Source organism: Arachis ipaensis, chromosome B6 (genome assembly GCF_059453495.1).
Source record: "Arachis ipaensis isolate K30076 ecotype BB chromosome B6, ASM5945349v1, whole genome shotgun sequence".
NCBI classification, from domain to species: domain Eukaryota; kingdom Viridiplantae; phylum Streptophyta; class Magnoliopsida; order Fabales; family Fabaceae; genus Arachis; species Arachis ipaensis.
The window spans coordinates 50,599,406-50,671,494 of NC_142441.1; the positions used below are offsets into that span (position 1 = coordinate 50,599,406).

General features: G+C 38.5%; 1 protein-coding gene and 4 non-coding genes across 5 annotated transcripts; 2 read left to right on the forward strand and 3 right to left on the reverse strand.

Annotated features, from left to right (window-relative positions):
• Positions 1-6,243: 6,243 nt before the first annotated feature.
• LOC148555523 (small nucleolar RNA R71) lies at positions 6,244-6,350 on the reverse strand. Its single transcript, XR_015887973.1, has one exon. It is a non-coding gene; the product is annotated as a small nucleolar RNA R71 (small nucleolar RNA).
• A 5,543-nt stretch (positions 6,351-11,893) lies between these two features.
• LOC148555524 (small nucleolar RNA R71) lies at positions 11,894-12,001 on the reverse strand. The gene has a single exon (XR_015887073.1). It is a non-coding gene; the product is annotated as a small nucleolar RNA R71 (small nucleolar RNA).
• A 12,044-nt stretch (positions 12,002-24,045) lies between these two features.
• On the forward strand, positions 24,046-26,820 carry LOC107615670 (uncharacterized). Its single transcript, XM_088489848.1, has 2 exons — positions 24,046-25,581; positions 25,636-26,820. Exons 1-2 carry the CDS (start codon positions 24,046-24,048, stop codon positions 26,818-26,820), a joined length of 2,721 nt encoding a protein of 906 aa, XP_088345974.1.
• On the reverse strand, positions 24,631-24,734 carry LOC148555525 (small nucleolar RNA R71). The gene has a single exon (XR_015886339.1). It is a non-coding gene; the product is annotated as a small nucleolar RNA R71 (small nucleolar RNA).
• Positions 26,821-57,438: 30,618 nt separating the features above from the next.
• Positions 57,439-57,546, forward strand: LOC148555526 (small nucleolar RNA R71). The gene has a single exon (XR_015886967.1). It is a non-coding gene; the product is annotated as a small nucleolar RNA R71 (small nucleolar RNA).
• The last annotated feature ends 14,543 nt before the right edge of the window (positions 57,547-72,089 follow it).

Here is a 72,089-nt window from a genome sequence, read left to right on the forward strand (position 1 = left end):
GATGACTTAATGGGATTGAATGTAACGGCCTAGCCCCGAAGAAACGGCGCTTTTTCGGGATTAAACGGAATTTTTACAGAATTTTTAGGAATTTCTATGCATATAAGCACCTCCACTGCACAGGTGCTGCGTCATCAAGCTGCTGAGTCAGCAGCTTGATTGCACAGGACACCTCTCCTAATCTAAGTAGGCACGTCGCGAAGAGTTGCGTTTTTGAGCCACTTCGGGCCCGAATTTCAAAATTCTGATTTCCATGGTTAGTCTCTATGTGACGAGCCGGTCACGAATTTCGAGAGAAAAATTATATTAATATAATATTCATATATTATTATTTTATTCAGAATATTATATTATTATCTTCTCTACTGTGATTAATGTTGATCTATGTTTAGTAATATAATAACTGAGCTTGAAATCTACCGGTAACAGATAATACCGGCATTCTTAGATGAACTTAGCACTGCTAATGCTTCATCATATATCTTTTATTCTCATGATTATCCAGTTACTAGTGTCATTTACACTAAGTAACTTAATGTTTATCCATTAGTAGTGTAATTACTTAAGTTCTAATACATCTAGCTTTAGTAATTATCCTTTCCTGAGATATTTTGGCAAGTAACTTTTGGATAATCATCATCCAAAAGCCACGGCCTTCCTTGGACAGCTTGGCTATCATTTTTGTTCTTGGAAAAGCTTAGAACACCATGATAGAAAACCATGAAGTTTCCATGAACACCTGAGCTACTTTCTCCGTTCTTTCTCAAACCGAAACCCCTATCAAAAATCTAATCTTACCAAAGTGTTCACCTCTTCCTCCTCTTCATTTCTATGTCACTTTTCATGGAGTAAATCAAGGTATGAAGGCTGCTCCTCCTCCTTGAAAATTCGGCCATGGTGGTTCCTTAAGTTAATGATGTTTTCTTCATGTTCTTTCTTAGGATCTCTTATTCAATCACCAAAAGCTCCAAGAAAACGTGATTTCTAGTTACCTTAAGGTGAGGAAAACCTTCTTTTCATCATCATGAAGCTTCAGCCTTCATGGTTCATAAGATTCTAAAGTTGTTTTTGATGTTAAAATAGGCGTAAAAGTGCTTCTGGAAGCTTGTTTTTGGTGCAATCTCGGACAGCAGCAAAGGAGGTAAGGTTTGGTAAATTAGTCAATGATTTGCTGTGTTCTTGAAGTGTTAAACCAGATCTTGTTGCTTGAGATTTGATTTTTGGTGTTTGTGTGATGGTTTGATCATGGAAACTTGTTGTTTAATGCTTGAAAATCATGTTTATGATGGTTTTGAAGTGGCTGTTGGTGCTGCTGGAAAACATGACATTCCAGCCATGAAAATCATGATTTTTGATGATTATTTGATGTGTATTTGATGGCTGAAAAGTTTCTCTTTGGTTTGGTAAAAATCGGGTTCAAATCGATTTCCGAAAAGATTGAAAAACTAGCTGAAAATCAAGCAGAAATCTGATGAACTTTTGAAAAAAAAAATGTTTTTGTTTTTTGGAAAAACATGAAAACGTGTATTCAAGGAGTTTTGGGGTCAAAATGCAATTATTAAAAAGTTTGGGGTTGAAAATTAATTAATCAAAAGTTGAGGGGCTAAAGTGCAAATATTAAAAGTTATAGGGGTCAAAGTGCAATTTCCAAGAAGTCCGGGAGTCAAAATGCAATTTTTGAAAGTTAAATAAAATATTATTATTTTAATAATAAAATATTAATATATTATTTTATTAATAATATTATTTTAATAATATTATTATTTTATTAATAATAATAAAATATTGATAAAAAGATAGTTTTCCCTGAAAGCCTCAAGAAGGCAGATTTGAGTCCAGAATTCTCTAATTTCCTTTACTAAACACCTAAGAAGAGGTATAAGAGAAGATATAGAGGTATATGAGGTAAAGAAACAAGATTTTGAAACCTGTGTTTAAGTTAAAAAGAAAAGGAGTTAAAAGTGATATAGCTGTGTACCTGACCTTACAGAGTAAATAGAAAATTGTAAAATGAGCTTTCTGTGATGTTGTAATGCTTGATTTATGATGATTGCTAAATGATGGAAAGTATGGTTATATGTGAATTATGAGCCTTCGGGCAATGCTTGTGAATGTTGTGCGGGGACGCCCGTATTGTGATGTTGCTTCCCAGACAGGCTGCGGTAGAGTAGTACCAGCCCTGCAAGCTGAATGCTTGGTAGAGGCCTGACTTTCATACCTGCGGTATATTGAGACCTGAGCAAATACCAGCCCTGCAAGTCGAGAGCACTTGGTAGAGGGTATGCGGTACTTAATCTGGGATTAAGTTCTGGGAAGGACTTATCTGACTTGGAGGGTCGGATTGCGTCGGGTGCGGGTCGAAACCGACAAATAAGCTCATTACCTGCAGTAGGGACAGACATGCATCATACTTGTTTGTGCATTATTTATTGCTTATCTTCTTGTGTTCTTGTTCTATTCCTTGTTTGTTTGAGCATAACTGTGTGATTGCATATTAATGTGTGAATGTGCATTTACTTCCTATTTTCTCTCTTGTTCATGTGTTAGTTTATGTTGCTGTTATGTACATATTACTCTATATTTATTTATACTTCTATGACCACGGACATTATAAACGAACTTAACTGTAAACCCCGACCTTACTAAGAACTCCCCAGTTCTTACCCCTTACACCTCTACAGATGGACACGGGAGTCCTATTCTACGAGATTGATCCACCGTACATCCACGAGGACCCGGTGCGTGGCGAGTATTACATCTACTGTGCGGTACCTCGTATCCGTAATTATGTAGTTCGTGGTAGATCTTTCCAGTACCCTATTAGGACAGCATACTTTAATCCTGATGCACCCTATGACTTTCCTTTATCTTGGTTACACCCCGGCGGACCTGGGATACCTCATCCTGAGGAGCAGATGCCACCTCCACCTGACTATCCTCCTCCACCTGAACCTCCTCTACCTGATGAGCCTATACCTGCCCAGCATATCCATGAGGCACCTCCTGCACCCTTTGTCCTTGATGAGTGGGGTGTTCCTGTGTTACCACCCGAGCTTGATCCTTTACCTGATGATGCCAGGGCATCTTGGCCAGTTTCACTAACCTTTTCTTTACTGTTTTTAGGTTAGTTTCATGCATTTCTTTAGGAAATAAGCTAGTTTTGGGTAGATATTCACTTACTCCTTGATTCAAGAATACATTGTGCATTTTACATTATTTCATGAGGATTTTGCATAAGTTTAGTGACAAATTGTATGTTGCATTGCCCATGACTTGGACTAGAACTTTGATGCGCTCTATTGCTTGATTTCAGGACCAAAGGAAGCAAGGAATGGGAGGTAACTTGCAAAGTTAATGAGAAAAGTGATTGCCAATAACGCTCTTAAAGCCATCATTGACCACGTTAAGAGTCACGTTAACTAAGTTAACGTGAACTCTAACGTGGAGAAGGGAAGTTGAGCCAACGTTAGTGACACTTAACATTGTCACTAACGTTGGCAAATGCTCATAAGTGGCCACGTTAGAGTCCACGTTAACTTAGTTAACGTGGCCTCTAACGTTAGAAAGGGGGAGAAATGCCAACGTTAGTGACATTCAACATTGTCACTAACGTTGGCTTAAGGAGAAACATAACACGTTAACTCCCATGTTAACTTGGTTAACGTGGGAGCTAACGTAAGAAGCAAGCATGGTCAACAACGTTAGTGACACCCAACATTGTCACTAACGTTGGAAGCAACCACACAACCCCCCAAGGAGCCACGTTAACTTCCACGTTAACTAAGTTAACGTGGAAGCTAACGTTGATGAGTGAAAGAATGGCCAACGTTAGTGACACTCAACATTGTCACTAACGTTGGGGATGGCTAAGCATGGCCATGTTAGAAGCCACGTTAACCTAGTTAATGTGGACTCTAACGTGAGGCATAGGGGCACCTTGGAACGTTAGTGACAATGTTGAGTGTCACTAACGTTCTCGAAGGATGGCAAGCCCACGTTAAAGAGCCACATTAACTAAGTTAACGTGGGCTCTAACGTGGGAACAAAAGGGGCTTTTCAAAGTTATTGGAAATGTTAAGTCTCAATAACGTGTGCGAAGGACTTAGAGGCAACGTTAGTGGCAACGTTTATGCCACTAACGTTGAAGTTAACGTGGCTTTTACTTAGTAACGTTAGTGAGAAAGTTGATTGTCACTAACGTTCTCAAACTTATATTTTCACTAAACGTTAACACCCCTAACGTCCTGAGCTAAAGTTTCTGCCCACTTCACATTTTCTCTCTGCAGGTAAAGCCAAGCCCAAATGAAGAAGAGAACTGCTCCAAACTCAAGATCCAAAGGCCCAAGACTTGAAGAGCCAACTAGAAGCTGAGAGAAGTAGTATATATAGGAGTAGCTTTGAATTGTTGAGGAGTTCTGGAAGTTAGAAAAAGGGAACTACTCTCTGTATTTTACCTTCTCTGCTATTTCTAGTTTTTTGATGTATTCTCCATCTCTGTTTTCATTTTCGAGAGCTATGAACAACTAAACCCCTTTCATTGGGTTAGGGAGCTCTGTTGTAATTTGATGGAGCAATACTAATTTTCATTATTCTTCTTCTATCTTTTCTCTTGATTTTACTTGAAAGCTTTCGATCTTTATCCAATTGAGTAGTTATCTTAGAAAAGAAGCTATTCAAACTTGGATCTCTTCTGAACCTTGAAAGAGGAATGAAGAGATCAAGCTAGAAATGCTTTCTCATGCTGGACCAAATTGGGTTTGGATGGGTATGTGACTATAACCCTCTCAATACTTGATTTGGGAAATGCATGTGGTATAATCAGTGACCATACTTTATCTCTTCTCATGAGCAATTGACCAAGGAATTGGCTATTGATCAAGATTTGAGAGATTGAATTGCAAGAAATTGTAATTCAATCAATTAAGATTGCCAAGGAGATCAATGAGTGCATTGATTGAGGAAGAGATGAAAATGAACTTGATCCGGAAAATTGCAACATCTCCTAAGCCTAATGAACTCTCCATTTCTGATCTTACCCATTCTCTTTAATTTCTGCCATTTACTTTTATGAGCAAATCCCCCATTCCCATTTACAATTCTACAATTTATTTTCAGTCATTTACTTCTAGTCCTTTAATTCTAGCATTTACTTTTCTGTTATTTACATTCCCGCCATTTTATTTTCTGCAACTCTCAACCCAAATTCTGGATTCACTCAACTAGAACATTCTTCTAATTAAAGTTGCTTGATCAATCAATCCCTGTGGGATTCGACCTCACACTATTGTGAGTTTTTACTTGACGACAAATTCGGTACACTTGCCGAAGGGAGATTTGTTGCGAGACAAGTTTTCCGTGCATCAAGTTTATGGCGCCGTTGCCGGGGATTGATTGTGCATCAACAATGATTAAATTGGAAGATCGCTAGATTGAGCATTTTTATTCTGTGAATTTTGTTTTCTGTTTGAGTGATTTACTTTCTGTTTTAGTTAAACTTCTTCCCTTCCCCCTTTATTTTTTTTGTTTTTCTTTGTTATTTTCAATTCTGTTTGCTAACCCACTAACTGTTTGATATATTGCATCACCCACAACTAACAGTAATTCTAACACAAATACTTTCTGCACCTATCTTTTCTTGCTTACACTTGATGGTTGTATGATAGGGAGAAGAAGCGGGGGTTCAACTTCCTTCGATTCTAAACCTGAGAGGACCTTCCTTAGATCAAGGAGGGAGGCAAGAGGAAAGAAAGTGGTTGGTGCTGAGGAAAAAGAGGAATTCTTTGAAACAAACATGGAAGACAACATGGAAAACCATCATGAAGAAGAGGATCACAACCATGGGGAAGGAGGTAGAGCAAATCATGCTAGGGAGGATAGAAGAGTTTTGGGCTCTTACATCAATCCAAACCCAGGCAATTGTGGAAGTAGCATCCAAAAGCCAACAATTCATGCCAACAACTTTGAACTTAAACCACAGCTCATCACCCTTGTTTAGAACAACTGTTCGTTTGGAGGAGATGTTCAAGAAGACCCCAATCAACATTTAACCACCTTCCTGAGAATATGTGACATAGTGAATCTAATGGTGTTCATCATGATGCCTATAGACTGCTCTTATTTCCATTCTCACTTAGGGACAAAGCAGCCAAGTGGCTGGAATCTTTCCCAAGGGAAAGCTTGACAACTTGGGAAGACGTGGTGAACAAATTCTTAGCAAGATTTTACCCTCCTCAACGAATCAATAGGCTGAGAGCTGAGGTCCAAACTTTCAGGCAACAAGATGGTGAGACTCTATATGAAGCATGGGAGAGGTTTAAAGACCTAACAAGGAGGTGCCCACCAGATATGTTCAACGAATGGGTGCAGCTGCACATTTTCTATGAAGGGCTCTCTTATGAGTCAAAGAAGGCCGTAGACCATTCATCCGGAGGATCTTTGAACAAGAAGAAGACTATTGAGGAAGCCATATATGTTATTGAAATAGTAGCAGAGAATGACTACTTCTATGCTTCCGAAAGAGGGAACACAAGAGGAGTAATGGAGCTAAACAATATAGATGCTCTGTTGGCCCAAAACAAGCTCATTACTCAGCAGCTGGTTGACCTCACCAAGAAGATGGAGATGAACCAAGTAGCAGCAATCTCCACTTCATCAACAACCCAAGAAGGAGTGAATGAAAAAGCAGATGGTAGTCAGGAGCAAGCCAACTACATTGGGAATTCACCAAGGAAAAACTATGATCCATACTCCAAGACCTACAACCCTGGATGGAGAAACCACCCAAACTTTGGGTGGGGAAGTGAGCAAGATCAAAACCAAGACCAGAGACGTTACAACCCCCACAACAATACTTCTCCACACGCCTATCAAAACCAAAACAGAACATCTGCTCCGAATCACCCATCAATTGATGACAAGCTCTCTAAGATCGAAACCTTAATTGAAGGAGTATGCAAAGACATTCGAAACAGTAAAGCATTCAGAGAGGAAGTGCAGTCAAACATGCAGAATCAAAATGCTGCCATCAAGAAACTGGAGACACAAATTAGCTATCTATTTAAGCAGCTTCCTAAGCACAACCTTTGCTATGATGCCAATTCAAGCAAAAGGGAGGAGTGTCAAGCTATCACACTTAGGAGTGGGAAGAAACTGAAGGAACTGTCCCAAAAACCACAAGAAGAAGGCTCAAAGGAAAAGGGAGAAGAGCAAGATGGAGTTCAACCTTCCACGCCAAGTCCGTAGAAAGAAAAAGGGATGCCACAACTGAACATCTCAAGAGCTCTATATCCCCAGCTATTGAAGAAAAAGGAAGATGACAACCAGTTCTTGAGATTTTTGGAAATCTTCAAGAAACTACAAATCAACATACCCTTTGCTGAAGCCATAGAACAAATGCCACTCTATGCCAAGTTTTTGAAGGAGCTAATGACTAAGCAGAGAAGCTGGAAGAACAATGAGACTGTGATACTAACCGAAGAGTGTAGTGCTATCATTCAGCATAAACTACCCCAGAAACTAAAGGATCCTGGGAGTTTTCAGATCCCTTGTATTATAGGAGAAATCACAGTAGAGAAGGCTCTTTGTGACTTAGGGGCCAGCATTAATTTGATGTCAGTAGCTATGATGAGAAAGATGAAAATTGAGGAGGCTAAACCAACAAAAATGGCCCTACAACTGTGATGAGCGGATAATTTATACGCTTTTTGACATTGTTTTTAGTATGTTTTTAGTAGGATCTAGTTACTTTTAGGGATGTTTTCATTAGTTTTTATGTTAAATTCACATTTCTGGACTTTACTATGAGTTTGTGTGTTTTTCTGTAATTTCAGGTATTTTCTGGCTGAAATTGAGGGACTTGAGCAAAAATCAGATTCAGAGGTTGAAGAAGGACTGCTGATGCTGTTGGATTCTGACCTCCCTGCACTCAAAGTGGATTTTCTGGAGCTACAGAACTCGAAATGGCGCGCTTCCAATTGCGTTGGAAAGTAGACATCCAGGGCTTCCCAGAAATATATAATAGTTCATACTTTGGCCAAGAATTGACGACGTAAACTGGAGTTCAACGCCAGCCTTCTGCCCAAATCTGGCGTCCAGCGCCAGAAAAGGATCCAAAACCAGAGTTGAACGCCCAAACTGGCACAGAAACTGGCGTTCAACTCCACAAATGGCCTCTGCACGTGCAACACTTAGGCTCAGCCCAAACACACACCAAGTGGGCCCCGAAAGTGGATTTATGCATCAATTACTTACTCATATAAACCCTAGTAGCTAGTTTATTATAAATAGGACCTTTTACTATTGTATTAGGCATCTTTTGATCATCTTAGGATCTTAGGATCATCTTTGAACGCATTGTTCTTAGATCAAGGGGGCTGGCCATCTTGGCCATGCCTGGACCTTTCACTTATGTATTTTCAACGGTAGAGTTTCTGCACTCCATAGATTAAGGTGTGGAGCTCTGCTGTTCCTCAAAGATTAATGCAAAGTACTTCTGTTTTCTATTCAATTCATCTTATTTCACTTCTAAGATATCCATTCGCACCAAAGAACGTGATGAAGGTGATGATTATGTGTGACGCTCATCATCCTTCTCCCTTATGAACGCGTGCCTGACAAACACTTCTGTTCTACATGAAATAAGCTAGAATGAGTATCTCTTAGATCTCCTAACCAGAATCTTCGTGGCGTAAGCTAGAATGATGGCGGCATTCAAGAGAATCCGGAAAGTCTAAACCTTGTCTGTGGTATTCCGAGTAGGATTCAATGATTGAATGACTGTGACGAGCTCCTAACTCGCGATTGCAGGGCATTAGTGACAGACGCAAAAGGATAGTAAATCCTATTCCAGCATGATCGAGAACCGACAGATGAATAGCCGTGCCGTGACAGGGTGCGTGAGCATATTATTCACTGAGAGGATAAGATGAAGCCATTGGCAAGGGTGATGCCTCCAGACGATTAGCCGTGCCGTGACAGGGCATTGGATCATTTTCCCGTGAGATGACCAAAAGTAACCGTTGACAGTGGTGATGTATCACATAAAGCCAGCCATGGAAAGGAGTAAGACTGATTGGATGAAGATAGCAGGAAAGCAGAGGTTCAGAGGAACGAAAAGCATCTCCATTCGCTTATCTGAAATTTCTACCAATGATTTACATAAGTATCTCTATCCCTATTCTATTATTTATTATTCGAAAACATCTTCATTACTTTATATCTGCCTGACTGAGATTTACAAGGTGACCATAGCTTGCTTCATACCAACAATCTCCGTGGGATTCGACCCTTACTCACGTAAGGTATTACTTGGACGACCCAGTGCACTTGCTGGTTAGTTGTATCGAAGTTGTGACAATTATGTATTGAGATCAGCGCACCAAGTTGCTCACGTTGCCAGGGATTGTTTGAGCCTGGACATCACAATTTCATGCACCAAGTTTTTGGCGCCGTTGCCGGGGATTGTTTGAGTTTGGACAACTGACGGTTCATCTTGTTGCTCAGATTAGGTAATTTTCTTTTTATTTTATTTTCAAAAATTTTTCAAAAATATTTCTAAAATTTTCTCATCTGTTTTCGAAAAAAAAAATTATAAAAATGTTTTCAAAAATTTTATTCAAGATTTTTAAGAATGAATTCTAGTGTTTCATGAAGCATGTGAAGCCTGGCTGGCTGTAAAGCCATGTCTAAATTCTTTTGGACTGAGGCTTCCAAACCATCAGAGGTAAGTTACATACTTGATAAATGATGAGCAGCAATTTGTTATCAAGATCAATATACTCTGATGTTAAAATGCTGAAGCTTGGCTGGCCATTGGCCATGTCTAGTGTTTTGGACTGGAGCTTTCTTTGAAAGCTTGGCTGGCTAGTGAGCCATGTCTAATTCCTAGACTGAAGCTTTAGACTAAGAATGCAAGATTCCTGGAATTCATATTAAAAATTTTGGAATCCTTATTTTCCTTTTTTTCAATTAATTCTTCGAAAAAAAATCCAAAAAAATTAGAAAATCATAAAAATAAAAAATATTTCATGTTTCTTGTTTGAGTCTTGAGTCATATCATAAGTTTGGTGTCAATTGCATATGCATCTTGCATTTTTCGAGTGTTCTTCATGATCTTCAAGATGTTCTTGGTAAGTCTTCTTGTTTGATCTTGATGATTTTTTGTTTTGTGTCTTTTCATGTTTATCATATGCATTCTTGAATTCTTAGTGCGTAAGCATTAAAGAATTCTAAGTTTGGTGTCTTGCATGTTTTCTTTGCATTAAAGGTTTTTCAAAATTGTGTCTATGATGTTCATCTTGGCATTCAAAGTGTTCTTGGTGTTCATCTTGACGTTCATAGCATTCTTGCATGCATCACATGTTTTGATCTAAAAATTTCATGCATTGCATCTTTTTAGTGTTTTTCTCTTGCATCATAAAAATTCAAAAATCAAAAAGATATCTTTTCCTTTTTCTCTCATCAAATTCGAAAATTGAGTTGACTTTTTCAAAAATTTTTAAAAATCAAATTGTTTCTCATAAGTCAAATCAAATTTTCAATTTGAAAATCTTATCTTTTTCAAAATCTTTTTCAAAAATCAAATCTTTTTCAAAATTTTTTGGTTATTTTCGAAAATTTCAAAAAAAAAAAGTATTTTTCAAAAATCTTTTTCTTATTTTTATATCAAATTTTCGAAAATAACATAATCAATTAATGTTTTGATTCAAAAAATTTGAAGTTTGTTACTTGCTTGTTAAGAAAGATTCAAACTTTAAATTCTATAATCATATCTTGTGATTTCTTGTGAATCAAGTCATTAATTGAGATTTTAAAAATCAAATCTTTTTCAAAATTAGTTTCTAAAATATCTTCTTATCTTATCTTTTTCAAAAATATCTTTTCAAAATATCTTTTCTAACTTCCTAACTTCTTATCTTTTCAAAATTTGTTTCAACTAACTAACTAACTTTTTGATTGTTTCTTAACTTTTTCAAAACTACCTAACTAACTCTCTCTCTCTAATTTTCGAAAATATCTTCCCTCTTTTTCAAAATTTCTTTTTTAATTAACTAATTGTTTTTATTTTTATTTTTGATTTCAAAAAAAATTTCGAAAAAAATACTAAACATTTTTCAAAAACCATTTTCAAAAATCACTAACTCCTTTTCAAAAATAATTTTTGAAAATTCCCTCCTTCTCTCTCATCTTATTCTATTTATTTATTCATCTACTAACATCTCTTCCTCACATCATCACCAAATTCGAACCCCCTCCTCTATCTGTGTTCGAATTTCTTCTTCTTTTCTTCTACTAACAATAAGGATCCTCTTTACTGTGACATAGAGGATTCCTCTTCTTTTCTTTTTCTCTCCTCTTTCTTATGAGCAGGGACAGAGAAAAAGGCATTCTTGTTGAAGCTGATCCAGAACCTGAAAGGACTCTGAAAAAAAAATTAAGAGAAGCTAAATTACAATAATCCAGAGACAACTTGATTGAAAATTTCGAACAAGTAAAGGAGATGGCAGCCGAACCCAACAACAATGCAAGGAGAATGCTTGGTGACTTCACTGCACCTAATTCCAATTTACATGGAAGAAGCATCTCCATTCCTGCCATTGGAGCAAACAACTTTGAGCTGAAACCTCAGTTAGTTTCTCTGATGCAGCAGAACTGCAAGTTTCATGGACTTCCATCTGAAGATCCTTTTCAGTTCTTAACTGAATTCTTGCAGATATGTGATACTGTTAAGACTAATGGAGTAGATCCTGAAGTCTACAGGCTCATGCTTTTCCCTTTTGCTGTAAGAGACAGAGCTAGATTATGGTTGGATTCTCAACCCAAAGACAGCCTGAACTCTTGGGATAAGCTGGTCACGGCTTTCTTAGCCAAGTACTTTCCTCCTCAAAAGCTGAGCAAGCTTAGAGCTGATGTTCAAACCTTCAGACAGAAAGAAGGTGAATCCCTCTATGAAGCTTGGGAAAGATACAAATAGTTGACCAAAAAGTGTCCTTCTGACATGCTTTCAGAATGGACCATCCTGGATATATTCTATGATGGTTTATCTGAGCTATCAAAGATGTCACTGGACACTTCTGCAGGTGGATCCATTCACCTAAAGAAAACGCCTGCAGAAGCTCAAGAACTCATTGACATGGTTGCTAATAACCAGTTCATGTACACTTCTGAAAAAAATCCTGTGAATAATGGGACGCCTATGAAGAAGGGAGTTCTTGAAGTTGATACTCTGAATGCCATATTGGCTCAGAATAAAATATTGACTCAGCAAGTCAATATGATCTCTCAGAGTCTGCATGGAATGCAAGCTGCATCCAACAGTACTCAAGAGGCATCTTCTGAAGAAGAAGCCTATGATCCTGAGAACCCTGCAATAGCAGAGGTGAATTACTTAGGTGAACCTTATGGAAACACCTATAACTCAACATGGAGAAATCATCCAAATTTCTCATGGAAGGATCAAAAGCCCCAACAAGGCTTTAATAATGGTGGAAGAAACAGGTTTAGCAATAGCAAGCCTTTTCCATCATCAACTCAGCAACAGACAGAGAACTCTGAACAAAATGCTTCTAATTTAGCAAATCCAGTCTCTGATCTATCTAAGGCCACTGTAAGTTTCATGAATGAAACAAGATCTTCCATTAGAAATCTGGAAGCACAAGTGGGCCAGCTGAGTAAAAGGATCACTGAAATCCCTCCTAGTACTCTCCCAAGCAATACAGAAGAGAATCCAAAAGGAGAGTGCAAGGCCATTGACATAAGCGCCATGGCCGAACCTGTGGGGAGAGGAGAGGACGTGAATCCCAAGGAGGAAGACCTCCTGGGACGTCCAGTGGTCAATAAGGAGCTTCCCTCTGAGGAACCAAAGGACTCTGAGGCTCATCTAGCGACCATAGAGATTCCATTGAACCTCCTTATGCCCTTCATGAGCTCTGATGAGTATTCCTCTTCTGAAGAGAATGAGGATGTTACTGAAGAGCAAACTGCCAAGTTTCTTGGTGCAATCATGAAGCTGAATGCCAAATTATTTGGCATTGATACTTGGGAAGTTGAACCTCCCTTGTTCATCAATGAACTAAGTGATCTGGATCAACTGACATTGCCTCAGAAGAGACAGGATCCTGGAAAGTTCATAATACCCTGCACCATAGGCACCATGATCTTTAAGGCTCTGTGTGACCTTGGTTCAGGAATAAACCTCATGCCCCTCTCTGTAATAGAGAAACTGGGAATCTATGGGGTGCAAGCTGCTAAAATCTCATTAGAGATGGTAGACAGCTCAAGAAAACAGGCATATGGACAAGTAGAGGACGTGTTAGTAAAGGTTGAAGGCCTTTACATCCCTGCTGATTTCATAGTCCTGGATACTGGAAAGGAAGAGGATGAATCCATCATCCTAGGAAGACCTTTCCTGGCCACAGCAAGAGCTGTGATTGATGCTGACAGAGGTGAAATATTCCTTCAATGGAATGAGAAGTCCCTTGTGTTTAAAACTCAAGGATCTCCCTCTGCAACCATGGAGAGGAAGCAGAAAAAGCTTCTCTCCAAGCAGAGTCAACCCGAGCCCCCACAGTCAAACTCTAAGTTTGGTGTTGGGAGGCCACAACCAAACTCTAAGTTTGGTGTTGAACTCCCATATCCAAACTCTAAGTTTGGTGTTGGAGAGTCTCAACAAAGCTCTGCACATCTGTGAGGCTCCATGAGAGCCCACTGTCAAGCTATTGACATTAAAGAAGCGCTTGTTGGGAGGCAACCCAATGTTTATCTAATTCTTATCTTTATTGTTTTTCATGTTTTCTTAGGTTCATGATCATGTGGAGTCACAAAATAAATATAAAAATTGAAAACGGAATCAAAAACAGCAGAAGAAAAATTACACCCTGGAGGAGCATCTGTCTGGCGTTCAGCGCCTGAACAGAGCATGGTTCTGGCGCTGAACGCCCAAAATGGGCAGCTTCTGGGCGCTGAACGCCAGAACAAGCATGGTTCTGGCGTTCAACGCCAGAAATGGCACACAGATGGGCGTTGAACGCCCAAAATGGCCACCAACCTGGCGCTGAACGCCCAGATTTGAATACAAAGGCATTTTTACATGCCTAATGGGTGCAGGGATGTAAATCCTTGAACACCTCAGGATCTGTGGACCCCACAGGATCCATTCAGGATCTGTGGACCCCACAGGACCCACTCAGGATCTGTGGACCCCACAGGATCCCCACCTACCTCCACTCACTTCTTCTCACCACTCTCTTTCACATAACCCCATAAACACTCTTACCCAAAAACCCTTCACCAATCACCTCAAACTCTCTTCCCCATCACCTCTTCACCACTCACATCCACCCACTCTTCTCCATAAACCTACCTCATAAACTCCACCTACCTTCAAAATTCAAAACCAATTTCCCACCCAAACCCACCCATATGGCCGAACCTTAACCGCCCTCCCTTCCCTATATAAAGACCTCCATTCTTCATCAAATTCACACAACACACCCCTCTACACTCCTCTTGGCCGAAACCACATCTCCCTCTCCCTCTCCATATTTCTTCTTCTTCTTCTTCTATTCTTTTGTTTATTGCTCGAGGGCGAGCAATATTCTAAGTTTGGTGTGGTAAAAGCATAAGCTTTTTGTTTTTCCATTACCATTGATGGCACCCAAGACCGGAGAATCCTTTAGAAGAGGGAAAGGGAAGATAAAAGCTTCCACATCCGAGTCATGGGAGATGGAAAGGTTCATCTCCAAAGCCCATCAAGACCACTTCTATGATGTTGTGGCCAAGAAGAAGGTGATCCCTGAGGTCCCTTTCAAACTCAAAAGAAATATGTATCCGGAGATCCGACATGAAATTCAAAGAAGAGGTTGGGAAGTTCTAACAAATCCCATCCAACAAGTCGGCATCCTAATGGTTCAAGAGTTCTATGCCAATGCATGGATCACCAAGAACCATGATCAAAGTAAGAACCCGGATCCAAAGAACTATGTTACAATGGTTCGGGGGAAATACTTAGATTTTAGTCCGAAAAATGTGAGGTTGGCGTTCAATTTGCCATACATGGAAGAGAAAGCACGCCCCTACACAAGGAGAGTCAACTTTGATCAAAGGTTGGACCAAGTCCTTATGGACATATGTGTAGAAGGAGCTCAATGGAAGATTGACTCCAAAGGCAAGCCGGTTCAACTAAGAAGATTGGACCTCAAGCCTATAGCTAGAGGATGGTTGGAGTTTATTCAATGCTCAATCATTCCCACTAGCAACCGGTCTGAAGTTACTATAGACCGGGCCATCATGATCCATAGCATCATGATTGGAGAAGAGGTGGAAGTTCATGAGATTATACCTCAAGAACTCTACAAGGTGGCTGACAAGTCCTCCACCATGGCAAGGTTAGCCTTTCCTCACCTTATTTGCCACCTATACAATTCAGCTGGGATTGACATAGAGGGAGATATCCTCATTAAAGAGGAATAGCCCATCACTAAGAAAAATATGGAGCAAGCAAGAGAGCCCACTCATGGAGCTCAAGAGGCGTATGAAGCTCATCACCATGAGATCCCGGAAATGCCTCAAATGCACTTTCCTCCACAAAATTATTGGAAGCAAATCAACACCTCCCTAGGAGAATTGAGTTCCAATATGGGACAACTAAGGGTGGAACATCAAGAGCACTCCATCATGCTTCATGAGATAAGAGAAGATCAAAAAGCAATGAGGGAGGAGCAACAAAGACAAGGAAGAGACATAGAAGAGCTCAAGGACATAATTGGTTCTTCAAGAAGGAAACGCCACCATCACTAAGGTGGATTCATTCCTTGTTCTTGTTTCTTCTGTTTTTCGTTTCTATGTTATGTGCTTATCTATGTTTGTGTCTTCATTACATGATCATTAGTAGTTAGTAACTTTGTCTTAAAGTTATGAATGTCCTATGAATCCATCACCTCTCTTAAATGAAAAATGTTTTAATTCAAAAGAACAAGAAGTACATGAGTTTCAAATTTATCCTTGAACTTAGCTTAATTATATTGATGTGGTGACAATGCTTCTTGTTTTCTGAATGTATGCTTGAACAGTGCATATGTCTTTTGAAGTTGTTGTTTAAGAATGTTAAATATGTTGGCTCTTGAAAGAATGATGACTAGGAGACATGTTATTTGATAATCTGAAAAATCATAAAAACGATTTTTGAAGCAAGAAAAAGCAGCAAAGAACAAAGCTTGCAGAAAAAAAAAAGGGGGGGGCGAAAAAAAAATAGAAAAAAAAATAATAATAAAGAAAAAGAAAAAGCAAGCAGAAAAAGCCAATAACCCTTAAAACCAAAAGGCAAGGGCAAATAAAAAAGGGATCCCAAGGCTTTGAGCATCAGTGGATAGGAGGGCCTAAAGGAATAAAATCCTGGTCTAAGCGGCTAAACCAAGCTGTCCCTATCCATGTGCTTGTGGCGTGTAGGTGTCAAGTGAAAACTTGAGACTGAGCGGTTAAAGTCAAGGTCCAAAGCAAAAGAAGAGTGTGCTTAAGAACCCTGGACACCTCTAATTGGGGACTTTAGCAAAGCTGAGTCACAATCTGAAAAGGTTCACCCAATTATGTGTCTGTGGCATTTATGTATCCGGTGGTAATACTGGAAAACAAAGTGCTTAGGGCCACGGCCAAGACTCATAAAGAAGCTGTGTTCAAGAATCATCATACTGAACTAGGAGAGTCAATAACACTATTCGAAATCTGAAGTTCCTATAGATGCCAATCATTCTGAACCTCAATGGATAAAGTGAGATGCCAAAACTATTCAAGAGGCAAAAAGCTATAAGTCCCGCTCATATGATTGCAGCTATGTTTCATTGATAGTTTGGAATTTATAGTATATTCTCTTCTTTTTATCCTATTTGATTTTCAGTTGCTTGGGGACAAGCAACAATTTAAGTTTGGTGTTGTGATGAGCGGATAATTTATACGCTTTTTGACAATGTTTTTAGTATGTTTTTAGTAGGATCTAGTTACTTTTAGGGATGTTTTTAATAGATTTTGTGTTAAATTCACATTTCTGGACTTTACTATGAGTTTGTGTGTTTTTCTGTGATTTCAGGTATTTTCTGGCTGAAATTGAGGGACTTGAGCAGAAATCAGATTCAGAGGTTGAAGAAGGACTGCTGATGCTGTTGGATTCTAACCTCCCTCCACTCAAAGTGGATTTTCTGGAGCTACAGAACTCGAAATGGCGCGCTTCCAATTGCGTTGGAAAGTGGACATCCAGGGATTTCCAGCAATATATAATAGTCCATACTTTGGCCAAGCATTGACGACGTAAACTAGCGTTCAACGCCAGCCTTCTGCCCAAATCTGGCGTCCAGCGCCAGAAAAGGATCCAAAACCAGAGTTGAACGCCCAAACTGGCACAAAAACTGGCGTTCAACTCTACAAATGGCCTCTGCACGTGCAACACTCAGGCTCAGCCCAAACACACACCAAGTGGGCCCCGGAAGTGGATTTATGCATCAATTACTTACTCATGTAAACCCTAGTAGCTAGTTTATTATAAATAGGACCTTTTACTATTGTATTAGGCATCTTTTGATCATCTTAGGATCTTAGGATCATCTTTGAACGCATTGTTCTTAGATCAAGGGGGCTGGCCATCTCGGCCATGCCTGGACCTTTCACTTATGTATTTTCAACGGTAGAGTTTCTGCACTCCATAGATTAAGGTGTGGAGCTCTGCTGTTCCTCAAAGATTAATGCAAAGTACTTCTGTTTTCTATTCAATTCATCTTATTTCACTTCTAAGATATCCATTCGCACCAAAGAACGTGATAAAGGTGATGATTATGTGTGACGCTCATCATCCTTCTCCCTTATGAACGCGTGCCTGACAAACACTTCTGTTCTACATGAAATAAGCTAGAATGAGTATCTCTTAGATCTCCTAACCAGAATCTTCATGGCGTAAGCTAGAATGATGGCGGCATTCAAGAGAATCCGGAAAGTCTAAACCTTGTCTGTGGTATTCCGAGTAGGATTCAATGATTGAATGACTGTGACGAGCTCCTAACTCGCGATTGCAGGGCGTTAGTGACACACGCAAAAGGATAGTAAATCCTATTCCAGCATGATTGAGAACCGACAGATGAATAGCCGTGCCGTGACAGGGTGCGTGAGCATATTATTCACTGAGAGGATAAGATGAAGCCATTGGCAAGGGTGATGCCTCCAGACGATTAGCCGTGCCGTGACAGGGCATTGGATCATTTTCCCGTGAGATGACCGAAAGTAGCCGTTGACAGTGGTGATGTATCACATAAAGCCAGCCATGGAAAGGAGTAAGACTGATTGGATGAAGATAGCAGGAAAGTAGAGGTTCAGAGGAACGAAAAGCATCTCCATTCGCTTATCTGAAATTTCTACCAATGATTTACATAAGTATCTCTATCCCTATTCTATTATTTATTATTCAAAAACATCTTCATTACTTTATATCTACCTGACTGAGATTTACAAGGTGACCATAGCTTGCTTCATACCAACAATCTCCGTGGGATTCGACCCTTACTCACGTAAGGTATTACTTGGACGACCCAGTGCACTTGCTGGTTAGTTGTATCGAAGTTGTGACAATTATGTATTGAGATCAGCGCACTAAGTTGCTCACGTTGCCAGGGATTGTTTGAGCCTGGACATCACAATTTCGTGCACCAAACTGGCAGACCGATCGTTCAAATTCCCTCACGGGATAGTAGAGGATTTGCTGGTAAAAGTGGGAGATTTCATATTTCCAGCAGATTTTGTGGTGCTGGACATGTAGGAGGACGCCAAGACCTCCATCATCTTGGAAAGGCCATTCTTGGCCACTGCTGGAGCTGTCATTGATGTTCAGAAGGATGACCTCACCCTGAGATTACAAAATGAAAAGATGACATTCAATGTGTTCAAGGCCATGAGTAACCCACTAGAACAATTGGGGGAATGCATGAGGTTAGATGCACTTGAGGATGAAGTGCAGGAGAATTTTGAAGAAGAAGAACCTGAAGAGGACGAGAAATTGGTGGAGGAAGAATCTGAATCAAGTGAAGAGGTGGCCACAGCAGAAATACATATACCAGATGCACCAAAGGAAGGGAACGACAAGTCAGAAGCACCCAAACTTGAACTCAAAGCACTGCCACCCACTCTCAAATATGCATATCTAGGAGAAAATGAAAACTACCCAGTGATCATAAATTCATCCCTCAGTCAAGATCAAGAGGACGAGCTACTCAAGGTGCTGCGGGAGCATAAGGATGCCATTAGATGGACCCTTGCTGACTTGAAGGGAATCAGTTCAGCCATATGCATGCATAAAATACTGTTGGAAGATGATGCTAAGCCATCCATTCAATCCCAAAGAAGGCTGAACCCAATCATGAAGGAAGTGGTACAGAAAGAGGTTATGAAGCTTTGGCAAGGAGGGGTCATATACCCAATTTCGGACAGCCCTTAGGTTAGCCCCATACATGTTGTGCCCAAGAAGGGAGGAATCACTGTAGTTACTAATGAGAAGAACGAACTCATACCTACAAGGACCGTCACAGGATGGCGGATGTGCATAGACTACAGAAAACTCAATGAGGCTACACGAAAAGACCATTTTCCCCTTCCATTCATGGATCAGATGTTGGAAAGACTTGCAGGGCACGCATATTATTGTTTCCTCGACGGTTATTCAGGATATAATCAAATAGTGGTTGATCCCAGAGACCAAGAGAAAACCTCATTTACTTGTCCGTATGGAGTGTTTGCCTATAGGCGCATGCCATTTGGGCTATGTAATGCACCTGCAACTTTCCAACGCTGCATGCTGTCTATCTTTTCGGATATGATAGAAAAATTCATTGAAGTTTTTATGGATGATTTCTCGGTATTCAGAGATTCCTTTCCTAGTTGCCTACATCACCTCGCCTTGGTATTGAAAAGATGCCAAGAGACCAATTTGGTCTTGAACTGGGAAAAATGCCACTTCATGGTGACAAGAGGAATAGTCCTTGGTCACAAGGTCTCTCACCAAGGCATTGAGGTTGATAGAGCTAAAGTAGAACTTATTGAAATACTATCCCCACCCAGTGATGTCAAGGCAATTAGGAGTTTTTTAGGGCATGCTGGTTTTTACAGAAGGTTCATTAAAGATTTTTCAAAGATAGCCAAGCCCTTAAGCAATCTCCTTGTATCTGATACACCATTTATCTTTGATGAAACATGCATGCTAGCATTTGCACATTTGAAAATGAGGTTATCCTCTGCTCCTATCATTTCCCCACCTGATTGGAACCTACCATTTGAATTGATGTGTGATGCATCTGATTTTGCAGTTGGGGCAGTGTTAGGACAAAGGAAAGATAACTTAGTTCGTGTGATATACTATGCTAGCAAAGTCCTTAATGAAACTCAAAGAAATTATACCACTACTAAAAAGGAGTTGATAGCAATAGTTTTTGCATTTGACAAATTTAGATCATACCTCATTGGTGCTAAAGTGATTGTCTTTACAGATCACACAACACTTAAATATTTGTTTGCAAGCAAGAATCAAAGCCAAGACTAATAAGGTGGATCTTACTGTTGCAGGAATTTGATATTGAAATCAGAGACAAGAAAGGAGTGGAGAACAAAGTGGCAGATCACCTATCCAGAATCCCTCATGATCAAGGTGGAGGAAATGATACAAATGTGAACGAGCTCTTCCCTGATGAGCAGTTGATGACAGTTCACAAAGCACCATGGTTTGCAGATATTGCAAATTTCAAGGCAACTGGGGCATTACCCCCAGGGATCAATAAGCATCAAAAAAGGAAGCTCATGAATGATGCAAAATACTTTGTCTGGGACGAGCCATATCTCTTCAAGAAATGTTCAGATGGAATCCTTAGAAGATGTGTTTCGGAAGAAGAAGGAAGAGAAGTCCTGTGGAATTGCCACGGTTCATGTTATGACGGGCACTTTGGAAGGGACAGAACTGCAGCAAAAGTGTTACAAAGCGGATTCTTTTGGCCCACCCTTTTCAAGGATGCCAAGGAACTAGTAAAAAGCTGCAATGAATGCCAAAGATCTGGAAACTTGCCCAAAAGAAACGCCATGCCACAAAATTTCATCTTGGAACTGGAACTGTTTGATGTGTGGGGAATAGATTTCATGGGACCATTCCCAACCTCATATGCAAACAAGTACATCCTGGTAGCAGTGGATTATGTTTCCAAGTGGGTAGAGGCTATTGCAACCCCAACTAATGATAACAAGGTAGTCATGAACTTCCTCAGGAAGAATATCTTTAGCCGGTTTGGAGTCCCAAGAGCCCTCATCAGTGATGGAGGGAGCCACTTTTGTAACAAACCATTAGAAGCTCTCCTCCTATGATATGGGGTAAAACACAAATTAGCCATACCTTACCATCCTCAAACAAGTGGGCAAACTGAGATATCCAACAGAGAGCTGAAGAGGATCCTGGAAAAGACTGTGGGTGCATCTAGAAAGGATTGGTCAAAGAAGCTGGATGATGCTTGATGCCAAGGCATCTTAAGCTAGTTTCACTAGCATTTTTCTGTTAGTTTTAGTTGTTTTATGCATTTTCTTGAGCTTAAAGTAACCAAGAATGGTTAAATGAATAACAAAGCAATGAACCATCCAAACAGTATGATTTTGATGCAAATTCCATGAGTTTTAGTTATATTACTTGAATGCTATGACTGGAAGATTTCTCATGAAATTTTGCAAGACTTTGATGCAATTGTTTGGATGATTTCAGGGAAGAAGAGGCTAGGCAAGGAAGCAACAAAATCAATAAAGGAAGCTTGAATATCACATGTGGAGTTTAAGTTCCAGTTTAAGCCTAAACTAGAGCTTAAACGCCAGAATCATGAAGGCTAAGAAATGCTGAAACTGAAGTTTAACCTCCAGTTTAACCTTAAACTGGAGGTTAAACGCCAGAATGAGAATTCCACTCAGGAAGCATTTCCACGTTTAACCTCCAGTTTAACCTTAAACTGGAGGTTAAACGCCAGAAATGGGAAATGCACCAGGGAGCCATTTCCACGTTTAAGCTCCAGTTTAACCTTAAACTGGAGCTTAAACGTGTTCGACCAAGTTTTCTCCTCCAGGGTTGCTTTCTCCATTTCCACGTTTAAGCTCCAGTTTAACCTTAAACTGGAGCTTAAACGTGTTCGACCTCCAGGATGGCTTTCTCTATTTCCACGTTTAAGCTCCAGTTTAACCTTAAACTGGAGCTTAAACGTGCTCGACCTCCAGGGCTGCCTTTCCTATCTCCACGTTTATGCTTCAGTTTAACCTTAAACTGAAGCTTAAACGTGTTCGACTACGTGACCCTCCAGGGCTGCCTTCTTCCATTTCCACGTTTAAGCTTCAGTTTAACCTTAAACTGAAGCTTAAACGTGCTTCCACAAAAGGCATCACTGGAAGTGTCTGGCGTTTAAGCTGCAGTTTAAGCTTAAACTGCAACTTAAACGCCACTATTAGAAAAGGTTTCTGGGCCAAAAATATTGCAGTTTAAGTTAGCATTTGAGCACAAACATTAACTTAAACTTACTCTGGTATGAAACCCAATTGAATATCATGGTTTATGGATTGGGCCTGAAGGATTGATGAGTCTGGAATTTCAATTTGTTGAGTCATGTGTCATTACTTGATTATCACTAAGTTGGCTCAATGAATGTTACAGAATTTGGATCAGCAGCCTCATCAAGATTATGGATCATAAACCCAAAGCAAAAGGAAAGCAGGGAGAGGCCTCAAAGCCCAAGAAACACAACAGAAGCTCAATGTAGAAAGTGTATAAATAGGATAGAATTTAAGTTAGTAAGGACTTTACTTTTGATTTTGGGAAAGTTTTCATACTTTTGTAATTGAATTCAGAGCTATGACTCACTAATCCCCCTTTCATTGGGTTAGGGAGCTCTATTGTAATTCAATGAATCAATAATAGTTTATCTTCTTCTTCAATCTTTTCTCTTGAATTTTGTTAGAAAGCTTCTCGATCTAATTCCATTGGGTAGTTGTCTAGGGAAAGAAACTACCCATAATTGGAATCCTTCGGAACCTTGGGAAAGGAATGGAGGATTCATGCTAGAGAAGCTTTCTCACAGTGAATTGGATTGGGGTTTGGATGGATATTGTGACATGTAATCCTACCAAATTGTGGTTCATGAAACTGTGTGGTATAATCAGTGATCGAGCATCATCTCTTCTTATGAACATTTAAACCAAGGGATTGGGAATTTATTTGTTTTTAGAGAGAATTGGTGAGCCAAGGAATTGGGATCCAATCATATAAGATTGCCAAGCAAAATTCAATGAACGCATTGGTTGAGGAAGAGATAAACATGTTTTGATTCGGAGATCTCAATATCTCCTATAACCCAATGAATTCCCCATCTCCGATTTCCACTTTCTCTTTACATTCTGCAACTCAATTCATGCAATCACCCCCATTCCCTTTTAATTTCAGCAATTTAGCTTCTGCTCTTTAATTCATGCAATTTAAGATTCCGCCATTTTAATTTCTTGCCATTTACGTTTCCCGCCAATTTTACATTCCGCAATTCTCATCTAATTCTTGATTCCGCTCAACTAGGCACACTTCTAATCCGAATTGCTCATTCAACCAATCCTTGTGGGATTCGACCTCACTCTATTGTGAGTTTTTACATGACGATAACCGGTGCACTTGCCGGAAGGAATTTTGCCGATCGTGCAATTTCCTAAATCGTGGCATAACTAGTTTATGCGCATCAAGTTTATGGCGCCGTTGCCGGGGATTAGTTTTCGATTGACAATTCTTCAATTGGAAGTTAACTAGATTGAGCAATTGTTCTTTTCTTTTTTAATTCAGTTCAAGTTACTTGTTGAATTTTAATTTCTGCACTCTGTTACATGCTTTCTTTCTTTATGCCTTTAAATTCAAGCAACTAACTCACTGACTCACTAACTGTTTGAATTAATTCCTCAACTGCTCTAACCATACTCTTCCATTAACCAAGAGTATTTCACTTGTTTGGTGCCTGTGCTGTGTCTTGTATGACAGGTAGGAGAGGAGAGACATCAACTCCTCCATATACCGAACCAGAGAGGACCCTTCATAGACTTAGAAGGGAAGCAAGAGGGAAGAGAGTACTGGGAGAAGAAGAATCTGAAGGAGAATCTGAGGACAATTTTGAGGAAGCTCTAGATCTCAACATGGAAAGAGAAGTTCATAACCATGGGAGAGCTGATGGAAACAATGCCATTCCCGAGAGGAGGGTTCTTGGTTCATACATAAACCCAACATCTGGGAATTGTGGTAGCAGCATTCAGAAACCACCCATTCAGGCCAACAATTTTGAGCTCAAACCACAGCTAATATCACTTGTGGAGAATCATTGTTCATTTGGTGGGAGTGCTAATGAAGACCCAAACCAACATCTCACAAAATTCCTGAGAATTTGCGACACTGTGAAGTCCAATGGAGTCCAGGAAGATGCCTATAAACTGCTTTTGTTCCCATTTTCACTTAGGGACAAGGAAGCTAAGTGGCTGGAATCATTCCCAAGGGGGAGCCTAACAACATGGGACGAGGTGGAAAGCAAGTTTCTGGCACGTTTCTACCCCCCACAAAAGGTCAATAGGCTTCGATCTGAGGTTCAGACTTTTAGACAACAAGATGGTGAAACTCTCTACGAAGCATGGGAGAGGTTCAAGGATTTGACAAGGAAATGCCCACCAGACATGTTCCATGACTGGGTGCAATTGCACATTTTCTATGATGGACTTTCTTATGAATCAAGGAAGGCTGTGGACCATTCATCAGGAGGTTCATTGAACAGGAAAAAGACTGTGGAAGAAGCCATTGAAGTGATTGAGATAGTGGCTGAGAATGAGTATTACTATGCCTCAGAGAGACACAACACTAAGGGAGTCATGGAGCTGAACCATGTTGATACAATTCTAGCCCAAAACAAGATGTTTGCCAAGCAACTAGCAGAGCTCACCAGGAAGTTAGAAACAAAGCAAGTGGCTGCAATACACACACAAGATCAAGAGGAAGAAAGCACTGAAGGAGGAGATTGGGAAGAGGCCAATTATGTAGGAAATCAACAAAGGCAACCATATGATCCACATTCCAACACTTACAACCCAGGCTGGAAAAACCACCCAAACTTTGGGTGGGGAAACCAGCAAAACCAACATAACAAGTCCACATACCAAAACTCCAACCAAAGATCATACCAAGCCACACAAAACACTTACTCCCAACCATCATATCATGGCCAAACTAATCAACCGACCCAACCTAATCCGAACCAACAATTTCAAGATCAATTAAACAGGATAGAAGGAAGGCTGGCAAACATGGGTCAGGACGTAAGTGAGTTGAAAAGCTTTAGGGATGAGGTGAGATCTACCTTAAGGGACCATGGTAAAAGACTAAAGAGGATGGAGTCTCAAGTAGGAGAGCTATCCCAACAAGCCCCCAAGTCCACTGCAGTGTTCCCTAGTGACACGGAAAAGAATCCTAAAGGGGAACAAAAGGGAGTGAGATGGGAAGACTGCAAGGCCATCACTATATTGAAGGAAGTCTCAGAAGAAGAAGGAATCAGACCCTCAAAACAGGAGCCAGAAATCTTGAAGGAAAGTGTGGAAGAAGCTAAGCAGGAAAGTGAAACTGAGCAAGCCAAGGAACTGCAAAAAGGCATGATGGAAGCATATCAACCAAAAGCACCATTTCCTCAGAGGTTAGGAGGAGGAGAAAAAGGGAAAACCTATTCAAGGTTTTTAGAGACATTTAAGTCTCTCCATATTAATATTCCCTTTCTTGAGATTCTCCAGCAAATGCCTACACATATCAAGTATTTAAAAGAATTGTTGAGCAAGAAAAGAGTTTTGAAGGGAGGACAAACGGTAACAATGAACAAAGAATGCAGTTCCCTCATCAAGAAGGACACAGTTTCTAAGAAAACAGACCCAGGAAGTTTTCATATTCCCTGCATCATAGGGGGAACAAAAATTGATAGAGGATTCTGTGATCTAGGAGCTAGCATAAATGTGATGCCTCTAACTCTCATGAAGAGGCTACAACTGAATGAGGTGAGATCCACTGATGTAATCATACAACTGGCTGACAAAACTCAGAAGCAAGCTGAAGGGGTAGTTGAGAATGTGCTGGTGAAAGTGGGAGATTATTACTTCCCCACAGACTTTGTCATTTTGGACATGGAGGAAAGCCACCTACACCCTATCATTCTGGGAAGGCCATTTCTAGCCACTGCTAGAGCGCTCATAGATGTAGAACAAGGAGAGCTAATTTTGAGAGTACATGATGAACAGCTCATTTTCAATGCTTTCAAACCTGCATCTGAGCCTGAACCAGAACCTGAAAAGCCTAAGGATGATAGTAGCCATCTGTGTTTGGAGGAAAGCAATCCAGCAGCTGAAATTCTGAAACAGTCCTTGGAAGGCAAACAAGAATTGCAAGAGTTAAAGCCACAAGAATCAATAGAAACAGATCAGAAGGATCCTCCTGGCATAAGGGTCAATGAAGAAATCCTCAAGAGAAAGGGAAGAATTGTAAAGAAATTGCCAAGAGGGTGGAGAAACAAGAAAATTCCCACTGAAGGTTTCTCTCTGGGAGATAAAGTGATATCAAGTCATTATCTGCCAATCCCACCTGGCCTCAAAACCATTCCTTCCCAGCTCCCTCAAGTGTTCACAATCAGGAAAGTTCTTTCTATGGAACATTTAGAAGTCATGAAGGAATCAAATGGGGACGTTTTCATAATGAGAGGAGAAGACATCAAGCACTACAATCCACCCTAACAAGGGGCAACCGTCAAGCTAGTGACGTTAAAGAAGCGCTTGTTGGGAGGCAACCCAACCTGAGGTAATACTCCCTTGCTGTTTCTTTTATTTGTTTCAATAAAAAGGTGAAGTAGTTTCTGTGCATTGCAAAGAATTAAGTTTGGTGTTTCACACCAAACAATGAATTCGTGGATCAATAATTCAAAGGGGAATGTGTGACTCTAAGTTTGGTGTTCCACCATAAAGATCAACTGAACACAACAACCTTTGAATTATATGAAAGGAATAACCATTCTAAGCAAGCACAGAAATGCTTAAAATCCTTAGCAGCAACTTCATTCCAAGGAGAATTCAAGGATTCAAAGAACAGAGAAGTAAGTAGGAGACTAAGTTTGGTGTTCACACACCAACTTAAGACTCAGACACTTGCCCATACATAGTTGAGCTAACCACTCAAGTGCTTGAGAAGCAAGCAACTTCATCACTCTTTGCAGGAAAGGAAACAAGGATCTGAGAAAGAACATGAAGCAACAACTAGGAGAAGAAGGAGAATTCAAATTGTTCCCTGGCAACAAAGAGAAAACAAGGAATTTCACAAGGTGGTGTTGTTCCTTGACAATTCTTTAAAAAGGGCAAACAAAAGCATGCTTGTTCTGGTTTAAACTGTAATTGTTGAATCTTTCTGGAATGTGAAGTTTCTAGTATGTTTGTCTGTTTATTGCTTTGAATAAAGTGAATGCCTAGATGTTTGGATATAACTTCACCTTCTTAAACAAATGCTTGCCATGCTTGTTCTGTTTCCAAAAATAAAAGAAAAGTTTGAACAAAAGTAACTTGGCTCAATTAGTGACAAATCAAGTAGAATTAAGTGGTGGTATGCATGCTTGATTGTTTAGTCAGATCACTGGAAATAGAGTGTAGAATTATCATTTTTTGTGTAGAAATTGAAAACTGTCTATGGATCTTAATGAATAAATGTCTTTGGCCATGAAAAAGAAAGAAAAAGAAGAAGAAAAAGCCACTGAAAAAGGACAACCAAAAAGAAAAAAATTGAGAAAATAAGCTAGGCACCAATGGTTTGAACTTCTGAGACAAATGCCTGTGGTGTTTATGTATTAAGGATATGCTTGGATGAATAGGTTCTGAGGAGTGTTTCAACACTTGGTAACTTGGGTTAACTAACCCGGGATTATCAACCAAAAGTCCATTATCAAGAGCAACCTAAATACAAAACATTTAGTCACACAAAAAGGTGCTGGGCACCAATGTCTCAAGAAGAAATGTGAACTAAAATGCCTGGAGTGGATATGTGTAGTGCACTGATAAGAAAAAGAAAATGCTAAAGGCTTGTGCAACACATGACACTAAGCAAACAAGGAGCAAAGGAGCTCTAAGAAAAAAAAAAAAAAAGAAAAGAAAAACAAAGAAGAGAAAAGTGCCAAGGACATAAGAATAACAAGAGGCCATAGCAGTGTTTGATGGATGCAATGAAAAAGTGATAATCTTACCTGATAAGAATGAAAAAGTGATACTGCAACTTTCTGCATAAAACCCTTCTGATGAACTTCAAATGCTTGCTAATATAGCCAATGTAACTGCTTTCTATTTCATACTTTCTTCTCAAATAACTCAGGACTTGCTTAGGGACAAGCAAGTATTAAGTTTGGTGTTGTGATGCCAAGGCATCTTAAGCTAGTTTCACTAGCATTTTTCTGTTAGTTTTAGTTGTTTTATGCATTTTCTTGAGCTTAAAGTAACCAAGAATGGTTAAATGAATAACAAAGCAATGAACCATCCAAACAGTATGATTTTGATGCAAATTCCATGAGTTTTAGTTATATTACTTGAATGCTATGACTGGAAGATTTCTCATGAAATTTTGCAAGACTTTGATGCAATTGTTTGGATGATTTCAGGGAAGAAGAGGCTAGGCAAGGAAGCAACAAAATCAATAAAGGAAGCTTGAATATCACATGTGGAGTTTAAGTTCCAGTTTAAGCCTAAACTGGAGCTTAAACGCCAGAATCATGAAGGCTAAGAAATGCTGAAACTGAAGTTTAACCTCCAGTTTAACCTTAAACTGGAGGTTAAACGCCAGAATGAGAATTCCACTCAGGAAGCATTTCCACGTTTAACCTCCAGTTTAACCTTAAACTGGAGGTTAAACGCCAGAAATGGGAAATGCACCAGGGAGCCATTTCCACGTTTAAGCTCCAGTTTAACCTTAAACTGGAGCTTAAACGTGTTCGACCAAGTTTTCTCCTCCAGGGTTGCTTTCTCCATTTCCACGTTTAAGCTCCAGTTTAACCTTAAACTGGAGCTTAAACGTGTTCGACCTCCAGGATGGCTTTCTCTATTTCCACGTTTAAGCTCCAGTTTAACCTTAAACTGGAGCTTAAACGTGCTCGACCTCCAGGGCTGCCTTTCCTATCTCCACGTTTAAGCTTCAGTTTAACCTTAAACTGAAGCTTAAACGTGTTCGACTACGTGACCCTCCAGGGCTGCCTTCTTCCATTTCCACGTTTAAGCTTCAGTTTAACCTTAAACTGAAGCTTAAACGTGCTTCCACAAAAGGCATCACTGGAAGTGTCTGGCGTTTAAGCTGCAGTTTAAGCTTAAACTGCAACTTAAACGCCACTATTAGAAAAGGTTTCTGGGCCAAAAATATTGCAGTTTAAGTTAGCATTTGAGCACAAACATTAACTTAAACTTACTCTGGTATGAAACCCAATTGAATATCATGGTTTATGGATTGGGCCTGAAGGATTGATGAGTCTGGAATTTCAATTTGTTGAGTCATGTGTCATTACTTGATTATCACTAAGTTGGCTCAATGAATGTTACAGAATTTGGATCAGTAGCCTCATCAAGATTATGGATCATAAACCCAAAGCAAAAGGAAAGCAGGGAGAGGCCTCAAAGCCCAAGAAACACAACAGAAGCTCAATGTAGAAAGTGTATAAATAGGATAGAATTTAAGTTAGTAAGGACTTTACTTTTGATTTTGGGAAAGTTTTCATACTTTTGTAATTGAATTCAGAGCTATGACTCACTAAACCCCCTTTCATTGGGTTAGGGAGCTCTATTGTAATTCAATGAATCAATAATAGTTTATCTTCTTCTTCAATCTTTTCTCTTGAATTTTGTTAGAAAGCTTCTCGATCTAATTCCATTGGGTAGTTGTCTTGGGAAAGAAACTACCCATAATTGGAATCCTTCGGAACCTTGGGAAAGGAATGGAGGATTCATGCTAGAGAAGCTTTCTCACAGTGAATTGGATTGGGGTTTGGATGGATATTGTGACATGTAATCCTACCAAATTGTGGTTCATGAAACTGTGTGGTATAATCAGTGATCGAGCATCATCTCTTCTTATGAACATTTAAACCAAGGGATTGGGAATTTGTTTGTTTTTAGAGAGAATTGGTGAGCCAAGGAATTGGGATCCAATCATATAAGATTGCCAAGCAAAATTCAATGAACGCATTGGTTGAGGAAGAGATAAACATGTTTTGATTCGGAGATCTCAATATCTCCTATAACCTAATGAATTCCCCATCTTCGATTTCCACTTTCTCTTTACATTCTACAACTCAATTCATGCAATCACCCCCATTCCCTTTTAATTTCAGCAATTTAGCTTCTGCTCTTTAATTCATGCAATTTAAGATTCCGCCATTTTAATTTCTTGCCATTTACGTTTCCCGCCAATTTTACATTCCGCAATTCTCATCTAATTCTTGATTCCGCTCAACTAGACACACTTCTAATCCGAATTGCTCATTCAACCAATCCTTGTGGGATTCAACCTCACTCTATTGTGAGTTTTTACTTGACGATAACCGGTGCACTTGCCGGAAGGAATTTTGCCGATCGTGCAATTTCCTAAATCGTGGCATAACTAGTTTATGCGCATCAATGCTCTTTGGGCATATAGAACAGCATTCAAAACTCCACTTGGAATGTCTCCATATCAACTGGTCTATGGGAAGGCTTGTCATTTACCACTGGAGCTGGAACACAAAGCTCTCTGGGCTATCAAGATACTAAATTTTGACAGCATTACTGCTGGTGCAAAAAGGATCTTACAGCTGCAAGAGATGGATGAATTCAGGTCACAAGCCTATGAAAACACTAAGATGTATAAAGAAAAGGCAAAGAGAAAACATGACATGCATCTTGCGCCCAGGAGTTTCGAAAAGGGGCAGCGAGTACTCCTTTACAATTCTAAATTAAGGCTGTTCCCAGAAAAACTCAAGTCAAGGTGGTTCGGACCTTTCATGGTTATGAAAGTATTACCATATGGCCACATCGAAATCACGGATGAAGGTTCAGAGAGGACTTTTAAAGTGAATGGACAAAGACTCAAGCATTATCTGGGCAACATGGGGGAAAACCCCAGAGTAAAGTACTATCTCAAGTAATTAAGGACTCGTCGAGCTAGCGACGATAAAAGAGCGCTCTGTTGGGAGGCAACCCAACCTCAAGTAGTTTCACTTGCATCTTTATTTCAATAAAAGTCACAAGTCGTTTCCCCTGTATTGTAAGGAGCTAAGTTTGGTGTTCCACACCAGAACAATCCAAGAGTGATGGTGTAATTCTAAGTTTGGTCTTCCACCAAAGGACATTGGTTAGAATTACACTCCACTCTAAAAGAATATTGCTAGCTCCATCCAATCAAGAGAAACCACTTAGATGTAGTTAGACTATAGGTGATCATTGCTTTGTTGACAACAAGATATGGGGTTCTCTGCATATGTGCAATGCTTTGCACTGGGCAAGGAACTAAGTTTGGTGTTCACACACCAAATTGAGTTCAAAAAGCACCAGCATACATGCAAGCTAACTATGTCTCAAGTGCTTTGGGAACAAGCAACTTCCAGTAACCTTGCAGGAATCTTATGAGGAAATGGTGCACCTCCAACCAAAGAAGCAAGGCAGCAAAAACTAGGATGATGACAAAGAGAGAGGGAAACCAGAAATCATCACTCGAAGGTTGTATTGTTACTTAATTCCATTATACTCAGAATTGTTGAAAGTTGGAAGTCCGAATGCACTTTTGATTTGTAGTTACTCGTAGTTGAACCCTTTTTAAATTCTGTCTTTTAAGTTTTCTTTCTGAATAGGTCTATGTGCACTAGTCTTTATGTCACTGCATCCCTACTTTACTTACTGGTATGCTTGCCCCTTTGAATCGAATGAAGAGAGAATGTTTATGTTTCAAAAGACCAGAGAGGAGTTCATACTATGGAGTACATTCATGAGTTTGTGGTATGATCATAAGTTAGCTAAGTTGGTTCAACCATAAGGTGGGATGACAACTATCTGGCCTGAATACTTTGCTTTGAATATACTCATGAGACTAAGCATATGACAAGATCCTAATAAGAAAAAGAGAAAAGAATTATGAAAGTGGAAAAAAACAAAAGAAAAAGAGTAAGCAATAAGGCTAGGCACCAATGGTTTTGATCTTAAGATATGTGTCTGTGGTGTTCCTGTGTGAGGGATCTACTTGGATGAATAAGCTCTTAGGGGTGCTTTATCACCTGGTAACTTGGGTTAACTAACCCGGGATTATCAGCTGAAAGTCCATTATCAAGAGTAACCCTCACCACAGAGCATTTAGTAACCCAAAGAGGTGCTGGACACCAAGGTCTCAAGAAGGAAAATAAATGAACTATATGCCTGTGGTGTGTATGTATGGGGGAGAGACTTGAGGGAGTAAGTCCTTAGGGGTGTTTCAACACCTAGCACCTTGAACCAACTGGTTCGGGAGTGTTGGCTGAAAGCTTATCTTAAAAAGTTGCCCCCTTACAGAGCACTTAGCCTAAGAACACCAATAAGCTCTGAAATTACAATAAAGGGATCAATGAATAAAAGTCTCATGGGATGTAAGCAAAGTGAGTGTTTTAAGACATGATAAAGGTCTGAAATCCAGGAATGAACCTAAGTTGCTATGCATGAAACCACCATAAAATCAGTGATATGACTTCTACAAGAATGACTCATTGCTCTTGGCATTCCATTCATCATTCTCTTGTTCCAGTACTTGCTTAGGGACAAGCAAGCTTTAAGTTTGGTATTGTGATGCCAGGGCATCTTGGCCAGTTTCACTGACCTTTTCTTTACTATTTTTAGGTTAGTTTCATGCATTTCCTTAGGAAATAAGCTAGTTTTGGGTAGATATTCACTTACACCTTAATTCAAGCATACATTGTGCATTTTACATTATTTCATGAGGATTTTGCATAAGTTTAGTGACAAATTGTATGTTGCATTGCCCATGACTTGGACTAGAACTTTGATGCGCTCTATTGCTTGATTTCAAGACCAAAGGAAGCAAGGAATGGGAGGTAACTTGCAAAGTTAATGAGAAAAGTGATTGCCAACAACGCTCTCAAAGCCATCATTGACCACGTTAAGAGTCACGTTAACTAAGTTAACGTGAACTCTAACGTGGAGAAGGGAAGTTGAGCCAACATTAGTGAAACTTAACATTGTCACTAACGTTGGCAAATGCTCATAAGTGGCCACGTTAGAGTCCACGTTAACTTAGTTAACGTGGCCTCTAACGTTAGAAAGGGGGAGAAATGTCAACGTTAGTAACATTCAACATTGTCACTAACGTTGGCCTAAGGAGAAACATACCACGTTAACTCCCACGTTAACTTGGTTAACGTGGGAGCTAACGAAAGAAGCAAGCATGGTCGACAACGTTAGTGACACCCAACATTTTCACTAACGTTGGAAGCAACCACACAACCCCCCAAGGAGCCACTTTAACTTCCACGTTAACTTAGTTAACGTGGAAGCTAACGTTGATGAGTGAAAGAATGGCCAACGTTAGTGACACTCAACATTGTCACTAACGTTGGGGATGGCTAAGCATGGCCACGTTAGAAGCCACGTTAACCTAGTTAACGTGGACTCTAACGTGAGGCATAGGGGCACCTTGGAACGTTAGTGACAATGTTGAGTGTCACTAACGTTCTCGAAGGATGGCAAGCCCACGATAAAGAGCCACGTTAACTAAGTTAACGTGGGCTCTAACGTGGGAACAAAAGGGGCTTTTCAAAGTTATTGGAAATGTTAAGTCTCAATAATGTGTGCGAAGGACTTAGAGGCAACGTTAGTGGCAACGTTTATGCCACTAACGTTGAAGTTAACGTGGCTTTTACTTAGTAACGTTAGTGAGAAAGTTGATTGTCACTAACGTTCTCGAACTTATATTTTCACTAAACGTTAACACCCCTAACGTCCTGAGCTAAAGTCTCTGCCCACTTCACATTTTCTCTCTGCAAGTAAACCCAAGCCCAAATGAAGAAGAGAACTGCTTCAAACTCAAGATCCAAAGGCCCAAGACTTGAAGAGCCAACTAGAAGCTGAAAGAAGTAGTATATATAGGAGTAGCTTTGAATTGTTGAAAGAGTTCTGGAAGTTGGAAAAAGGGAACTACTCTCTGTATTTTACCTTCTCTGCTATTTCTAGTTTTATGATGTATTCTCCATCTCTGTTTTCATTTTCTAGAGCTATGAACAACTAAACCCCTTTCATTGGGTTAGGGAGCTCTGTTGTAATTTGATGGATCAATACTAATTTTCATTATTCTTCTTCTATCTTTTCTCTTGATTTTACTTGAAAGCTTTCGATCTTCATCCAATTGAGTAGTTATCTTGGAAAAGAAGCTATTCAAACTTGGATCTCTTCTGAACCTTGAAAGAGGAATGAAGAGATCAAGCTAGAAATGCTTTCTCATGCTGGACCAAATTGGGTTTGGATGGGTATGTGACTATAACCCTCTCAATACTTGATTTGGGAAATGCATGTGGTATAATCAGTGACCATACTTCATCTCTTCTCATGAGCAATTGACCAAGGAATTGGCTATTGATCAAGATTTGAGAGATTGAATTGCAAGAAATTGTAATTCAATCAATTAAGATTGCCAAGGAGATCAATGAGTGCATTGATTGAGGAAGAGATGAAAATGAACTTGATCCGGAGAATTGCAACATCTCCTAAGCCCAATGAACTCTCCATTTCTGATCTTACCCATTCTCTTTAATTTCTGCCATTTACTTTTATGAGCAAATCCCCTATTCCCATTTACAATTCTGCAATTTATTTTCAGTCATTTACTTCCAGTCCTTTAATTCTAGCATTTACTTTTCTGTTATTTACATTCCCGCCATTTTATTTTCTGCAACTCTCAACCCAAATTCTGGATTCGCTCAACACAGGAGCACCACAGACAAGTAGATCCCTCACACAGGAGCACCACAGACACATGCCTCAAGATTAAAACCATTGGTGCCTAGCCTTATTGCTTACTTTTTTTTCTTTTATTCTTCCACTTTCGTTGTTCTTTCCCTCTTTCTTATTAGGATCTTCTTATTTAGCTAGTCTCATGGGGTGTGTCTCAAGCATAGTATTCATGACAGATAGTTGTCTTCCCACCCTTGTGGTTGAACCAACTTAGCTAACTTATGACCACACCATAAACTCATGAACTCACTCCATAGTATGAACTCTACTCTGGTCTTTTAAAAACACTCATTCTCCTTTCATTTGATTCAAAAGGGACAAGCATACAAGTAAGCAAAGTAAGGATGCAATAATGACATTCAGACTAGAAAACACAGCCTTAATCAATAAAAAGTTTAAAAGACAGAATTGACATGCTTATTTACAAGGAACAAGCACACATACATACAAAGAACTTAGAAGACAATCATGCAATTGAATGTACTGGAAATAAGTAAGAGGAAAAAGGAACTTTACAACCTTGTAGTTCATCTTTATTATTGTTGCCCTTCTTCTCCTACTTTTCTTCCTTCCCACACCAATTTAGACTAATTGCTTGTCTTCAAGCAGCAAATAAAACAGTGGTGGTGGGGTCTATGATGGGTCATGAACGTCTTACATACTGAAATGTAAGTGATGTATGTGGTTAAGCAAGCAAAAATTAAGGGTAACACTGCAAGCCTAAGAAGCAAAGGCATTATGATTATACAAACAAGTGATGTTGCTGGATACATTGCATAAAAAAAATAAGTGGCACACCAAACTGAGTGTGACACTTTCTCTTAGAATTGATGCAAGTATCCAGAAAGATTGAAAACAAATTGTTGCAGGGCAACACCAAACTTAAAATGTGATCATATGGCAATTTTATTTGGAAAGAAGCTGAGTAAAAGAACTGTTGTATTAATAACAAAATCACCAAGAGCCAGAGCTGTCACGAACAGGGGCTTCTTGGTGAGGCATTAACACAAACAGTTAGAGAGCATAGAAAATAAAGAACTAAAGCAATTACATGAATAAAGCAAAACAAAAGAAAATGTCTAATCTAGGTAATCAACCAACCGGTAGTTTGTTAATCACAATTAATCCCCGGCAACGGCGCCATAAACTTGATGTACGAAAAACTTGTCTCTTAACAAATCTCCCTTCGGCAAGTGTACCGAATTGTCGTCAAGTAAAACTCACAATAGAGTGAGGTCGAATCCCACAGAGATTAACGGATTAAGCAATCAATGGTTAATTGATTATCCTAGTTAGATGAATCATATTGGAGTGATAAGCAACAAGGAAATGTAAATGGCAGAAAATTAAAGAAAGCAATAAAGTGCAGAAAAGTAAAATGGCAAGAAAAGTAAATGTAAGAATTAAAAATAAAATGTACATTGGGATCAAGAGATATTGCAATCCTTCGGATCAAGTTCATTCTCATCTCTTCCTCAATCAATGCACTCATTGATCTCCTTGGCAATCTTAAGTGATCGAATTACAATTCCTTGTATTTCGATCTCTCAAATCTTGATCAATAGCCAATTCCTTGGTCAATTGCTCATGAGAAGAGATGAAGTATGGTCACTGATTATACCACATGCATTTCCCAAATCAAGTGTTGGAAGGATTATAGTCACATATCCATCCACACCTAATTTGGTCCAGCATAAGAAAGCATTTCTAGCATGATCTCTTCATTCCTCTTCCAAGGTTCAGAAGAGATCCAAGTATAAATAGTTTCTTTTTCAAGATAACTACCCAATTGGATGAAGATCGAAAGCTCTCTAGTAAAATCAAGAGGAAAGAAAGAAGAAGAAGAATAAGAACTACACTTAATCCATTGAATCACAATAGAGCTCTCTAACCCAATGAAAAGAGTTAGTTGATCATTGCTCTACCAAAATAGAAAAGAAAGAAAGTGCAGAAAAGTAAAGATGAAGATTGAAACTGAAATTGAAACTTCAAAATTCATAAATGAAAATTACAACTAAAATAAAACTACTCCTAAGGAAGAAAAGAAGAGAAAAGGAAGAAGAGTGGTTAGGGGAGGGGTCCGAAGACCCACTCCCCTTGGAGTGTGCCAATTCACAGAAGTTCGAATTGGTCTTCACTCTCTCCCCCTTCCTTCAATTCTCCAGAATTCCAGAATGCTTTGAATGTAAAAACTAAGGCCTTTATATAGGCTCTCCTAAATTACAAAATGAAAATAAAAGCAAATTACAATAAAATGAAAATTCCTATTCTAGATGCTTCTTGTGGTCTTGATTGGTTGACAATTGTGGGCTTGCTTGCTTGAGCTTTGAAGTGGACTTGAGAGAGAAGAGAGTTAAGTTGAGGCCCAGGTGCTAAAGTTAGTGCTAAAGTTAGCCATACTAACGCTACAAGTGTGGTGTTAGTGCTGAAGTTATTGTGGCTAACGTTGCACTTGCTGCCCAGTTGGTGTTTTTGGGGCTTAAAAGATGCCTCTTGTTTGTGCTCAAATTTCATGCCCACTATAGAGTATTATATATCGTTGGAAAGCTCTGAATGTCAGCTTTCTAGCTCAACTGGAATCACCTCAATTGGACCTCTGTAGCTCAAGTTATGCTCCTTTGAAGTGGACATGGTCGCTGGCATATATGCCAACGTTAATGGAAATGTTGATTGCCAATAACGCTAGCGATCAGGGCTTCATTATTGCCAGTTTCTGAAGCTCAAACTTAGTGTCCACCCCATACTATTATACATTGTTGGAAAGCCCTGGATGTCTACTTTCCAATGCTTTTGGAAGCGCATCATTTGGAGCTCTACAACTCGAGTTACACTTCTTGGAATGTGAAGAGGTCAGTTGGCCTTAATACAGGTTGATACCATGTTCATCATTGCACTTTCGGGGCAGGTTTTCTCCCTCAAATTTAGTGTCAACCATGTAGTGCCATATATGCTTGGAAAGCTCTGGAATCCTACTTTCCAATGCCACTGGAATCACCTCATTTGGAGCTTTGTGGCTCAAGTTATGCGTGTTTGAAGAAGGCATGGTCAGGCTGCCAGGTGGGACTTTTGCCCACGTTAACTAAGTTAACGTGGGAGTTAACGTGGCTCTTTGTGGCTTGTGTTGGCAACGTTAGTGACAATGTTTGGTGTCACTAACGTTGTCAACAACTTCTTCTTCTTCACCTTAACTTCCACGTTAACTAGGTTAACGTGGGAGTTAACGTGGCTTCTTGGGGATAGTGTGTGTTCATCCCAACATTAGTGACAATGTTTGGTGTCACTAACGTTGTCGATCACTTTGTTTCCTCACGTTAGCTTCCACGTTAACTAGGTTAACGTGGAAGTTAATGTGGCTTAATGTGACTTGGTCAACGTTAGTGATAATGTTGAGTGTCACTAACGTTGGCTTCCCCCCTTTCTTCTTAACGTTAGAGGCCACGTTAACTAAGTTAACGTGGCAACTAACGTGGCCACTTATGAGCTTGGTCCAACGTTAGTGATAATGTTAAGTGTCACTAACATTGGCTCCATTTCCTTTCTTCAAAGTTAATGCCACTAAATTTTCTTACTAACGTTGGGGCTTTCCTTCCTTCCACATTAGTGCCCACGTTAGTGTAACTAACATAGCCACTAACGTGGCTTCTTCTCTTCTTCTTTTGGACTGAAATCAATCAAACAAAGTACATCAAAGTCTTGCTCTTAATCATGGGATCATGCATCATCCAATTTATCATATAATTCATGCAAAATTCTCATGAAATCATGTAAAGTGCACAATGTTTGCTTGAATCAAGATGTAAGTGAATATCTACCCAAAACTAGCTTATTTCCTAAGAAAATGCATGAAACTACCTTAAAAACAGTAAAGAAAAGGTCAGTGAAACTGGCCAAAATGCCCTAGCATCACCTGAGCCGATCGAGCCTCCTGTCTTTGATGAGCAGCAGGGACATGAGTATGATCAGATCATGGAGGCGCCACCTCCTTCTCCCGACTGTATTTTGTTTAGTAGCTATCCTTTTATGGTTCCTGTGGCCAGCAGTGGTTCCTCTACTATCACTCCGGCAAAAGAAGAGGACGAGGAAGAAGAAGATCCAGAGGAAGATCCTAACTTCATTGTTATCTCCTCTGACAGCGATGACGATGAGCCAGGCGAGGCGCCAGCAGGCGAGCATCACCATTTGCCCGGTGATTTTCCGTGAGGTACTCTAGACCAGGATTGAGGAGACTTTTTAATACGCCTAGTCTAATTTCAGTACATTAGAGTGTCTCCCTCACTTTGTTAGCATGATTAGAGGGAATAGGCATATATCAGAGTTAGGCTAGCCTGGGTGCCAGCTTAGGGGCTTTTGGTCAGGCCAGGCCCTGGGGCGTCTTATGTACATATATGTATATACTATATGAGTCACTGACATAGGGGTGCTGTACCATAGCTCTATGCTTATATAACTGAACCACTTCTGTGACATGATGTATATTATAGTGTGTTGTTCCATATTCTGTTATCTTTTGTCTTATGTATGTGAATGTTTAATTATCCCTTGATATATGGAAGGTATGCGACTTTAAATTATTCTTGTTAAAAAAAATTTACTTGTAAAATTTGCGGGGTTTTAACAACGTACAGGATTATATTTATTAATTAATAATACAAAAAGGAAAAACAAGTTGGTAACATTCGATTTCTAGTATGATCTAGACATGCTGGAAGTTGGGTCGTTACATTGATCCTTGCAATTATCATATTATGGTTAGTGATAAGGATAGAGATCCTTGAGCACCAAACTATGCCAAGACCATTTTGTCATTTGATTTCCATTGCCATTTACTTTTCTTGTTTCTTATTCAAAACCCCAAAATATACATGTCCATAGCCAATAACAAGAACACTACCCTGCGATTCCTTTGAGAGACGACCCGAGGTTTAAATACTTCGGTTATTAGATTTATTAGGGGTTTGTACTTGTGACAAAAAAATTTTTGTATGAAAGGACTATTGTTGGTTCAGAAACTATATTGCGACGAGATTTCATTTGTGAATTCTATACCATCAAAAGACCACTCATCACACATCCTCATGTGGATTAGGGATGTTACCCTCCATCTCTTGATCTTCTTCCTCTGATTCTTCTTCTTCAATCACTCCTTTCCCTCTTGCTTCTCTTCTCAATCTCAAGAATGTTCTCTCTGGTTCAGAATCAAATGAGGTGGATTTACCTCTTCTCCCTCCTGGCGTACAACCAAATAAACCAAAAACACAAAAGCAGAACACTCTGTTGCTAGAGTGAGGTTGTGGTTGGTAGAGACAAAATCTTAAACGGTTAGTGTGCTTAATAAAAACAAAAGAAAAATTCTTAATCTAGATTATCACCTTACTTAATCATTGTTAATCTAAATCAATCCCTGGCAACGGCGCCAAAAACTTGATGAGGGAAAATACGATTCCACACAAACTAACCGGCAAGTGAACCAGGTCGCATCAGGTAGTAATAACTCACAGGAGTGAGGTCGATCCCACAGAGATTGATGAATTAAGCAAATTTAGTTAGGTGATGAATTTAGTTAAGCTAATAGTTGGTGATTTGAGTTGAAATTGATTGACAGAATGTAAATTGCAAGAATTATAAATTGCTGAAAGTAAATTGGCTGAAACCTAAATTGCTGAATCTTAAAGTGCAAGAAATCTAAAAGAGATGAAACTTAAATTGCAAGAAATGTAAATAACTGAATCTTAGAGTGCAAGAAAGTAAAATTGTAGAATCCAAATTGCGAGGAACTTAAATTGCAGGAATTATAAAGGGAATTGGGTGCAGGGATTCAAACAGCAAGACAAATCAAATGGAAATTGAAATTAGAGAAGTTTAAAGTGAAAAAAATCAAAGAAAGTGGTTCATCAGGGATCGGAGATATTCTAATCCTTCATTAATCAATTGGGTCTCAACTACCTTCTCAATCATATCAGTAGATCTATGGCGGATTGAAATTGATTGGATCCCAATTCCTTGGCAATCCAATCTCTCTAATCACAATCAATCTTGCCAATTCCTTGATCTAATTGTCATGAGAAGAGGTTAAGTGTAAATCTCTCATCCATAAGCCATACTAACTCTCAAGATCTCAATTCCTCCCAAATGGTGTTGTTCAAGAGGATAGAGCTCCAATTCTAATGCAAGTGATTCCTCTTCTGAGGCTTACACAAGCATTCAATTGAATTCAACCCCTTCTGGAGTGAAGAATTCTAAATCAAAAAAGAAGATATCCAATAGATACAAAAATGAATTGAGAAGAAGAAGAATTTCATTGATTCATTGGAATTACAATAGAGCTTCACCCTCTAATGAATTTGGGGTTTAGTTCATCATTGCTCAAGTAAAACCTGAAAACAAAAGGTTGCAGAAAGAAAATGCAGAAGAAAATACAAAAGAAAAAAAATTCAGATCTGCAGCTAACTACAAAGCTACAATTCCCTACTGACTATCTCTCCTTCTAAATCAAATTTCCTTCTATTTATACACTTTCCAAATTGGTCTTCAAGTCCTTAGATTAGGCCTTTGTTGAAGCAAGCAAGAGTGGGTCTCTGTGATGTTGAAGAGGGCAATTGGCAATTCACATTTTTGATCTGCATGGGTGCTCAATTAAACTGGTTCTTGAAGAGTGGTCCACGTGTGCGGGTCGATTGCAATTTTTCAAATCCAATTTTTGGGTAGCTCATCGCGGATGTTGGAGGCAACGTTTGAGGTAGCATTGGACCTCCAACGTTCGTTTGGTCACGCGTACGCGTGGGTAAATACGCGTGAATGGTCAATTTTTCCATTTTATTTGTACGCGTCACTCATGCTTACGCGTGGAATAAGAAATTTTTCAACTTTCACGTGTACGCGTCATCGACACATACGCGTCACCCAAAATTTTTCTGGCTCCAGAATTGAAAACCATCGCAGACATTGGAGGTAACGTTGGACCTCCAACGTTCTCTCCAACGCCAGCACCAGCATTTTGTAGCTTCCCATATTTGAGGCAACATTGGATCACCAACGTTGGCACTCATTTCTTCTTTCCAAAAATGTTGCCTTCAACATTGGTGGATCAACGTTGCCACCAACGTTGTATCTCCCTCTCTTCTTCAATACTCTTTCACTTTGTTTCTTCCTCTTATTTCTTGCTTATTTCTTGCCTTATTTCCACCTACAATCAATCAAACAATTGCCTCAAAGTTTGCTGTAATCTTGAGGTATTTGCACCATTCATAATATCTAGTAAAAGTAGCATAAAACCTTATGAAAAAGTACATAAACAACCATGTTTAATTTACTTGGGAAATGCATGAAGTTTCAATCCAAACACTTACTTATTGTACAAGAAAGTGCATAAAAATTTAATGAAACAAAAGAAAAATGCGTGTGAAACTAACATAAGATGACTTGTCATCACACTGGATTTTTGAAAATTAAATAATAAGTTATTTATTATTTATTATATATATTCAGAATTGTATTTTTAGAGATTTCTTTATTAAAATGGACAAACCCTAATTTAAGAAAAATACCTATACCAGCCAAACCCTAATTTTACCCATACTCTCCTAACCCTAAATCACACAACACCCACACAGTCCTTCACAAACCCTAACCCAGCGCCGTTACCCCTCATCAACATAAACACAATGCCACAAACCCCCACAAAGATGAGAAAAACAGAGGAAGGAGGTGCTGATGGGCGAATATTTTTATACACTTTTTGACATCATTTTCATATAGTTTTTAGCATGTTTTGTTTAAGTTTTATTATGTTTTCATAGGTTTTAGTGTGAAATTCACATTTTTGAATTCTACTATGAGTTTTTGTGTTTTATGGTGATTTCAGGTATTTTCTGGCTGAAATATGAGAGTTTATCAAAGTCTGATTCAGAGGCAAGGAAAACGTAGCAGATGCAGTCAGGATCTAACCTCCGTGCATTCAAGCAAGAATTTTTGGAGCTAAAGATATCCAAATAGAGCGTTCTGAACGGATATGGAATGCTAACATTCAGGGCTTTCCATCAATATGTAATAGTCTATATTTATCTTTAGAGATGAAAGCCCAAAACTGGCGTTCAACGCCAGCCATCTACCCCCTTCTTGGCGTTGGACGCCCAAAAGGGAGCAGCTGGCATCCAACGCCCATAGGGGAGTCCAAAGTGAGCGTTCAATGCCCAAGAGCCCTACTAGCACGTGGAGACACCCTCAGCTCAGCCCAAACACTCACCAAGTGGGCCCCAGAAGTGGATTTTCGCACTACAAGCCTACACCTATCATATTTCTGTAATTTTTAGTCGTTGGATTAGTATATATAGAACAAGGATCACCCTTGTTTAGAACTTTATGCCATATTTTCGAATTGTATTGTTCTTATGTACATTATAAGTCTCTAAACCTCCTAGGTTAAGGTGAGGGGCTCTGCTGAGTTTTATGGATTAATAAAGCACTACTGTTCTATTTCAATTCGTGTTTGATTCTATTCTAAGATGTATCTTCATTCGTCAACCATATGAATGAGTTGAACTATCACAAATTATCTCTATTCTACATGGGTTCAGTGAGCATCTTTCATCGGATATTACTGAACCACTAGTTTGATTATACATCTCTTAGACAGCTAATCCATGACTTCGTTGGGGATTTCTCAAGACATCAGTTCAGCCGAGGTATGGGGAGATTAGAGTCTTTGTGGTAGAGGCTAGAACCATGGCATATCATTCTCTGATCCAGAAGATTTGACCATATCTATGGTATTTTGAGTAGGATCATTAACGGAATGAACTGCATAAGCTTCAGCCTCATTCAGACTAGATGCACACTAAACCTGGTGTTCAGCCTAGAGGAAGATTAGCGGCCTCTCAACCGGCGTTGATCACATACAGCCTGCCATAGAAGAAATCATTCACAGTTAGAGTAGACAGTAAGAAAGGATTAATCCAGAAGAATAAAGCACCCCCGAAGCCTTGACCATCTTCTTATCATTGAATCCACAATTATTGAGTAATGTTATCTTTATTTTACTTTTATGCACTTAAACAACCAAACAACTTTTTCATCCACCTGACTGAGATTTACAAGGTGTCCATAGCTTGATTCAAGCCAACAATCCTCGTGGGATCGACTTTGACTCACCCCAGGTATTACTTGGACGACCCAGTGCACTTGCTAGTTCAGTTGTGCGAAGTTAAATTCCGCGCACTAAGTTTTTGGCGCCGTTACTGGGGATTGTTCAAGTTTGGACAACTAACGGATTATCTTGTTGCTTAGATTAGGTACTTTTTAATTTTGTTTTGAGTCTTTGGTTTCCCTTTTTTTCGAAAAAAAAATTAAAATCTTTGCTTTTTTTCATTAATCTTTATCTTTTGTTTGAATCTTTTGTTCTTGTTCTTGATTAAAGTTTTGATTTTTCTTAGTCTTTTTCTAAAAAAAAAATTTTCAAAAATAGTGTCTTTTGTTTGAGTCTAGTGTCAATCTTTAAGTTTGGGGTCCTTTGTGTGTTGATCTTTTCCCTTGAATTTTTCGAGTTTTGTTCTTGGTGTTCTTCTTGATCTTCAAGTTGTTCTTGTTTCTTTTATTGTAAAGATCTTAAAATTTTTAATTTTGGTGTCCTCTTGTGTTTTTCTTTAAAATTTTCGAGTTCCAAGTGTCTTTGATTTAAAAATTTTAAGTTTGTTGTCTTTTTATTGTTTTTCTCTTTCTTCATTAAAGTCAAAAATCAAAACTTTAAATATATTTTCTTATCTTTCCTTAATTTTCGAAAATCTAGCATATTTGATTTCAAAAATTTTAAATTAGGTGTTTTCTTGTTAGTCAAGTCAAGATTTAAATTTTAAAATCAAATCTTTTCAAAATCTTTTTAAATCTTTTCTTTTAATTTGATTCTTAACCTTCTTTTAAAATTTAAACTTCAAATCTTTTTAAATTAAAAACTATCTTTTTTTATTTTGATTTTAAATCTTTTTAATTTAAAATTTATCTTTCTTAACTTCTTTATCTTATCTTGTTTCCAATTCAAAATTTAAAATTCAGTTTTTCAAATCTTATATTATTTTCAAATCTTTCTTATTTAGTTACTTGTTTTCTCTTTCTTCTTTTTAAAACTTCCTAACTAATTCTTCTCTCTCTTCTTTTTCAAAAACCAACTTCTAATTTTCAAATCTTTTTAATTAATTAAGCTTTTATTTTTGAATTTAATTAATAAATAAAAATAAAAACAAAAAAATAATTTAATTCTATTTTTTTCTTTACTTCTTTCTTCTACCTTTCTTTCACCATGAACCCATTTGGGATTGAACAGTTCATAAGAACTTCGGGGTCCTACATGGCCCCCAGTCCTGACTTCTATGGGAGAAGTATTAGTATACCTCCCATTGGAGAAAGTAACTTTGAGCTCAATCCTCAGCTCATTATTCTGGTGCAGCAAAACTGCCAGTACTCTAGACTTCCACAGGAAGAACCTGCTAATTTTCTGGCAAACTTTTTATAAATTGCTGACACAGTACATACTGATGGAGTAGATCAGGATGTTTACAGACTGCTACTATTTCCCTTTGCTGTAAGAGATCAAGCAAAGAGGTGGTTAGATAACATACCCAAATCTAGCTTGAAAACATGGAAACAGCTAGTAGATATGTTTCTAAATTAATACTTACCTCCAAGGAAGCTAACCCAGCTATGGCTGGACATTCAAGACTTCAAACAAGAGAACAATGAATCTCTTCATGATGCCTGGGGGAGGTATAGAAGGATGCTAAGAAAATGTCCCACTGAAATGTTTTCAGAATGGGTATAGCTAGACATCTTTTACTACGGACTTTCGGACATGGCCAAAATATCTTTAGACTACTCTGCTGGTGGTTCCATACATATGAGAAAGATAATTGAAGAGGCTCACAAGTTTATTGAGATAGTTGTCACTAACCAGCATCTGTACTTAGCCGCTGAGACTTCTATGAAAGGAGAGGTTAAGGCAATATCTACTGAACCTAACCTTCCAGAATAGGATGGGCCATTGACGCAGCAACTACACGCCCTTGCCCAGTAAAAGCTGAAATTGCAAGAGGCTTTGAGACAAACGCAGGCTTCCAACAGGAATATAGAAGCCCAGCTGAGTCAAATAAGGCAGCAGTTATCTAAGCAGATAACAGAAGAGTGTCAGGCTATCCAACTGAGGAATGAAAAATCATTAAACACCTAACCTCAGTGCAACAGGAGATCAAGGGAAGAAAAGCTATCAAAGGAATACCAGACTGCTGTCCAAGACATCTCTGAGGGCGTTGAACGCCCAAAGAGGAATTTCATTGGCGTTCAACGCCAAAAAGGGGGTATCCACTCCTAGCATTGAACGCCCAACTAGGGGCAGCAATGAGGGCGTTTAACGCCCAAACAAAGGTAGTCAGACATATACAAGTGCTGATAACACCCCTCATAAGCAAGTTAGTAACCCCCTTTCCAGTACATTAAGCACTCAGCCGACATCAACTAAGATTGACGAGTACAGGGCCAAGATACCATTTTCTCAAAATCTTTGTAAAGCAGAAAGGGATAAACAGTTTGCCCGATTTGCGGATTACCTCAGAACACTAGAGATCAAGATCCCTTTTGCAGAGGCTCTTGAAAAAATACCTTCTTATGTTAAGTTCACAAAGGACATCTTATGTTATAAGAAGGATTGGAGAGAGGCAGAAATAGTCCTCCTCACTGAAGAGTACAGTGCAGTCATTCAAAGTAGTCTACCAGAGAAACTTAAAGATCCTGGGAACTTTACGATACCATGAACTCTAGGGGATGCTTGCACAAGGACAACCCTGTGTGATCTTGGAGCAAGTATTAACCTAATACCCACTTCATTAATAAAGAAGCTCTGCTTGACTCATGAAGTCAAACCAACCCGCATATGCCTCCAACTTGCTGATGGTTAAGTTAAGCTCCCATCAGGCGTGGTTGAAGATATGATTGTTAGGGTTGGACCCTTTGCTTTTCCTACTGACTTTGTGGTGTTGGATATGGATGGGCACAAGAGTGTATCCCTCATCCTAGAAAGACCCTTCTTAGCTACAGGAAGAATCCTTATTAATGTTTAGAAAGGAGAAGTAACCTTGAGAGTCAAAGAGGATGAAGTTGTGCTAAATGCTGTCAAAGCTATGCAGCATCCAAACACCCCAGAGGAATGCATGAGCATAGATGTCATTGATTCCCTGGTGGAAGAAGTAAACATGGTTGAGAGACTTGAAGAAGAGCTGAATGACATCTTTTATGATGTCCAGTCTAAGTTAAAGGAACCAGAGGAGATAAAAGAGCCTTTGAAACCTCCTAAGGAAGAGGAGAAGCCTCCTAAACCCGAGCTCAAACCATTACCATCATTCCTAAAATATGCATTTTTAGGGGATGACGACTATTATCTTGTGATTATAAGCTCTACCTTAGAGCCATGAAAAGAAGAAGCGCTAATTCAAGTGTTAAGAACACACAAGACAACCCTTGGGTGGACTATAAGTGACCCTAAGGGCATTAGCCCAACCCGATGCATGCACAAAATCCTGCTGGAGGATGATGCCAAACCAATGGTGCAACCACAAAGGCGACTAAATCCAGCCAGGAAGGAAGTGGTGCAAAAAAAAAGTCACCAAATTATGGGAGGCTGGGATTATTTATCCCATTTCTGATAGCCCCTGGGTGAGTCCTGTCCAAATTGTACCCAAAAAGGGAGGCATGATAGTGGTTCATAATAAAAAGAATGAACTGATCCCTACAAGGACAGTTACAGGGTGGCGTATGTGTATTAACCATAGAAGGCTCAATAACGCCACCAGAAAGGATCATTTTCCTTTACCATTCATATATCAAATGCTAGAGAGACTATCAAGGCACGCATTTTATTGTTTCCTGGATGGCTATTCCAGTTACAATCAAATTGCAGTGGATCCACAAGATCAAGAAAAGATAGCATTTACATGCCCATATGGCGTGTTTGCCTATAGCGGATGCCATTTGGCCTGTGCAATGCACCTGCCACCTTTCAGAGATATATGCTCTCCATCTTCTCTAATATGGTGGAGAAGTTCGTTGAAGTATTCATGGATGACTTCTCTGTCTTTGGAGATTCATTTTAATCCTGCCTTGACCATCTGACCTTAGTTCTCAAACGATCCCAAGAGATAAACCTAGTTTTAAACTGGGAGAAATGTCACTTCATGGTAACTGACGGAATTATCTCTGGGCATTGGATTTTAAACAAGGGAATATAAGTTGATCAAGTTAAGGTGGAGGTAATTGAGTGATTACCACCACCCACTAATGTCAAGGGAATCAGAAGTTTCCTTGGATACGCACGATTCTTCAGGAGGTTTATTAAGGATTTTTCTAAAATCGGTAAACCCCTGTGCAACTTACTGACTAACGACACTTTATTTATCTTTGACCAAGAGAGTCTACATGCTTTTGAGACTCTGAAAGCTAAGCTTATCACTGCACCTGTAATCTCTGCACCCAACTGGGATGTACCATTCGAGCTAATGTGTGATACCAGTGACCATGCCATTAGCGCAGTCCTGGGGCAGAGGAATGACAAGGTTCTACACGTCATCTATTATGCCAGTCGTGTCTTAAATGATGTACAGAAGAAATATACCACCACAAAAAAGGAATTACTTGTAGTGGTGTATGCCATTGACAAGTTCAAATCCTATTTAGTAGGATCTAAGGTAATTATCTATATTGACCATGCTGCTCTAAAAAATCTCCTCACCAAGCAGGATTCTAAGCCTAGGCTCATAAGATGGGTGTTACTCCTGTAAGAGTTTAATATAGAAATCAGAGACAGAAAAGGGATAGAAAATCAAGTGGTTGACCACTTATCTTGGATTGAACCAGTAGCAGGGGATTCTCTTCCCTCCACTGAAAGACTTTGGAGGACACTGATGACATGTCATCATGTCATATTTTTCTATACTTTTTCATACAAGAAATAGATAATTAGTGCTTAAATATTGCATTCTTTTGTGCTTAAGTGGTATATTTCTTTGATCTTTTGATTTATAAATTTTGTAGGAAATAAAAAGAAAAAGAAGCAAAAGAGCACAAAATAAACTAAAAAGAATAAAAGAAGAATTTTGGGCACGCTTTGAAGATTGAGCACGCTTTAGAACCCTAGGCCACGCTTTTAAAAGCGTGGCCCATGACCATGAAACCTTGGCACATGCATCAATATCATATGCATGCATGCATGAAATGTTTAATGCAATTGCCATTACGTTAATGCATTAGGCATTATTAATTAAAGTCATGGAAGCATGCATGCATGAAGATTTAATTTCTAATGAAATTGGCAAATGAATAAGTAAAGCTTACATTAACACATTGGTATTACTAGTAAATGAATGCTATGATGGCTTATTCACACTAGCACTATTAATGCAATCATTGGCTTAATTATGCGTTCATTTAATGAATGAATGCCTAGCATTATTAATTAAAGTTAGTGTAAGCTTGCATTAATAAAGCCTATGAATGCATGGATCATTTGATTGAATTAATGCATTACAATATAAAAAGCATGCATTTAATTAGTAAAGAAATAAATTAATGCCAAGGCGTTAATAGCATTATACATGCATGCATGAATTGATAAATAAAAGAGAGCTTCACGGTAAAGCATGCTTGCATTAGGCAAAGCATTATTCAAAGCATGCATTTAAATGCCAATGAATAAAATCAATTGGCCAGCGTTCATTAGGCAAGGAATGCTGCGTTGGCTTTACCAATCGAGCGCGACATCATTGCTAAGACAAGGAAACAAAATTTACAAGGCATCAGCAAGAGCGCTCGGTTAACCTTGTGAGCTTTATCGGGCTCCCACTCAAGAAAATGCAAGGAATATGCTCACAAAAGTGCTTCTCTCAAGGTTCGAACTCAAGGCGTCACACTCAAAGGTAGAGCGCTACACAAGAGAAAAAAAGGGAAGCTCAGTTCACTTTTTCAACTGAGCGCTACTTCCCCCTCCCCCCAACACCCTTCACATTTTGGCACGCCAAGGAGCTTGTCACGCGCACAACTTGGCACACCAAGTGCAAGATGGAGAGCTCAATTCACTTCTTCAACCGAGCGCAACAAAATTGGCATGAACAAGGGGCTGATTCGCACAAAATTGAAGGGCCGAGAGCAAGGGAGTGCTCGGTTGTCTTAATCAACTGAGCCGTTCCCTGGGAGCAGCACCCATGGTCCAAAATTCAATTGAAAATTAAATTGGATTCAATTCTTCACCAATTGAACCAAGGACAACTGGACCCATCTCTCTTCAAATCCAAAGAAAGCAAAGCCCACATCATTACTCAAAGGCACAAGAACAAGTTAGAATAGGAATTTCATTTAAATTGTAATTTGTTTTTAATTTCAATTTCATTTTGATTTCCACTTTGTAAAGCCTATATAAGGCATCATTTTTATTTTTGTAAAGGAGGCTGGCTCCACTAGGGAGCAGTAGGAGTAGAGAGCTCTCTCTTTTAGTTTTTGTCTTTGAATTGAAGAATTGAAAGATCAAATCTAAGTTTTGTCTTCTGGTTTACATTTTCACTCTTCTGCAACTTCCACTTTCTGGTTGTGATTTTGGAATTCTGATTGGAGAATTCTTTTGGATCTCTCCATTGTTGAGTTTCCTTTGATTCCTTTGTTTCTGTTTTCATGAATTTGAAGATCTAATCTCAATTGTTTCTGTTTTACTGCTTTTGCAACTTTTAAATTCTGTTTTAGTCCTTTTGCAATTCCCTTCATCTTACATTTCTATGATTCACTGCAATTTATACTTTCTTGCTCAGTTTTGAATCCCAGCACCCAATTACCTTTATTCTTCCTGTAATTTAAATTTCCAGTTGCTTGATCTATTGCTTTCTTTAATTTCCAGCACCCACTCCCCTTTACATTCTGGTGTACGAAATTGTGATCATCAACAATGGCACCAAAGACTTGGAGCTCTCAAACGTGAATCACACTTAGTCACAATTCCGCACAACTAACCAGCAAGTGCACTGGGTCGTCCAAGTAATACCTTACGTGAGTAAGGGTCGATCCCACGGAGATTGTCGGCTTGAAGCAAGCTATGGTCATCTTGTAAATCTCAGTCAGGCAGATTCAAATGGTTATGGAGGATTGATAATTAAAAGATGAATAAAACATAAAATAAAGATAGAGATACTTATGTAATTCATTGGTGAGAATTTCAGATAAGCGTATGAAGATGCTTTGTTCCTCCTAAACTTCTGCTTTCCTATTGCCTTCATCCAATCATTCATACTCCCTTCCATGGCAAGCTTTATGTTGGGCATCACCGTTGGTAATGGCTACTTCCCGTCCTCTCAGTGAAAATGTTCCAAATGCACTGTCACCGCACGGCTAATCATCTGTCGGTTCTCGATCATGTTGGAATAGGATCCATTGATCCTTTTGCGTCTGTCACACGTCCAACAATCACGAGTTTGAAGCTCGTCACAGTCATCCCTTCCCAGATCCTACTCGGAATACCACAGACAAGGTTTAGACTTTTCGGATCTCAAGAATGACCGCCAATAATTCTAGCCTATACCACGAAGGTTCCGATCTTAGATTAGAAACCCAGGAGATACGCATTCAAGCCATTGCTAGTAGAACATAGGTGGTTGTCAGGCACATGTTTACAGGTGAGAATGATGATGAGTGTCACGGATCATCACATTCATCAAGTTGAAGAACAAATGAATATCTTAGAGAAGAAGTAGGCGTGAATTGAATAGAAAAACAGTAGTACTTTGCATTAATTCATGAAGAACAGCAGAGCTCCACACCTTAATCTATGGTGTGTAGAAACTCCACCATTGAAAATATATAAGAACAAGGTTCAGGTATGGCCGTGAGGCCAGCCTCCTAAAACGTGATCAAGTGTATCAAAGTATCAAAATACAATAGCAAAAGGTCCTATTTATAGAGAACTAGTAACCTAGGGTTTACAGAAATAGGTAATTAATGCAGAAATCTTCTTCCGGGCCCACTTGGTGTGTGCTTGGGCTGAGCATTGAAGCTTCCCTGTGTAGAGACTTTTCTTGGAGTTAAACGCCAGCTTTTGTGCCAGTTTGGGCATTTAACTCCAGCTTTTATGCCAGTTCTAGCGTTTTCACGCCAGAATTTCTATGCTGACTTGGAACGCCGGTTTGGGCCATCAAATCTTGGGCAAAGTATGGACTATTATATATTGGAAAGCCCATGATGTCTAATTTCCAACGTAATTAAGAGCGCGCCAATTGGGCTTCTGTAGCTCCAGAAAATCCACTTCGAGTGCAGGGAGGTCAGAATCCAACAGTATCTGCAGTCCTTTTTCAGCCTCTAAATCAGATTTTTGCTCAGGTCCCTCAATTTCAGCCGGAAAATACCTGAAATCACTGAAAAACACACAAACTCATAGTAAAGTCCAGAAAAGTAAATTTTAAATAAAAACTAATAAAAATATAATAAAAACGAACTAAAATATACTAAAAACATACTAAAAACAATGCCAAAAAGCGTATAAATTATCCGCTCATCACAACACCAAACTTAAATTGTTGCTTGTCCCCAAGCAACTAAAAATCAAATAGGATAAAAAAAAGAAAATATACAATGAATTCCAAAAACATCTATGAAGATCAGTATTAATTAGATGAGCGGGGCTTTTAGCTTTTTGCTTCTGAACAGTTTTGGCATATCACTTTATCCTTTGAAATTCAGAATGATTGGCTTCTATAGGAATTCAGAATCCAGATATTGTTATTAATTCTCCTAGTTAAGTATGTTGATTCTTGAACACAGCTACTTTATGAGTCTTGACCGTGACCCTAAGCATTTTGTTTTCCAGTATTACCACTGGATACATAAATGCCACAGACACATAACTGGGTGAACCTTTTCAGATTGTGACTCAGCTTTGCTAGAGTCCCCAATTAGAAGTGTCCAGAACTCTTAAGCACACTCTTTTTGCTTTGGACCACGACTTTAACCGCTCAGTGTCATGTTTTCACTTGACACCTTCACGCCACAAGCACATGGTTAGGGACAGCTTGGTTTAGCCGCTTAGGCCAGGATTTTATTCCTGTGGGCCCTCCTATCCACTGATACTCAAAGCCTTGGATCCTTTTTTTTTATTTTATCCTTTCCTTTTGGTTTAAAGGGCTATTGGCTTTTTCTGCTTGCTTTTTCTTTTTCTTTTCTCTCTCTTTTTTTTCTTTTTTTTTTTTTTGCATTTTTTCGCATATATTTTTTTTCTGCAAGATTTTTACTGCTTTTTCTTGCTTCAAAAATCAATTTTATGATTTTTCAGATTATCAAATAACATTTCTCCTTTTCCCGTCATTCTTTCAAGAGCCAACAATTTTAACATTCATAAACAACAAATTCAAAAATATGCATTGTTCAAGCATTCATTCAGAAAAACAATAGTATTGCCACCACATCAAAATAATTAAACTGTTTTAAAATTTAAAACTCATGTACTTCTTTTTCCTTTTCAATTAAAAACATTTTCCATTTAAGAAAAGTGATGGATTTATTTTCATAGCTTTAAGGCATAAACACTTAGACACTTGTTATCATGTAATAAAGACATAAACATAAATAATCATAAAGCATAAAAATTCAAAAAACAGAAAATAAAGTACAAGAAAATTAAAGAACGGGTCCACCTTAGTGATGGCAGCTTGTTCTTCCTCTTGAAGATCTTATGGAGTGCTTGAGCTCCTCAATGTCTCTTCCTTGCCTTTGTTGCTCCTCTCTCATGGTTCTTTGGTCTTCTCTAATTTCATGGAGGAGGATGGAATGCTCTTGGTGCTCCACCCTTAGTTGTCCCATATTGGAACTTAATTCTCCTAGGGAGGTGTTGATTTGCTCCCAATAGTTTTGTGGAGGAAAATGCATCCCTTGAGGCATCTCAGGGATTTCATGATGAGGAATTTCCTCATGCTCTTGCCCATGAGTGGGGTCTCTTGTTTGCTCCATTCTTTTCTTAGTGATGGGCTTGTCCTCATCAATGAGGATGTCTTCCTCTATGTCAATTCCAGCCGAATTGCAAAGGTGACAAATGAGATGAGGGAAGGCTAACCTTGCCAAAGTAGAGGACTTGTCCGCCACCTTGTAGAGTTCTTGGGATATAACCTCATGAACTTCTACTTCTTCTCTAATCATGATGCTATGAATCATGATAGCCCGGTCTATAGTAACTTCAGACCGGTTGCTAGTGGGAATGATTGAGCGTTGGATGAACTCCAACCATCCCCTAGCCATGGGCTTGAGGTCATGCCTTCTTAGCTGAATCGGCTTTCCTCTTGAATCTCTCTTCCATTGAGCGCCCTCTTCATAAATGTCTATGAGGACTTGGTCCAACATTTGATCAAAGTTGACCCTTCTAGTGTAGGGGTGTGCATCTCCTTGCATCATGGGCAAGTTGAATGCCAACCTTACATTTTCTGGACTGAAATCTAAGTATTTCCCTCGGACCATTGTAAGCCAATTCTTGGGGTCCGGGTTCACACTTTGATCATGGTTCTTGGTGATCCATGCATTGGCATAGAACTCTTGAACCATTAAGATTCCGACTTGTTGAATGGGGTTGGTGAGAACTTCCCAACCTCTTCTTCGAATCTCATGTCGGATCTCTGGATATTCACCCTTTTTGAGCTTGTAAGGGACCTTCGGGATCACTTTCTTCTTGGCCACAACTTCATAGAAGTGGTCTTGATGCACCTTTGAGATGAATCTCTCCATCTCCCATGATTCGGAGGTGGAAGCTTTTGCCTTCCCTTTCCTCTTTCTAGAGGTTTCTCCGGCCTTTGATGCCATAAGTGGTTATGGAAAAACAAAAAGCTTTACTTTTACCATACCAAACTTAGAAGATTTGCTCGTCCTCGAGCAAAAGAAGAAAGAAGAGAGTAGAAGAAGAAGAAATGGAGGAGATGGAGGTGGGTTGATGTTTCGGCCAAGGGGGAGAAGTAGTGTGTTTTGTGTGTGAAAATAAAGGAGTGAAGATGGGTTTATATAGGGGTGGAGAGAGGGTTAGGGTTCGGCCATATAGGGTGGGTTTGGGAGGGAAAGTGGTTTGAATTTGAATGGTGAGGTAGGTGGGGTTTTATGATGGATGGATGTGGATTGGTGAAGGGTTTATGGAGAAGAGGGTAGGATTTGATAGGTGAGGGGTTTTTGGGGAAGAGGTATTGAGGTGATTGGCGAATGGGTGAAGAGGAGAGGGAGAGGTGGGGTAGGTGGGGATCATGTGGGGTCCACAGATCCTGAGGTGTCAAGGATTTTTCATCCCTGCACCAAGTGGCGTGCACAACGCCCTTTTCTTCCAATCCTAGCGTTAAACGCTAAGTTGCTGCCTATTTCTGGCGTTTAACACCAGCTTGCCCTTTTCTGGCTTTAAACGCCAGTCTGGTGCCCATTTCTGGCGTTAAACACCCAGAATGGTGCCAGACTGGGCGTTTAACGCCCATTCTGCTACCCTTACTGGCGTTTAAACGCCAGTAAGCTTCTCCTCCAGGGTGTTCTATTTTTCATTCTATTTTTCAGTTTATTTTTGCTTTTTCAATTGTTTTTGTGACTTCACATGATCATCAACCTACACAAAACATAAAATAACAAAAGAAAATAGAAATTTAACATAGATAATTAAAGATTGGGTTGCCTACCAACAAGCGCTTCTTTAATGTCAATAGCTTGACAGTGGGCTCTCATGGAGCCTCACAGATGTTCAGAGCATGGCCTCCTAACACCAAACTTAGAGTTTGAATGTGGGGATTTTGTTTGACTCTGCATTGAGAGAAGCTTTTCATGCTTCTTCTCCATGATTACAGAGGGAGATCCTTGAGCTTTAAACACAAGGGAGTCCTCATTCACTTGAAGGACCAATTCTCCTCTGTCAACATCAATTACAGCTTTTGCTGTGGCTAGGAAGGGTCTGCCAAGGATGATGGATTCATCCATACACTTTCCAGTCTCTAAGATTATGAAATCAGCAGGGATGTAATGGTCTTCAACCTTTACCAAGACATCCTCTACAAGTCCATAAGCTTGTTTCCTTGAGTTGTCTGCCATCTCTAATGAGATTCTTGCAGCTTGTACCTCAAAAATTCCCAGTTTCTCCATTACAGAGAGAGGCATGAGGTTTATGCTTGACCCTAAGTCACACAGAGCCTTTTCAAAGGTCATGGTGCCTATGGTGCAAGGTATTGAGAACTTTCCAGGATCTTGTCTCTTTTGAGGTAATCTCTGCCTAGTCAAGTCATCCAGTTCTTTGGTGAGCAAGGGGGGTTCATCCTCCCAAGTCTCATTATCAAATAACTTGGCATTTAGTTTCATGATTGCTCCAAGGTACTTAGCAACTTGCTCTTCAGTAACATCTTCATCCTCTTCAGAGCAAGAATACTTATCAGAGCTCATGAATGGCAGAAGTAAATTCAATGGAATCTGTATGGTTTCAGTGTGAGCCTCAGATTCCCATGGTTGCTCATAAGGGAACTCCTTGGAGGCCAGTAGACGTCCAGTGAGATCTTCCTTAGTGGAGATCAATGCCTCTTCCTCCTCTCCAGATTCAGCCGTGTGGGTCATGGTGATGGCCTTGCACTCTCCTTTTGGATTCTCTTATGTATTGCTTGGAAGAGTACTAGGAGGGAGTTCAGTAACTTTCTTACTTAGCTGACCCACTTGTGCCTCCAAATTTCTAATGGAGGACCTTGTTTCAGTCATGAAACTTTGAGTGGTTTTAATTAGATCAGAGACTACAGTTGCTAATTCAGAGTGGCTCTGCTTATAATTCTCTGTCTGTTGCTGAGAAGATGATGGAAAAGGTTTGCTATTGCTAAACCTGTTTCTTCCACCATTATTGTTATTGAAGCCTTGTTGAGGCCTCTGTTGGTCCTTCCATGAGAGATTTGGATAATTTTTCCATGAAGGATTATAGGTGTTTCCATAGGGTTCTCCCATGTAATTCACCTCTTCTATTGCTGGGTTCTCAGGATCATAAGCTTCTTCTTCAGATGAAGCTTCCTTAGTACTGCCTGGTGCAGCTTGCATTCCAGACAGACTTTGAGAAATCATATTGACTTGCTGAGTCAATATTTTATTCTGAGCCAGTATGGCATTCATGGTATCAATCTCAAGAACTCCTTTCTTCTGATTTGTCCCATTATTCACAGGGTTCCTTTCAGAAGTGTACATGAATTGGTTATTTGCAACCATCTCAATGAGTTCCTGAGCTTCTGCAGGCATCTTCTTCAGATGAAGAGATCCTCCAGCAGAGCTGTCCAATGACATCTTGGACAGTTTAGACAGACCATCATAGAAGATACCTATGATGCTCCATTCTGAAAGCATGTCAGAAGGGCACCTTCTGATTAATTGCTTGTATCTTTCCCAAGCTTCATAGAGGGATTCACCTTCCTTCTGTCTGAAAGTTTGGACTTCCACTCTAAGCTTACTCAATTTTTGAGGTGGAAAGAACTTTGCCAAGAAGGCATTGACTAGCTTTTCCCAAGAGTTGAGGCTTTCTTTAGGTTGTGAATCCAACCATGTTCTAGCTCTGTCTCTTATAGCAAAAGGAAAGAGCATAAGCTTGTAGACCTCGGGATCAACCCCATTGGTCTTGACAGTGTCACAGATTTACAGGAATTCAGCTAAGAACTGATGAGGATCTTCCATTGGAAGTCCATGAAACTTGCAATTCTGTTGCATCAGAGAAACTAATTGAGGCTTAAGCTCAAAGTTGTTTGCTCCAATGGCAGGGATTGAGATGCTTCTCCCATAGAAGTCGGGAGTAGGTGCAGTAAAGTCACCAAGCACCTTCCTTGCATTGTTGACATTGTTGTTGTTTTCGGCTGCCATGTCTTTTTCTTGTTTGAAAAGTTCTGTTAGGTCCTCTGTAGAGAGTTGTACTTTAACTTCTCTTAGCTTTCTCTTCAAGGTCCTTTCAGGTTCAGGATCAGCTTCAACAAGAATGCCTTTGTCTTTGCTTCTGCTCATATGAAAAGAGAATAAGAAAGTATAGAATCCTCTATGTCATAGTATAGCGATTCCTTGAAGTGTCAGAGGAAAAGAAGAATAGAAGGAGAAGGTAGAAAGAGAAGAATTCAAACTTATCAAGAGGGATAGAGTTCGAATTGTTGATAGTGGTGGAGTGTTAGTCCTTTAAATAGAAGGATGTGAGAAGAGGGGAAGAATTTTCGAAATTAAAGTAAAAGATTTTGAAATAATTGAAAGAAATTTTGAAAATTCGATTGATGATTTTCGAGAATTAAAGTTGGGAAAGAAATTAAGTGATTTTTGAAAAAGATTTTTGAAATTAGAAATCAAAAAGATATGATTAAAAATTATTTTGAAAAGGATGTGATTAAGAAGATATGATTGAAAAGATATAGTTTTAAAAAGATATGATTGAAAGGATATAATTGAAAAACAATTTAAAAAGATTTGATTTTAAAATTAATGACTTGGCTAACAAGAAATTTAAAAGATATGATTCAGATATTAAACCTTTCTTAACAAGGAAGCAACATACTTGAAATTTTTGAATCAAATCATTAATTGTTAGCAAGTATTTTCGAAAATAGTAAAAAAAATGGAAAGAAATTTATTTTGAAAAGATATGATTGAAAAGATATGATTTGAAAAAGATTTGATTTTGAAAACTTATGAAAACTTGAAAAAAAATTTGAATTAAAAACAAAATCTTCCCTCTTATGTCATCCGGCGTTAAACGCCCAGAATGGTATCCATTCTGGCGTTTAACGCCCAAAATGCTACCCTTTTGGGCGTTTAACGCCCAGCCAGGTATCCTGGCTGGCGTTTAAACACCAGTTTTCCTTCTTCACTGGGCATTTTGAATGCCCAGCTTTTTCTGTGTAATTCCTCTGCTGCATGTTCTGAATCTTCAATTCTCTGTATTATTGACTTGAAAAGACATAATTTTGAAAAATTTTTGGATTTTTAATGATGAGGAAAAATCAAAATGCAATTAAACATGGAAAACTAAGATCAAATACATAATGCATTCAAGGCACCAAACTTAAAAGTTTGTATACTAAGGACTATAACAATTTGAAAAATGCATGTGAGAAACAACTAAACACACAAAACAAGAGAATTTAAAGATTAGAGCAAGAAAATCATCAAGAACATCTTGAAGATCAATGACAAACATAATGCATGTAATTTTCGAAAATTAGAAGAATAAAGACATGCAATTGACACCAAACTTAAAATTAGACACTAGACTTAAACAAGAAACATAGAATATTTTTTATTTTTATGGTTTTATAAAATTTTTTTGTGATTTTTCGAAAATTGAATGGAAAAGAAAATAAAGGGATTCAAATTTTTTAATAAGAATTCCAGGAATCATTGCAATGCTAGTCTAAGACTCTGGTCCAGGAATTAGACATGGCTTACTAGCCAACCAAGCTTTCAAAGAAAGCTTTGGTCAAAAACACTAGACATGGCCAATGGCCAGCCAAGCTTTAGCAGATCATTGCTCACAACAACAAAATTGATAGAAATCAACAAGCTCTTGTGATGATAAGTTGAAACCTCGGTCCAAAAGATTAGACATGGCTTCACAGCCAGCCAGACTTCAATAAATCATCATGAAACTCTAGAAGTCATTCTTAAAAACTTTGAAGAACAAAAATAGAAAATTTTTGTATTTTTAAAATTTTTTTTCGAATAAAAAGTAAAATTACCTAATCTAAGCAACAAGATGAACCGTCACTTGTCCAAACTCAAACAATCCCCGGAAACGGCGCCAAAAACTTGGTGCATGAAATTGTGATCATCAATAATGGCGCCAAAGACTTGGAGCTCTCAAACGTGAATCACACTTAGTCACAATTCCGCACAACTAACCAGCAAGTGCACTGGGTCGTCCAAGTAATACCTTATGTGAGTAAGGGTCGATCCCACGGAGATTGTCGGCTTGAAACAAGCTATGGTCATCTTGTAAATCTCAGTCAGGCAGATTCAAATGGTTATGGAGGATTGATAATTAAAAGATGAATAAAATATAAAATAAAGAGAGATACTTATGTAATTCATTGGTGAGAATTTCAGATAAGCGTATGAAGATGCTTTGTTCCTCCTAAACTTCTACTTTCCTATTGCCTTCATCCAATCATTCATACACCCTTCCATGGAAAGCTTTATGTTGGGCATCACCGTTGTTAATGGTTACTTTCCATCCTCTCAGTGAAAATGTTCCAAATGCACTGTCACCGCATGACTAATCATTTGTCGGTTCTCGATCATGTTGGAATAGGATCCATTGATCCTTTTGCGTCTGTCACACGCCCAACAATCGTGAGTTTGAAGCTCGTCACAGTCATCCCTTCCCAGATCCTACTCGGAATACCACAGACAAGGTTTAGACTTTCCGGATCTCAAGAATGACCGCCAATAATTCTGGCCTATACCACGAAGGTTCCGATCTTTGATTAGAAACCCAAGAGATACGCATTCAAGCCATTGCTAGTAGAACAGAGGTGGTTGTCAGGCACATGTTCATAGGTGAGAATGATGATGAGTGTCACGGATCATCACATTCATCAAGTTGAAGAACGAATGAATATCTTAGAGAAGAAGTAGGTGTGAATTGAATAGAAAAACAGTAGTACTTTGCATTAATTCATGAAGAACAGCAGAGCTCCACACCTTAATCTATGGTGTGTAGAAACTCCACCGTTGAAAATACATAAGAACAAGGTTCAGGCATGAACGTGAGGCCAGCCTCCCAAAACATGATCAAGTGTATCAAAGTATCAAAATACAATAGCAAAAGGTCCTATTTATGGAGAACTAGTAAACTAGGGTTTACAGAAATAGGTAATTAATGCAGAAATCTTCTTTTGGGCCCACTTGGTGTGTGCTTGGGCTGAGCATTGAAGCTTCTCTGTGTAGAGACTTTTCTTGGAGTTAAACGCCAGCTTTTGTGCCAGTTTGGGTGTTTAACTGCAGCTTTTATGCCAGTTCTGGCGTTTTGACGCCAGAATTTCTATGCTGACTTGGAACGCCGATTTGGACCATCAAATCTTGCGCAAAGTATGAACTATTATATATTTCTGGAAAACCCAGGATGTCTACTTTCCAAAAAAATTAAGAGAGCGCCAATTGGGTTTCTGTAGCTCTAGAAAATTCACTTTGAGTGCAGGGAGGTCAGAATCCAACAGCATCTGCAGTCCTTTTTCAGCTTCTGAATCAGATTTTTGCTCAGGTCCCTCAATTTTAGCCAGAAAATACCTAAAATCACAGAAAAACACACATACTCATAGTAAAGTCCAGAAAAGTAAATTTTAAATAAAAAATAATAAAAATATAATAAAAACTAACTAAAATATACTAAAAACATACTAAAAACAATGCCAAAAAGCGTATAAATTATCTGCTCATCACATTCATTGCAATTTACATTTCTTATCATTTAAGTTTCTGTAATTTATATTCCTTGCTCTTTAAGTTTCTGTCCAATTTACTTTTTGCACTTTAAATTTTCTTGTCATTTACTTTCTGCTGCATCAATTATCACTGACCAATGTTAGTTTGACTAAACTAATCACCCACTAAAGTTGCTTGATCCATCAATCCCTGCGGGATCGACCTCACTCTAAGTGAGTTTTACTACTTGATGTGACCCGGTACACTTGCCGGCGAGTTTTGTTTTGGATCATTTTCCACACATCAAGTTTTTGGAACCGTTGTTGGGGATTGATTTAGATCAACAATGATTAAGTGGGTGAGAAGTCTAGATCAAGCATTTTCTTTATTTTTGTTTTTTATTTTAGATTGAAACCAAGGTGTTTGTGTTTTTGCCTCACTAAGCAAAACTCATCTCTGATATGAGTAATTTCAATTTTCATTGGTGTTGTATTTTACAAAATTCAAATGGAGTTCAACTCATCTTATGATCAAACAAATTTTATGGGATATTACCCACCATCACCAATCTCTAATGGTGGCTGGAAATATCACCAAGAAAATACAAATTCTGAGCACTCGAATCCATGGAGATTTGCTTCAGAGACAAAAGATGAGCAAGAGAATCATATGGGATATTTCTCTCCACCACAAAATGATGCAAGTTATTATTCTAATGGTGGCTGGGAGTATCACCAAGAAATGATAGATGATGAAGTAATTCACATGAGATATGATCCAAAACCACAAAATGACTTATATCATTATCCTCATGGTTTCTGTGCATATCAACAAGAGTGTGAACAATCAAGAGAAATGAATTTTCTCCCAGAGCCACAACGTGAACCATGCTGTTACGACACTGACAGAAACTATGGCTGGGAAGGGAATCTTAATGCTCCAAATGCTATTCATCAAGAGACATCATCTCTTGATTACTCTTTCAATAAATTCATGCAAGATTCTTCCCAAGGACCACAAGATTGTCCATACTATGATGATTTCAACAATTCTTCAAGTTATGCCTGGGAGGAGCAAAACCAGAAAGCATTTGAGAGCCCATTGACGATCTGATTTCCTGTCGGTAAAAAAATTCACAAATATATGATCGCGTTGTAAGTATAGCTTCTAAACCAACAGAAAATCCTTTTGTACAAACGTTTGGTTGTCACAAGTAACAAACCCAATAAAATTTATAAACCGAAGTATTTAAACCTCGGGTCGTCTTCTCAAGGAATTGCAGGGAAGTATGATTTATTATTGGTTATGGAAAACAATATTTTTTGGGTTTTGAAAAGGTTTGACCAAGAGAAATAAATTGCAGAAATTAGTAAATCAATAACTAAGAAAACTCTTGGCAAGGTATGAAAACTGGAAGTTCTATCCTAGTTATCGTTATCAATGGTGATGAGAATTATATTTTTGCTTACACTAAGTCAACCTCTAACTATGAAGGTAAGTCAAGTGGATAAATCAATTTAACACCTAAAGTCCTAGTCAACTCCTGAGAAAAGACTAGAGTTATAGGAATCTAAATCAATCAGCAAAGATATCAATTATCAATCACGATGAGTTTGACAACTCAAGAGTTACCAATTAATCAACCAAAGCCAAAAGGGAAAAATCTAAATTATTTATATAAATAAAGGAAAGCAATCATAATTCTGAAATACCTCAAATTATATTAAATAGAAAATCAATCTAAACATAAAGAGTTCATAAACTAAATTGAGAAAATAAGTAAAAGGAACATTGAACCTGGAACTCAAAAGAAATTATAAGTTGAAATAATAAGAAATCCTAATCCTAAATCCTAAGAGAGAGGGGAGCGCCTCTCTCTCTCTAAAACTACATCTAAATTATGAAAAGTGAATTATGGAATTCCTCTCTTGTGTTTTTTTATGAATGGATGGACTCCCCCACTTTATAGTCTCTAATCAGTGTCTTCTGGGCCGAAAACTGGGTCAGAAACAGCCCAGAAATTGCTGGGGACGAAATCTGCCACGCTGATTTTCGTCACTGTGATGCGTCCGAGTGGAGCACGCGTTTGCGTCGCCTAGATGTACAGCCACTATGGCAAATTATATATCAAATCGAAGCCCCGGACGTTAAATTTCCAACGCAACTGAAACCGTAATATTTGGACCTTTGTAGCTTAAGTTATGACCATTTGAGTGCGAAGAGGTCAGGCTGGACAGCTTAGCAACTTCTTCAACTTCTTGTATTCCTTCCACTTTTGCATGCTTCCTTTCCATCCTCTGAGCCATTCCTGTCCTGTAATTTCTGAAATCACTTAACACACATATCAAGGTATCGAATGGTAATAAGAGATGATTAAAATACTCAAATTAAAGACTCTAGGAAGCATGTTTTCAATCATAGAACAAATTCTGAAGGAATTGTAAAACCATGCAAATAGTATGAATAAGTGTGAAAAGGCTTGATAAAAACCACTCAATTGAGCATAAGATAAACCATAAAATAGTGGTTTATCAACCTCCCCATACTTAAACATTAGCATGTCCTCATGCTAAGCTCAAGAAAAGCTAAAAGGGGTGAAGAGGAATGATAGAGAGTATGCAATGCATCCTATCTATATGAATGCAACTACATGCAAAATATTTTTACCTACTTGGTTAAAAGTAAATACGTTATCCAAGACAAATATGAATCAAATTCCACTAATTCAAATTATACAATGAAAGACAAGTAAACTTGTAAGAAGATAGCTCATGAAAGCAGGGAACATAGAATCAAGCATTAAACCCTTACTGGTAGTGTATATGCACTCTAATCTCTCAAGTGTATAGTGTAATTCACTCTACTCTTCTCTAGTCATGCTTTCTAAACTTTATTCTTCATCTAACCAATCAACAAATATTTAATGTACCAATGCAAACATCATGAGGTCTTTTTAGGGTTGTAATGGGGCTGAGGTAAAGGTAAGGATATATATATATATATATATATATATATATATATATATATATATATATATATAAGGCTAAGTGAGCTAACAAAGTGAATCCTTGATTAGTCTAAGATCTCACCTAACATATACATACTTTATATATTTTAAAATGCTTTACCTAGCTACCCAAATTTTTTTCACTTTTGTATTACATGCTCATGTATCAAACTTATTTTTGAATTTTGTCCCATGTGCATTGATTCTTTTTATTTTGCATTTGGGTTAATATTTTTTTTGTATCCCCTTATTTAATTACTTAATAATTTTTTTTATCAATGCAAATGGTAATTTAATTATTTTGATTTCACATGAGCATACTTCCCAAATTTTCAAATAACTTATTCAATTTAATTCCCTGCTTTTTTCTATCATCCCATGTTCCTGTAAAATTCCCCACACTTAAATTATACACAATATCTATCTTAAGCTAACCAAGGATTCAACTTGAAATTTTTATTTTATTTTTCTGCTTAAGGCTAGTAATGTGGTTATGAAATAGAAGGGGGTTAAAAGGCTCAAGGGGCTAACAAATATGGCATAAAAGGTAGGTTTATTTGGGATAAGTGAGCAAAAATACAAATAATGGCATCAATCATATGCAAGCATGTAAATATACTAAACAATGGACATATAGACTGGAACAAAATCTAGATTGCAGTTATAGAGAAGAAACACACAAGAATAAAAATTTATGGTTAAATAATGTAATCATGTAAATAAGCTCAAAATCTCACAGGTTGTGTGTCTTTTGGCTCAAAAACCAAGTTCCAAATACAACTTCCAAACAAGTTTAACACAAAATTTTCAATTTAAATTAGTGAAGTACTATAAAAATTTCTTGAAAAAGAAAATATTACTTCAACCAAGTAGTAACTAAATGCATAAAATCAAACAAACATGCAAATGCAACAATTAACAAATTAACATTGGTGTTGAAAAAAAAGAAGTAACTAACCCACGGAGATCGGTATCGACCTCCCCACACTTAAAGATTGCACCGTCCTCGGTGCATGCTAAGATGTACAGGTGGATGGGTGGCTCCGCAGCTAGTGCTCTTTTTGTTCCTTTCCTTGCCGGTGGTTTGGGAGTAGCTTTTTTTTTTTTTTTTACCTTTCTTGGAGTTCATCCTGAAAAGGGAAAAAGAAAGTAACATGTAAAGCTAGGGGTTCGAGCAAGGAAGAGGATGGTATAGATGATAATTGATGCACGGTAAAGAAGGATGTCGTCAACACATGGTCATGACTACATGTGAAAAGTTCATCAATAGAAATATAGCAAGTGCATGTAATGACAATTAAATGCAAGATGTTTATTGGTATGCTGGCAAAGGCATGAGTAACATAGATCAAGCATTAAATGCCCAATTTGATTATCATCTCTTTCAAACGAACAATCTGTTTGTACTGACAATTATATTTGAATTAATAAAATAAAAAAGGAGTTTTGTGAAAAACATGCATTAAAGTAGTAGGATAACATAAAAGTAGTGCATGATGCCATACGGGCTTTTTCACAAACACATAGCATGCATGATAAATAAGTTATTGAATGTATTAAATTGAACATGCAAGCAACCCTTTAAAAAATAATATATAATTGTCAAACAATTCCTTTAATAATCCACAAGCAAAATATAGAAAATAATGACCCAAATAAATTTCTAACACCAATAAAAATAATGCAATGAATGAAAGTATGCAAATAAATTAAATGAAATAAAATAGAAGTGAAGAGGGATGAGAAGTTAAAGAGATGAAGAAGAAGAAAGAAGAAAAGATAGAAGAAATTAGGATTAGAAAAGAAAAGATAAGATAATTGCTGCTGAAGAGAGAACTTTTGCATGGCCTAGAAATTCGCAGAATAAATCCTCGTTGTAGGTATAGCCTCTAAACCAACAAAAGTCCTTTCTCACAAACGTTTTGGTTGTCACAAGTAACAAACCCCTAAATAAATTGATAACCGAAGTATTTAAACCTCGGGTCGTCTTCTCAAGGAACTGCAGGAAAGTATGTTCTTATTGTTGGTTATGAGTGTTGTAAATTGGGGGTTTTGAAAGGTAAGGAACAAGTAATTTAAATGACAAATAAAATAAATAAATGACTGTAAAATAAACTCTTGGCAAGGTATGAAAATTCGGAAGTCCTGTCCTAGTTATCCTTATCAATGGTGATGAGAATTATATTTTTGCTCTCTACTAAGTCAACCTCTAATTATGAAGGTAAGTCGAGTGGGTAAATCCATTTAACACCTAAAGTCCTAGTCAATTCCTAAGGAAAGACTAGAGTTATAGGGATTTAAATCAATCAGCAAGGATAATAATTATCAATCACGATGAGTTTGACAACTCAAGAGTTACCAATTAATCAACCAAAGCCAAAAGGGGAAAATCTAAATTATTAATATAAATAAAGGAAAGCAATCATAATTCTGAAATACCTCAAATTATAGAAAATCAAATCTAAACATGAATGGTTCATAAGCCAATTTGGCAACAAAAGTAATTAAAGGAAAGCATTAAGAGATCTGAAAGTAAAAGAGAAATATAAACTAAAAGGAATATTAGACCTGACGAAGAGTTGAGATTCTAAATCTTTTAAGAGGAACCTAATCCTAAATCCTAAGAGAGAGAGGAGAGAACCTCTCTCTAAAAACTACATCTAAATCATGAAAAGTGAATAATTGAAAACATCATACTCAATGGATGCATTCCCCCACTTCTGGACATGGATCTGGGCCAAAAGGTGCTTCAGAAATTGCTGGGAGCATTTTCTATATTTTCTGGTACGTGGCATCTGTCACGCGTCCGCGTGGGTCACGCGCTCGCGTCATCTAGAGTTTTCCTTGTCACGTGTTCGCTTCCGTCATGCGTCTGCGTCATCTGTGTTCTGCTTAAGGCACGCGTCTGCGTCAGTTACGCATTCGCGTCGCTGCTTTTTCGTGCTGGGCATGCGACCGCATCGTCCATGCGTTCGCGTCGCTGCCAGTTTCTTCGAAAACTCTATTTTGTGCTTTCCTTCCATTTTTGTATGTTTTCTTTCCATTCTTTAAGTCATTCCTGCCTTAGAAGATCTGAAACTACTCAACACACAAATCACGGCATCGAATGGTAATAAAGGGTAATTAAAATAATTATTTTTAAGGCATAGGAAACATGTTTTTCACATATATTACATAATAAGGAAGGAAAAGTAAAACCATGCAATTTACATGAATAAATGGGTAAAGGGTTGAATAAATCACTTAAATTGAGCACAATATATATCATAAAATATGGGTTTATCAGGCGCTGATATGGATAAGTTGTGCGGCGCAGGCGACGCGGACGCGTGAGGGACGCGGTCGCGTGGTATGCGATAAGGTCAGGTGACGCGGACGCGTGACCCACGCGTTCGCGTGGCCTGATTTGTGCGATTGGCGCAAGTGCAGCCTCGCGTTCGCGCAACTCTCTGTTACAAACTCATTTTGCCAAAAATCTGGTGACGCATTCGCGTGGGTGACGCGATCGCGTGAATGGCCATATTTGCAAAACGACGCGAGCGCGTGGGGCACGCGTTCGCGTGGTAAGGTTTGTGCTTTAAGCACCATTCCAGCCCCATTCCATTATAACTTTCTGCCATACACCTTATTACATTGATTTTACAGGGCCATGCGTTCGCGTGGGTAACACGGACGCGTGGGAGGCTATTTTTCCACATGACGCGGACACGTTAGCGACGCGGTCGTGTGAGCGTATTTGTGCCAAAGGCACGCCTCCAGCCACACTTTCACGTGAGTTTCTATTCAATTTTCTTTTCTTCCCAATGCACTGGTGACGCGGACGCGTCGGCGACGCTGTCGCGTCGCTTGCGATTTTTTTTATAATAATGCAGTATGCAGAATGTAAGTATAGCTTCTAAACCAACAGAAAATCCTTTCGTACAAACTTTTGGTTGTCACAAGTAACAAACCCAATAAAATTTATAAACCGAAGTATTTAAACCTCGGGTCGTCTTCTCAAGGAATTGCCGGGAAGTATGATTTATTATTGGTTATGGAAAACAATATTTTTGGGTTTTGGAAAGGTTTGAACAAGAGAATTAAATTGTAGGAATTAGTAAATCAATAACTAAGAAAACTCTTTACAAGGTATGAAAACTGGAAGTCCTATCTTAGTTATCATTATCATTGGTGATGAGAATTATATTTTTGCTTACACTAAGTCAACCTCTAACTATGAAGGTAAGTCAAGTGGATAAATCAATTTAACACCTAAAGTCCTAGTCAACTCCTGAGGAAAGACTAGAGTTATAGGAATCTAAATCAATCAGCAAAGATATCAATTATCAATCACGATGAGTTTGACAACTCAAGAGTTACCAATTAATCAACCAAAGCCGAAAGGGAAAAATCTAAATTATTTATATAAATAAAGGAAAGCAATCATAATTCTGAAATACCTCAAATTATATTAAATAGAAAATCAATCTAAACATAAAGAGTTCATAAACTAAATTGAGAAAATAAGTAAAAGGAACATTGAACCTGGAACTCAAAAGAAATTGTAAGTTGAAATAATAAGAAATCATAAATCCTTTAAGAGGAATCCTAATCCTAAATCCTAAGAGAGAGGGAAGAGCCTCTCTCTCTCTCTAAAACTACATCTAAATTATGAAAAGTGAATTATGGAATTCCTCTCTTGTGTTTTTTATGAATGGATGGACTCCCCCACTTTATAGGCTCTAATTTGTGTCTTCTGGGCCGAAAACTGGGTCAGAAATAGCCCAGAAATTGCTAGGGACGAAATCTGCCACGCTAATTTTCGTCACTGCGATGCGTCCGTGTGGAGCACGCGTTCTCATCGCCTAGCTGTACGGCACTATGGCAAATTATATATCAAATCGAAGCCTCAGACGTTAAATTTCCAACGCAACTAGAACCGCATCATTTGGACCTCTGTAGCTCACGTTATGACTGTTTGAGTGCGAAGAGATCAGGCTGGACATCTTAGCAACTTCTTCAACTTCTTGTATTCCTTCCACTTTTGCATGCTTCCTTTCCATCCTCTGAGCCATTCCTGCCCTGTAATTTCTGAAATCACTTAACACACATATTGAGGCATCGAATGGTAATAAGAGATGATTAAAATACACAAATTAAAGACTCTAGGAAGCAAGTTTTCAATCATAGAACAAATTCTGGGAAGGAATTGTAAAACCATGCAAATAGTATGAATAAGTGTGCAAAGGCTTGATAAAAACTACTCAATTGAGTATAAGATAAACCATAAAATAGTGGTTTATCACCCATATTCTACTTATCAAGAGCCTTCATCACTTGAGCAAACCTTTAATTCATTCATGGAAAGCTGTCGAACCTCACCTTCCAGTTTTTCATCTGAAAATTCTTCATCATTGGACTTTGTCTCCACACAAAATCCTTGCCAAAACTCACCACCCACATAAATTTCCATGAACCAAGGCCTCACAAAGCTTGAGACCATATTTGAAAAATATAAGGAGGAGGCACAGAGATCAGAGAACTCCCTCACAAACATGGAAGTGCTGTTAGCTCAATTGTTGAGTGCAAAGAAGAAAGAGGAAGGGCAAGATGAGGAAGCCTCTGTGTCAAGTGAAATTTCAATGGAAAAGGAGGTTGTGGAGGTGTTTGAACCTGTGGCTTCATATTCACAGAAGCTAATTGAGGTGATAGAGGAACATGAAACTTCACTCCCAAAAGACTTAATAGAAGATCATGTAAAAGAAGAGGAGGAAGTCAATCAAGGAAGTTCACACTCAATTGAAGCAGAAAATTACAGGAAGGAAGAGCTCACTGAACCATCAATTCAAAAAGCTCTTGACGAAGACAAAACTTCAACAATCACACAACCACCAAGACTTGGATTCAAGGAAGTGAAGGCAATTAACAAAAGCACCGAGAAGAGGATTGTGACCAAGCTACAAAAGACAATATTCATGAAGAAGAGAAGGTCAACTACAAGCAATCCTCCCCCTGATCCAGCAAGCAAGCTCAATCAAGCCATTAACAAAAGAAAACTTGCTGAGGAGAGACCAAGACAGGGGGCAATAGCTGAATCTTCTCCTCCCTTGAGGTCATTCCTCTTAACAAACTGGAAGAAGAGGAAGAAAGTGAAGAACATGTCAACAATAGGTAACATTTCTCTGCTTTGTTTTCTTTCTTTGCTTTGTTTAAATTTAATAAATTGGCATATGGTTACATTCTAAGTTTGGTGTTGCCTTGCAAAAATTTGTTTTCAATCCTTTTGGATGATTGCATCAATTCTACATGGAAGTGTCACACTAAGATTCTAAGTTTGGTGTGCCACTTATTTTTCTATGCAATTTATTCAAGCAACACTACTTGTCTGCATAATCATAATGCCTCTGCAGTCTTATTTTTCTCTTTTGATCTGACACTTTTTCGTTCTACTTGCTTTAGTCATTTTTCTGTTTTTAAGTGCTTTCATTTAGTTTGCTTATTAACTGTTTTTGTTAATACATTACCAAGAGATCCTTATTCATGACAGATTCTTAGCTTGGTGATTGTATTTAACATATAACAGTCCCCTTTGTTTAGTTTTAGTAAATTGACATAGGATTGCATTCTACGTTTGGTGTTGCTATGCAACAAAATTTGGTTCGAATCCTTACAAGATACTTGCATTAATTCCAAGTGAAAGTGTCACACTAAGTTTGGTGTGCCACTTATCTTTTATGCAATGTATTGGCACACCTTCTTATCTATGCAATCACAATGTCTCTGTCCTTTGTGCTTTGATTGTTATCTTTAATTTTGCTTACTTAAAACACATGTGCTACTAATATTTCACTGTGTAAGACATTCATGATCTATCTTAGCCCCATAGCCATTGTTCTAATTGTTGCTTGAGGATGAGCAAGCATTCTTAGTATTGGTATGGGAAGAAGGAAGAATAGAAGGAAAGGGACAACAGTAGAGAAGATGAATTACAAGGTTGTAAAGTTCTCTTTTCCTCTCCTTTGTTTCCAACACTTTAAATTGCATGATTGTCTTTATCTTCTCTGTATGCATGTGTAGTATGAATAAGCATAGCCTAAATTTTAATTTGCAACATGTTGCTATGACATTATGACTACCAACTTGAGTTTTGTGAGTTCAAAAGCAATAAAGCATCATGATCATAAACAAACAAGGCATTAAAGAAGAACTTAGCATGTGCATACAAGAAAAGAAAATCTTTTGAAGTTTTCATCTAGGATATTTTGTGAAATCTTTTGAAATCATGAAAACCTTGAAGAAGCAATTGCAGATTAAAGCAAGAAGAGAAAAAGGGAAAGAATGAGAAAGCTGAAGGCTCTGAGTACCAATGATAATTCATTTGTTAAGTACTTGTGGTGTTTATGTATCAAGCAAAAAGCTTGAAAATAAAACACTTAGAAGTCAAGGTTAGGCTCAAAGTGCAAAAAGCACTCCCTCAAAGCTCAAGGCTCTGAGCATCAATGATTAGAGAGTCAAGAAAAGAAACAAACGAGCTTAATAAAGTCCTCTAATTAAATGCTTGTGGTGCTTATGTATCAAGTGGTAATACTTGAAAACAAAGCATTTAGAGTCGTAG

Bases quoted from the DNA above. Each gene is read 5' to 3' on its own strand.
- LOC107615670 (XM_088489848.1), top strand. From the start codon at position 24,046: ATGACAGGTAGGAGAGGAGAGACATCAACTCCTCCATATACCGAACCA. The intron at 25,582-25,635 runs GTCTCAGAAGAA...GAAATCTTGAAG, and splicing joins CCATCACTATATTGAAGGAA to GAAAGTGTGGAAGAAGCTAA.